Raw genomic sequence first — 72,089 nt, forward strand, 5'->3', positions numbered from 1 at the left:
GCGTGGGAGTTAGGAATCTCGAACCTGGTGTGCTTTTCAGACTCGAAGCCAACAATCAAGTTAATCTAAGAGACAGTTAATTAATGATTGACATCATTATACCCCGATTGTTTGGAATATTCAAGAGCTCATCTCAAGGAATTTGCAAGTTCATCTATGTCTATTGAGCAACCCCCTGATGGAATTGCTCTTGTCCTGCTAGCAGATGCTAGTGGGACTTTCTTTTTTTAGATAGCCTTTTCCTTTGTTTTTGTTTTTACTGTTTTTTCTAGTTGTACCAAAAAAAAATTACAATAACTCCGCATGAAACTGTTGTGAGTCGACCGTAATTTTTACAAAAGCTAGAGTTTCCCAAAAGATGACTAACACCGACATGATACAAGAAAATACAAAGCCCGTGTTTAGAAATATGTTTGAATGAGAAGCTACAACTTAATTAGAAGAGTACTACGCTAGGAAACCTACAACTTAATTTGAAATGTTCATTTGTTTTTACCTATAATAAATTATGATGGAAGGGGCACTTTATTGTTCCCAAAGCATGTCGATGGAGTCATATATTAACATGGACTAATTTGAAATGTTCATTTGTTTTTACCTATAATAAATTATGATGGAAGGGGCACTGTATTGTTCCCAAAGCATGTCGATGGAGTCATATATTAACATGGACACATGACTATTGAAACGACGTTGCATGAAGATATCCTTGCCATCTCATGTGAGGTTGGAGTTGTATTATCATATAAGAAAGAGAAAATAAATTGAAGATTCTATTATTTGAATGTGGTGAATATCATTTTGAGGGGATTTTGATTTATAAATAATGGAGATAGAGATAGATTTTCAAGAAAAAAAGTCGGAAGTTTGATCAATAATAGGAGAACACGTAAGCATATAATTGAATAAGACTATTACTTACCAATTTAATATTCAAGTTTTATTTTTTGAAGGAAATTAATATTCAAGTTTTGTTTGCAGCCTTTCCTTATTTATATTCAGAAGAAAAATATTTGAACCTCTCAAAAACAAAACATTTGTGAAATTTCAATGATACGCGTAGTTGAAGGATTTATCATATTTAAACAAATATTTAAATTATTTTTTTTTGACAGGAAAATAAGAGCTTCATTCAAATATTAAAATAACGAGAGTACAATCAAATTGGCTATGAGTTGGAACATTTTCCATCCACATTTTGAAAGCCAAATAAATGTCACTGATACACATAGAAATTTTAGAAGGCAAAATTACAGTCATAAACCAAACTCCTAATCCTAACAGCCAAACTAAATTCTTGAACAAATGGCCAACGATCAAGATTAATGAAAGATCCACAGTCTTTAGTTATATCCATCCTCGGAGAAAAATTGTTGCAGGTGTTCGCATATTTCGACTATTGGTGGTCTTTGGAATGATCAATTCAACCACATGTTGACAATTCATTTGTAAGGCTGCAAGCATATTGAATTTGGTGATAACCACAATAAGCCTCTTACTCAAAACACGGTACCAATAAAACGAGTTGCTCTCGAGCTTTTCAGCAAACACATGAAGCAGAAACTTGAAGCAACTGAAAACTAACAAAAGAACGCAAACAAATAAACACAACATGAAAATCATAAAAACCCCAATACAATTTTAGATCTCAAAACCGACAGTGATAAAGTAACCAAAACACAAGTTTTCCATGGTGGCTTTCTAGGAGGACGCTTGGAGATCCTTTTTGCAATTGAGGTTGATACCATGGAGGCCAGATTTATAGGTGGTGGATGAGGTGGGGGTCGATTAATCAGAGAGAGAGTTGTAAAGGTGAGGGTTGGTGGTGGTTGAGGTAGAGTTATTGATGTGGTGACATAGTAGGGAGAAAGCAGAAAACGATGAACGGAGGAAAGAGATAGCATGTCGTGTTCGAAAATTGTAGAAAAGGATTGAAACATGATGCAGTAGATAACGGGGGATGTGAAAAAAAGGATGGGAATAATAATCTTCCAACAAAAAGTGGGATGGAAAAAACACCAATGAAAGGGATGGATGTCACTATACGCTTGAAAACCTAACTAGGAGACCAAACCCTAGCAGAGGAAGACGGCGTAAGGATTATTGTTACTCGTCTTGGCTTTTGATATTTAAATATTTTCTTGATCACACAATAATCATATCAAATATATATGTCTAACATGTTGCACCAATAGATTATGTTTACCATTTATATTTATATTTTTTTTGGTAGTGGCCGGGGTTTGAACCTCGGACCTTGCATATTTTATGCATTGTCCTAACCATCTGAGCTAAGCTCACGAGGACACCATTTATATTTATATAATACAAGCGGCGAAGCTCGTACAATTTTTACGAGGGGGCAAATATAAAAAAGAAATAAAATATATTTTAAAAACTAATATATTAAACTTAATCAATAAGTAAAATAAATTTGCAATAATTTTTACTTTTAATGAAACGACAATGAAGAAAATAAAAGTTAAACAATAGTTATTTATAAAGTTGAGCTTTATAGAGTTGTATTAACTTAAATTTATCCATGATTGACACTAAACTAAATATATTATCAATATTTATGCAATATCATCTCTCTTTAAACCAACAAAATTGTTTGGAGTAGCCAGGGGCGGATTCAGACTGTAGGTACATGTGGAGCTAAAATTTCAAATAAATAATAAACAAACAATTTTTTTAATCGACAAATATTATTACCTCATTGTTTGATACAATACATTACAATGAAAATCATCTCATATCCATTTGTTGAAAATGAGATAAAATGACATCATTGCTAATTGTTAATAGAGCATCTCTTAACCACTGATTACTCATTTTATTATATAGGTTATTCTTCACAACTTTCATAGCTGAAAAAAACATGTTCAACACTTGCAGTTGCTACCGTGCGTGTGTGCTATATGTGTTTTATCTACTAAAAATAAAAAAATAGGGAAAAGCATGTGGTGCTATAGTCCCATATAGCTCCAACATGCATCCGCCCCTGGGAGTAGCCAAATAATATATTAATGGGGTAGCTACGTAAAAACCTATATCAATTTTCAAGTTTTTCTTCTTCTTTTGGGGTAGCCAATGCTACCTCATACCTATGAAGGGAATCCCCCCAGTATAATACAATGATAATTAATAGCGATTCATGTTAACAAAAAAATTTAAAATAATTTGAATAAAAATGGTAATTTTTTTCATGCTTTAGATGTTGTTCGTTATAAAATAACTTTGTTTCGAAGATACATGAACATTAAGCTGAAAGATGTACAAGACTTTTAAAAGTGATTCCACGTGGTGTTTCCAGGTTACCTCCAGGCACAAAATGATTGGCTATCGTTCTATTTTACAGACTTTCCAGGTTGTACAAATGAAACTGGTCTCAGGAAAAATTTCGTACGTTATGACTCAGTGGTAAATGTCATGAAGCATGGGTACTCCTAAAAATGTGAATTATCGGATATATATACATAAACATATGTACCGGTGATACTTCATTTTTGCTAATTATTCTATTGAGAGTAAAAATTATTGTTTCTCTTATATATTAGTATGTTAATATAGTATTATATGTGCATTTGTATTTTTTTTTTATTGTTGTAACCGACTCTAGTTTTTAACTTTTTAAACTTTTATCATGATGCGTTGTTTTAAATTGAAGAATCTAGCTCTCTTATGTTATATTGTATAATAAAACTCATGATTTTATTATCATAACCGTACTCGTACCGGTACCCGTATTCTCGTACCGATACTTATTAGAGTATAGTGAAGAAGATAACTTGGAGAGCAAGTTATCTATGTAGAAAGTTAGTTAGGGAGTTAGTTACTCCAAGTCACTATAAATAAGCTACACCTATGTACTATTTCACTATCTTTTATTCATTTGCATCTTTGTGATGACTCCTAGAGAGAACTATACAATCTATCTCTCCATTGCATTTGATCTAGAACCATGGAATCCTCTAATTCATAACATGGTATCAGAGCGCTATGGAAATAGCGATTTTGATCCAGTTTCTGATGAAGAAGATGATTCCGATGGTGATGAAGAAGAAGATCTTGAAGCTTCCGCATCAGAAAATTCTTGTTCTTCCGCTTCGCAAGCTTAGATTGTTTTCGGCATTTTCGGAGATTCAGTTTCTGCTCCTTCTCCTTCATCATGGATCGCACCAGTCCTTGATGGATTCACCATCAAGATCGGTTCAGTTCCATGTTTTCTCGTTGATTCCAGTTGCAGCGATCAGAACTCTGTTTTTGAAGCTTCGAAAGAAAACCAGAACACACCGATTCTTGATTCGAAGTTGCTCGTTTATGCCAAATCAACTAATTCGGACAATCGCGAATCTGAGTTCATAGTTTCTGAAGCAGCGATTAAGAACTCGAAGCATCTCATCATCAATACGGTTTTCTCATGCTCTGGACCTATTTACGACGCTTCTGTCTTCGTCGAAAAACAGGAACAAGATGTAGTAGCAGTCAACAATCAGTTTCAGTTCTTCAATCTACATGACAAATCAATTGTCGATTTTGATCCCGGCGGAAGAATTGGTTCGTTCTTGTTGTTCTCAGTTTTCTCAGTTCTCCAACAAATCCAATTTCGTTTGTTGTAGATACCTTGGGATAGAGGAAAGAAAGGTTTGTTTTTGTGCTAGTCAACACACGCCATTGCAGAAGCTTGAGTTTCTGGTTACTTTCAGCAAATTGATTCAGATTATTGTCAAAGGAAGAGCACAGGAACTCAGAATCGTGTTTGATTACAGCGGATTCCAGAAGCAACGTTTTTGTATTGAGATGAATTCAGGTTCGTTTCGAAAATCACAGAAGTGTGTTTGTTATAAGTGGTTCTGATTCAGTTCAGAATCGTGTTTGGATAATCACAAGAATCACAGAAGTGCGTTTCCGAATTTCGTTTTTGGAAAACCTGTTTTCAGCATCAATTTGTAGAATCATGTTTAAGCAGAAACAAGAAAAGTGCTTTTGAGATAAGCTGCTTATGGTTCAACTGCGTGATTCAATAAGCTATTTTTTGAGCAATTGTGTTCTGCACAATCATTATTATTGGGAAAAGTTGGTTGAGGATTTTTTTTTTCAAAGAAGAAGAAGCTAGCAACGTGTTTCCGGTTGCTACACAGATTCTCCAGATTTTCAATGCTCTCAACTGGGCCATTACTGGGCTTCATTAGTTTTGATGTTTTTTTTTTCCTTTTCCCATTTACTTGTTTTACCCCCCATTTTACTTAGTTACTGCTTCAGTAAGAATAAATTGTAATTTCAATGTATTTCAAACTCAAATTGGTGAATTTCCCCATTTTGAGTTTCAGGGGGACTATTAGAGTATAGTGAAGAAGATAACTTGGAGAGCAAGTTATCTATGTAGAAAGTTAGTTAGGGAGTTAGTTACTCCAAGTCACTATAAATAAGCTACACCTATGTACTATTTCACTATCTTTTATTCATTTGCATCTTTGTACACCTATCGTACCATACTCATACCTATACCTATGCAACATAGGGGAAATGTCTTTATACATTTGAAGACGGATAAGACGGATAAGGTTGGGAGATTCTTTGGTTAATCAAATTCAAAGGTGTTAGACATGTTGCAGGCCTTCTTGAGAGGTGGAAGAGGATTTGGGTGGAATAGTTAAACTACTAGTTAATAATTGGCTAAATTAGATATTTGGTCCTTTAACTCTAACTTGTATTTGATTTTGATTTTGTTGGAATAAAGCTAGAGAGAAAGGTAAAATGAAGGGGGGTTTCTAATATTGCTTCTACGAAAGCTGATATTGAGTTGAAACTTGAAATTAAAAGGTGTATTACTTGAAAATTTAACTGATGATGATCAAGCGAATTCTTAGATCCATTTTTCACCAAATGAAGATTATGAAAAAACAAAGACTCTTTTATTTCTATTAGATATTAATCAATAGCTGCATTTGTAACTAACTTTTAGATAAGTTTGTTTTAAAATTCTATGAGTTAGTTAGATTGCTTGCTCCACAAGCAAGTGGCTTATGTGCCTATATAAAGGCTTTTGTATTGTGAAACTCATGTATGAATTACATTCACATCATTTCCAATTATCATTCATTCATTTTCTCGCTTTAGTTTTATTGTTTCTATTATAAAATCATCTTGCTAAAAACAACTTATTCATATAAGCAATTATTGATGCGCACAGAACCAGTTGATGTTCTAACAATTGGTATAGAGAGCCTGGGTTAAATCTTAGGGAAACGCGAGTGAAGTGTGAGGGGAATCATCATTGGGAAACAATGAGTGAGGTGTGAGCACTGATTTCTTGAGATTTGGCAAGATGAACACTAACGGTTTTGGATCGAACATGCGAGCTTAGCTCAGTTGGTATGGAAAACGCATAAAATATGCAAGGTACGGGGTTCAAACCCCGGCCACCACAAAAAAAAAATTTTGGTTCTTGATAGCAAGATGTTGTGAATTCGGACTCAAAATCACACCAATACAAACTATGATATGTGGAGCAAAGGAAAGTAGTAACCAATATCAAAGTAAACACAAGCTATAACAACAATAACGGCACCTAGATCTAATCTAGGAATCAAAGTGAAAAGCACAAAACCATAAGCAAAAGATAAAGGGAGAAGAGAAACAAAACACACCAAGAAATGTTCACCCAGTTCGGTCCAACTTGACCTATTCTGGGGGAGAGATTGATCTCTCCAATTCACTATCAATGAGTTCTTACAAAGGGATACAAATGGGTTACAAGAAATTAGCTTAAACAAGCTCACAAAGAACAACCCTAATTTCTACCCATTTTCCCAATCTCACAAATGAACAAGACACTCAATGATTTTCACTCACCCAAGGTGTTTACAATGTTTTCCCAAGCCAAGAGAACTCTAATCAAAGACCATCAACCCTAAAGTTACCTCCTTTGATTTCCCAAGTTTTCCTCTCTTGAAGTTCTCTCTCTTCTTCCTTCAAAAATGAGCTGAAACACTTAAATAGTACACAGTGATAGACAAAAATCGCGTCGCGCCTGTGAAAATCGCGCCACGGTTGAAGCGTACGACCCAAGGTATGGCATCATTATCCACAAATCACGTCACGCCTGCACAAATCGCGCCACGATTTGCCTTCAGCAGAAACCACCCATTCTGCCAAGAAAAATCCCGCCACGCCTCCCAAAATCTCCACCTTGACTTTAAATTGATGATGATGCCACTTTAACCATCAATCACCAATCCCCTTTTTCTTTTCCTTGAAGATCACCTTGCATCCAATCACCCTTGGTCTTTTAGGTAATCACACAAGCCTCGCCATACATTCTTCAAACTCCTGAATGCCTTACGTCTTCATGAAGAATTCACATGCTCACAACTAGAGCATAGCACCCAAGGCCTCCATAGTCGTACCATTCCTGGTGTCAACTACTCCACCTCAAGTTGAGCTTTCTCTACCTCAACTTCCAAATGCGTACACACTATGCTTTCGTCTTGCAACTCCACCTCAAAGGTTGATCATGAGTATTCTTCACACCGCCTCCCCAAGCTGACCATGAGTATTCTTCCCACCGCCTCTCCAGGCCGATGTTGAGTGTTTAACGTCTCTCCAGACGATCACCACTTTACAAGGCATCGATACCAAGGTGAGAAACCTCACCTTCTTCATCCTCCCAACAACTCAACACCAAAGCACCCGCATCCTCATACTCCTCGGAAACAACTTGCGCGGACTTCTCATTTTCCTCCGGACAATCCCTCTTGAAGTGACCAAACTTGTGACACTTAAAGCACTTATACTTTGTCTCGTTACCGCTCATTGAGCTTCCCCGGTTACCTCTACCTCCACCATTTCCTCTTGAAACACTAAGGCCTTCACTGTTTTCATCCTCTTTCAAGTCCTTGGACTTGGTCAACTCCTTGGTTCTCAAAGCCGCTTGAACTTCTTCCAAGGTGACAGTGCCTTCTTTGCCATAGAGCATGGTATCCTTGAAGGATTCAAATGATCTCGGTAGAGCACACAACAAGAGTATAGCTTTGTCTTCGTCCTCAAGTTGCACCTCAATGTTCTCCAAATCATCAAGGATTTTGTTGAACTCCGTTAATTGCTCCGTCACGGTCTATGAATCCACCATCTTGAATGAGTAGAGTTGTTGCTTAAGGAATTGCCTATGAGCTAAATATTTGGTCATATACAATGACTCCAACATTGACCACATTGACGCCGCAGTTGGTTCCTTTGTGACATCCCTCAAAACTTTGTCACCGAGGCACAAGACAATGGCACTCCTAGCCTTTTCCACCATCTCGGTCTTCTCCGCTTGTGTCATGGTGACCGGTAACGCACCTTCACCCTTCAAAGCTTTCTCACACTTTTGTTGTATCAACACCGCTTGCATCTTCACCTTCCATTACCCAAAATCGTTACTTCCGATGAACTTCTCTATATCCCACTTTGTACCCATGGTACTCACTAAACCAATTCACTCCTATGCCCTACGGTGGGCGCCAATTGTAGTGAATTCGGACTTAAAATCACACCTATACAAACTATTATATGTGGAGCAAAGGAAAGTAGTAACCAATATCAAAGTAAACACAAGCTATAACAACAATAACAGCACCTAGATCTAATCTAGGAATCAAAGTGAAAAGCACAAAACCACAAGCAAAAGATAAAGGGAGAAGAGAAACAAAACACACCAAGAAATGTTCACCCAGTTCGGTCCAACTTGACCTACTCTGGGGGAGAGATTGATCTCTCCAATCCACTATCAATGAGTTCTTACAAAGGGATACAAATGGGTTACAAGAAATTAGCTTAAACAAGCTCACAAAGAACAACCCTAATTTCTACCCATTTTCCCAATCTCACAAATGAACAAGACACTCAATGATTTTCACTCACCCATGGTGTTTACAATGTTTTCCCAACCCAAGAGAACTCTAATCAAAGACCCTCAACCCTAAAGTTACCTCCTTTGATTTCCCAAGTTTTCCTCTCTTGAAGTTCTCTCTCTCTTCTTCCTTCAAAAATGAGCTGAAACACTTAAATAGTACACAGTGACAGACAAAAATCGCGTCGCGCCTGTGAAAATCGCGCCACGGTTGAAGCGTACGACCCAAGGTACGACATCCTTATCCACAAATCACGTCACGCCTGCACAAATCGCGCCACGATTTATCTTCAGCAGAAACCACCCATTCTGCCAAGAAAAATCGCGCCACGCCTCCCAAAATCGCGGCACGATTTTGGGTTTCACAGCATCACAATTTGAAGTCAAATTCAACACAAGAACTAGGAACGATGGAGTGCTTTGATGAGATCATTGTTTGGCGTGCAAGATGTGAGTGATCTTGTGCAGAATGGGTATGAGGCACATGAAAAGGATGTGAAGACTATGAAGATTGAAAAATTGCAGAGTTTTCTTGAAGCACATGAACTATTGGTGATTGATAGAAGTTCAGAGAGATTAGTTCAACAAGCCCTTCAAGTTCAAACAACCAAGAAAGAGGGAAATTTTAAGAATTTCAAGAAGGGAAAGGCTAAAACAAACTGGTCAAATAATGGAAAATCCAAAGCTGAGAACAAAACTGAATCTTCCAAAAGATGAGGTTTTGTTAAAAATCAGAATAAGAAGAAGGATTTTGATAAAAGAAAAGTTCAGTGTTATAATTGTGATAAATTTGGACATTTTGCTGATGAGTGTTGGTTCAAGAAGGATTAAAAGACTGAGGAAGCAAATATTGCTCATGAAGGTGACCCTGATGCAGTTTTGTTAATGGCTGCTACATGTGAAGATAAGATGAAAGGTGAATAGTGGTATCTTGATTCTAGGTGTTCTAATCATATAACATCTCACAGAGAATGGTTAACAAACTTTGATGCTAGCAAGAAAACTAGTATCAAGTTAGCTGATGATAGGAAACTTGCATCAGAAGGAAGTGGTAATATAGTGATGAAGAGCAATTTCGGTGGTAAAGTCATAATTGAAGATGTGTTCTATGTTCCAGATATGAAGTGTAATCTGATGAGCATAGGACAATTAGTGGAGAAAGGGTTCTCAGTAACAATGGATGGTGAATCATTGAAACTATTTGATGCAAAGAAGAATTTAGTGTTAAAATCTGCTTTGTCCAAAAATAGAACCTATAGATGCAGCATATCAAGTGACAAGATAATGTGTATGTCAGCAACTATCAGTGAAGATTCTGAAGCTTTATGGCATTTGAGGTATGGCAACTTAAATTTTAGAAGTCTTAGTGAATTCAACTCTAAAGATTTAGTGCATGGTACACCAAAGTTGAATATCAGAAAATCTATATGTGAAATCTGTGTGAAGAGCAAGCTAAAGTAGGATGCCATTTGTGTTTGAGGCACCTAAAAGAGCAAGTGAAGCATTATAGGTTGTTCAATCTGATATTTGTGGCCCTTTTGAAGTACCTTCTCTTGGTGGTAGTAAGTACTTGATTACCTTTATTGATGAATTCATAAGAATGATTTGGTTGTATACTATTAAGCTTAAGAGTGAAACTTTAGAAATATTCAAAAGATTCAAAATCTTATTAGAAAAGGAAAGTGATAAATATATTAAGATTTTGAGGACAAATGGTGGAGGTGAGTATACAACAAAGGAATTTGAAGCCTTCTGCACAAGTCAAGGAGTTGCTCATGAAGTAACTGCTCCATATACACCTCAACATAATGGACTTGCAGAAAGAAGGAATAAGACTATGCTAAATATGACAAGAAGCATGATTAAGCAAAAGAATTTGCCACACAAGTTTTGGGGTGAAGCAATCACTACTGCTGCTTACATTCTAAACAAATGTCCTACTAAGAAGTTGAATTTGAAGGTACTAGAAGAAGCTTGGTGTGGTAGGAAGCCAAGTGTTAAGCACTTCAAAGTGTTTGGTTCTTTGTACTATAAGCATGTACCAGATGCTAGAAGAAGCAAGCTAGAAGATAAAAGTGAGATTATGATACTCATAGGGTATCATCCTACTGGTGCATACAAACTATATAACCCTGTGACTCAGAAAGTTCATATCAGTAGAGATGTGATAGTGAAGGAAACTGAGAAGTGGAAATGGGAAAGTGAGCCTGAGTACAGTAGTGAATTCGAGCAAAGCTACATATATCCGGATTCAAGTGATGAATCAGAAGGTGAAGAGGATCATGATATTATTAAAAATTATCTAGAGGAAGTCATAGCACCAGAAAGACCTCAAAGGAACATACAAGCACCAACAAGATTAAATGACTGTGAAGTCATTTATGATAATGCAGTTAATGAAGGTGATCTCACTCACTTTGCACTATTAGCATATTCTGAACCAATAAATTACAAAGAAGCAATGAAGATTGATGTGTGGAAAAGTACTATGCTTGAAGGTTGGCGCATTTATTAAAGTTAACTTATTCGTAAAATCGTGTGTTCAACTTTTTTTACCAGCATGATTACGTGTATCTCTGAAATCCAAAATGATGATAAAATAATTTAAATAATGGAAACAATTGAATCAAAACAAAACATTCACCTCGAAGATACATATATACCCATTATATGTAAGATATACATACATTTTGACATGTATTTTAAATATTATCAACATAAATTAAAATACAAAAACAAAAAATAAGCATCAAATTTTCAAACTAGTTTATAATTATATGGGAATGATACCAAGAGATCTTTGTTGACAATTCCGTCAAAGCGAGAAGGTTCCATCCATCCTTCAGCAACAAGCCAGTTTCCTAAATTCACAGCTTTGTAAGCAAACGAAAGAGAGTGAGGACATGAAAGACATAAAGCCAATAAGAACCTCAAATAATAGTTTGGATATTCCATTTTTCGAATGATCCTGCGTTGGCTATCACCAAGGGCACTATTTATAGCCTCTGATGAAGCTTTAAAATATTGATCAATAATATTTTTAAATCAATGTTGCTCCACATTCTCTTATTCCTAGTTTCAAAATGGATGACTAATAATGCATCATTTTATTATTAGAACCAAAATTAACCCATAAAATGCAGAAGCGTACCTAATTTTATAATGGCCATATTGGTATAAAATAGATACGAGTGAAGAAGCAATTTAGTCCTCAAATTTATACGTACCAGTCAATTTTATTCTCGAATTTTTTACAATAGGCAATACGTCTCTGAATTTTATAAATGTCAATCAATTTAGTCGCTCTGTCATGTCTTGCTGTTAACAGTGTTGACGTGTCACGTTAAGAGCTGATGTGGAGTTCCAAGCCAACTTCCACGTGTACATGGACAAATTTGATCGAAATTTTTTTTGAATTTTTTTTTCGGAATTTTTTCAAACAAAAATCATTACCAATTGTTACACTGTCAAATTCGATGGCGTTTAGCATGCAAAAGTTAATCTTTTTGTGTATGATATAAAAAGATTTTTTTACCCACAATAGCAGGTTATCCGGTAATGTTAAAAATATTAAATATATCCCACAAGTTAATTATTATATCATTTATGTTATTACCCATTTGATTATCCCTTTTATAATGGTCATATTGGTATAAAATAGATACAAGTGAAAAAGCAATTTAGTCATCAAATTTGTACGCGCTAGTCAATTTCATCCTCGAATTTTTTAATATAGTCAATACTTCCCTGAATTTTATAAATGTCAATCACTTTAGTCACTCTGTCATGTCTTGCCGTTAACAGTGCTGACATGTTAAGTTAAGGGCTGATGTGGAGTTCCAAACCAGCTTCCACGTATACAGACAAATTTGATCGAAAAATTTATTGATTTTTTTTTAAAACGAAAATCATTACAAATTGTTACACCGTCAAATTCATCCCTAAAGTATTCATTAAAAATCAAGTTGGTCCTCAAATTATGTCACTCACCATCAAATCGATACCTAAAGTATTTATCTTATATTTTAAACTTATCCCTAATTCGCCAAATAAATACTAAAAACTAAAAGAATGTGTTTAAATTAAACCATAGATACACCCTTATTTGTGAACTTTGTAGATTTAGAGAAACTTGATTTAGTTTGAAACTTTGAAAAGAAATCGGTGGTGTATTTGTGTTTGATTTGTTCATATTGACCAAGGGACATATAGTAATAGTAATGTGTATAAAGTTAAAGACTTGGTTACAAGGAAGATAGTGGCATTGAAGAAAGTGAGATTTGATAATTTGGAGCCAGAGAGTGTGAAGTGAAGTTTATGGCAAGAGAGATACTTGTTTCGAGGCTTGATCATCCAAATCTAGTAAATAGAGCATAGAGTTTGTCACATTTATCGTCTTATTGGTCCTTTTATTGTAGAGTGGATTGTCATTATCGTCTTACACATAAGTAGAGCATAGAGTTTGTTCAAGTCTAGGGACAAATTTGAGTTTAAAAAAGGATCTAATAAAAGTTTGGACTCATGTTAGAGACAACAGCTTTCTATATATTACACATAATTTGCTATGTTTTTCCCACTATCCAATGAAAATGAGCAATTTATTGGTGGGGTTAAGATAGTTCATGGATACCACCTAAAAAGGTGAATGCTCATTGATTGAGGTAAATTACCCACCATTCGTTCATTGGTACTCTAGTTGTCACCAAGACAATTGTAAATGTTATTTTATCTGAATTGAATCCAAGACCTCATCCTTCATCCCCTAATTTGATATGTGAAATGCTTCTAATCTATATTTTATATGTCATGTTTTATTAATCTGCAATAAAATATAATTCTTGCAAAGAAAAAGAAATAAAATTACTCAACAATAAATATCCGAACACGGTAGAATAGCAACAAATTGCTATTAGTTTACTTTATTAAATTACTCTCCCTCCATATACATATACATCATCACACCAAATTAAGGAGACCCTAAGATTAGAATACATCCAAACCAAAATTAACCATCACAATCTTCTTCTCATTTTGGGTTGAGTTTTCCCAAAATAACATAACCATGAAAGGAATGCAATTCAAAGTTTATCAATAGTTCGGAAGTTGATGCATAGCCATGGAAACAAGCTCACAAAGGAATTCCATTTGACGGTTAAGAACAGTAACAGCAGGGTTAACAGTACCAGCCATTGCACTATCGCATAGAGTAGGTTTTTCAATAGCAAGTCCGCAATTATAACTAATAGTATCAGGATCCCCTTCAGCAAAAGCCAAGCAACTTTTGAAAGCAAAAACTAATGAACTATAAGAACTTGCACATGTGTCAAGCGCTTCAGATTTACTTTTCTGTGCCAATCCTTTAAGGAAAGCTTCTCCTTCGACCGCTTTTTTTATAGCAATTTCATCGATAGCCATTGAGAGTTGTTTGTAATTCTTGGCTTGCGCGGTTTGTGGGCTTGATAGAACCTTGCTGCATTCTACCTTGTTGGATGAACTGCCGCAAAGTACGGAAACTAGTGGTACTCCTCCTCCTCCAAGTCTTGCATTTGCTGCAAATGGTGATTGAGAAATTAGGATCAAACCAAGGAACAAGGAACAAATTGTTGAAGAATTCATTTTTTTTTTTTAATCAGGATTCCTTGGTTTGAGGAAGAGTGTGTTTGGTTTCATAGGTGTTGAGGTGTTTTATAGTAACGGAAATTCTAATTTAAGCAAATCACAGCGATTGTGATGCTTGGGAAATGGTGATCCAATAATCTTCCCTTCAATCAATGGGGCTCACTCGTAAATTGATCTCTTGACTACTCTTGTTGTGTCTTTTTCCTGTTTAGCTCTTAAACATCATATGGTCCTGATAAAGGTTTTTTAAAAAAAGGTCCCTCGACGAGAATGACCGCGACAACAAGTTATTGGTAGTTGTCGTTACCGTTTCCCTCGATTTTATAGAGTGAAAAAAGATCACGAGGAAATGCCATCACAGCCGCAACGAAACACCGTTACTACCAAAAGAAAACGTTGTTCATGACAATATACATAGAACTCGTTATTTTTTAATTGAGATGAATACCCCTCTAACTCGTTTTTCTCTTTCCCTTTTATTAAAATAAGTGATTTTCACATTTATTTCTTTTTTTCTTTTGTGATTTCGTCGTCTTAGGGCGACGTTGTGTTGTTCGTCGTCTTTGTGCGGCGTTGTTTGTCTTTCTTGTTTGGTTCAGATTGTCAGATCCAGTGCAGATCCAATCAATGACTTTGACGTCGTCAGTGTTGCAGATCCGGAGACATGAGTATTCTGGAGACTTGGATATAGTCATATGTGTAGGCTTTTGTACTTTGCCATTTTATGCTATTAACATTGATGATGTGAGTTTGTTCGCATATTCATCCTTTTTGTTTTTAGCGAATTTGCATTGTATGGTACTCTATCAATTTGAATGAATGAATATTATTTATTTTTGTCAAAAAATAAAAAAAAACTCTATTTAAAGCACACATACTATTAAGAATAATTATACATATATTTTCCGTGCGTCGAACGGGTGGAGGTCTAGTAGTATATACTAATAAATTTCATAATTTATATCTTTCAATTCTACTATGAGGGAATAACTGACTTGCTAAAGAGCAATTAGCACTTTTTTTTTTTCCGGTTTGTTTCAAGCACTTCTTTCATTTTATTGGCAGAACTTTATCCTACTGCATAAAAAAAAAATCACTCATCGGGTGTTTCACTTTGTTTAAAATTAGGGTCATGATAACTTGTGCCCTAAGAGCATATGTTAAGGATCTCAAAAAGAGTATCTTTGCATTGAAAAACATAATATTGTGACTTTTAATAAGTCAAATGCATAACTTTTGATAAATATATTTCTATAATAAGTTCTTTAACATGTGCCCTTGAGGGCACAAGTTAACATTTACCTTAAAATTAAAAGGTTTAAATATATTTTTTATCATCATTTTTACCTAAATTTTTTTCCCTAATTTTTTAAATCAGGTTTTTAGTGCCTCTGTTTCACAACTTTGTGTTTTCTACCTTCATTCAATTTTGGAGTTTTTTTTTTGTTGTTGATGTAGCTATGAAGTGATCGATTGTGTTGAGATTGGTTGAGTTTCATCAAACAATATAATGATGATGACACATCAGTAAAAAAGCTCTAAAATTGAGTGAATGGAAATTATTGAAAGTTGTAAAATAGGAGACCAAAATTTCAGCTTTGATATATGCCTCATTATTTTCGCCCGCCATCCTTAAGAAATTTTTTTAGCTCCGTCCCGAGAGTAAGTAGAACTATTAAGTTTTGAAATAATATAAATTAAATTAAACAGACAGAGTTTCAGCTTCATATGGGAAATAAGGTGAACTTATTTTTATCTGCTAATGTATTGAAATAGAGTCGTTTTGATGAGCATGGTACTCAAGTCAAACGAGTGGAAGATGTCAAGGGTATACTACTATCAATGACTCATTTCTAAAATAAAGCTCCTTTTATTTATTTTTTGTATAGTTATTATTATAGTTTGCCTTACATAACCAACATGATTGCACTTTTTATTTATTTTTTGACAAACATGAGTGCACTTGAAACTATATATATAAGCACTTCTTTTCCCCGCCTTTGCTGCTCAAAAACTCTCATATCTTTAAAAGTGTGCATCTCTCGACACAAATTATTTAAAAGTGTACTTGAGACTGTAATGGCTGGAGAAATAAGAACCCCTTGCATCTAGAGCTTTATGTAACCATTCTCGATCAACCACTTGAGACTCCAATGGTTATACTGACATTTGTAGGCCCAATAGGCCCATCCAAATGTTGCATGAGAATACACATCCATTTGTGCTTGGACATATCTTTGGTAGTCTTGCATAGGCGCACCTTGTATGCTCCATTCAGCTGTCCATTCCCCTACCAAAAATAGAAAAGTAAAAACATTTAGATATCCTCAATATATAATATGATATCTAAGAAAATTATCAATATAGTTAACTATCATTGGGAAGGATTTGTTTATTACCTACAAAACTAAGAGCATTTGATGAAGAGACACCACTAAGATCCCAGGCTCTGTCATTTCTTATGTAGTCAATATTTTGTTGAACATTCATGCCATTGAATTTATCCGAATACATATTGTAGTAATGCACATCAAGGACTACTTTATCAAAGCCTTTGACAAATGAGAGAAGAAGTTTAGAATCTGTGGCCAATGGATTTGACATGATCACATAAGTATTTGGGATGTATTTCCTCACAACATCATAAGCTTCCCTGTAATAGTTCTTCAGGCTATCTAGATTGACACCTAGTGGCTCATTCATCAGCTCTATTCCTCCTAAACTTTTTCTATGACTGTATCTGTAAACAAGTTCAATTCATGTATAAAGAAATCAGTTTCGAGTAGGTAATTCATTTGGTTAACAAAGTTTTAAATAAGGAGAGTGAATCTTAGAGAAAGTGCTAGTAAGAGTGTTCCTAGCATTCTGTCTAAGGAGGAGTGCTATGTACACTCTCTAACGTCCACTCTCTTATTGAGTGAAATCCATGTGGATATATCAAACATTGGAAATGGATCACACATAAAGTTGTGAGATTCATATGGATTTCATCTAATACGAGAGTGAGTGTTAGAAAAAGTGCTAGTAAGAGAGTGTTCTTAACATTCTGTCTAAGGAATATATGAATAAATTTTAGATATATATATACAAAACCTTTTTGCTAAGAATTCTATGACAGAGACTGTCTGAGGAATGTATGAATAACCCCATTCTGTATATCCATCTCTTGTCCCACTATGCTCAAAACCATTTTGAGAACCTTCAACTGCATGCAAATCCACAATCACTTTCATCCCATGCTTACTGCAAGTTATAAATATTAATGTTACTTTAAAGTACATAATTCAAATCCGCTCGGTGACTATTGTAGTAAATCACCATTAATGTTACTATAATTAATAAAAAAATCCCTCAAACCCAATTTTATTTAAAATAATAATAATGAAAATAAATTGAATGTTGCACAAAAGGGTATGTTACATGTTGTTAGTTTTAGTTCAAGTTTGTATTAGACTATATACCTGTTGGGGTATATATTATACCTGTTAGGGTATAAAAGTTTGTTACAAGTTAGTTACGTAATCTTGCTAAATTTGTTATGATTGTTTTGATAGTTTACTAAGCAAGCAATGTGAATAAGCCTCTTATATAAGGCATATGCTTTAATCACTTTTCACTACTAATGAAACTTATAAGATTACAATAATAATCTTCCCCTTCTTCTCTCAATTTCTATATATTTCAAACCCTAAATTCATAACCAAAATCATTGCTTGCATTAGAAGCAAGCATTGTTGCGCTATCAAATCGGTATCCAGAGCTTCTGGTTCTGATTCAAGGAAGCAAGAATCTTCAATCACGCAAGTAATCAATGTCTAGAAACGTTGGGAGTGAAGCCATGAATGGAAAAAAACAGTTTCAATACTCATCTTCCAACACTTGAAAATGGAAACTAGGGAAGATGGAGTGCAATGATGAAGAACTTGTTTGTGGCACAAGATTTGTTGGAAATTGTGCAAAACGGTTATGATGAGTTGGGTGCAAATGCTACTGTGCTGCAGAGGAATGCATACAAACAACAGAAGAAGAAGAAGAAGAAGGACTACAAGGCACTTTCCTTCATTCAACAAAGTGTAGATTCAGGAAATTTTGAAAGAATCTCAAAATCCACAAAGTCTAAGGAGGCTTGGGATGTTCTTGAAAGGTATCATGAAGGTGATGTTTAGGTGAATTAGATAAAGCTTCAGTCTTTAAGAAGAAAGTTTGAATTGATGCAAATGGAAGATGAGCAAAAGATTGCTGAGTAAATCTCCAAATTGATCAATGTTGTAAATCAGATGAAATCTTGTGGAGAAGCAATTTCAGATCAGCAAATTGTTAAGAAAATTATGAGAACTTTATCTTCAAGGTTTGATTTTATTGTGGTGGCCATACAAGAATCAAAAGATGTGAAAACCTTGAAGATTGAAGAATTGCAAAGTTCTTTGGAAGCTCATGAACTGATGGTGTTTGAGAGAAGCAGTGTAAGATCCATTCAACAAGCACTTCAAGTTCAAACTATCTAGAAAAATGATTCTGATAAGAAGAACTTCAAGAAAGGAAAGAATAACTCTAAGGGAGGATACTGGTCAAAAGGAAATAACAAAGGTACTAAAAAAGGTGAATTTTCAAAAGCATGAAATTCTTATCAAAACAAGAAGAAAGGTTTTGATAAGAAGAAGGTTCAATGCTATAATTGTGAGAAGTTTGGTCACTATGCTTCTGAATGTTGGTATGGTAAAGGGAAGCAAGCAAAGAATGAAGAAGAACAAGCTAAACTTGCTCAGGAAGATTCAGATTCTGACACAGTTCAATTGATGGTGACAACAACTAGTACTGAGAGATGCAATTCAGAAAGATGGTTCTTAAATACTGGTTGCTCTAATCACATGACTGAAATAATAATTGGTTATAGGAAATTGATCCTGGGAAGAATGCAAAAGTTAAGCTTGCTGATCATAGAACACTAGTTGCAGAAGGCATGGGAAAGATAGCTATTGAAGGAAAGAACGGTAAAATAGCTATAATTGAATATGTGCTTTATGTCCCTAGTATGCCGTGCAACTTTCTAACTGTTGGTCAATTAGTGCAGAAGGGTTACTCAGTAACCATGAAGGATAATTTTTTTAAGTTTTTTGATAAAAATCAAAGGTTAGTCCTGAAAACTTCCCTTGCAAAGAATAGAACCTTTCAGACTGATATGAAAGTTGTTGAGATGAAGTGCTTATCTGCTACTATGAATAAAAAAGGTAGATGGCTATGACACTATAGGTTTGGTCACCTAAATTTTAGAAACCTCAATCATTTATTTGACAAAGAAAAGATTTTGGGAGTACCTAAGTTGGATACACCAAATCAGGTTGGTAATACTTGCTTGATAGGGAAGCAACCTAAAGCTGCATTCAAATCTAATACAACTCATAGATCAAAAGAGATTCTGAATGTAGTGTATTCTGATGTATGTGGTCCATTGGAGGTTTCTTCTTTCGGACGAAACGAATATTTCATCAGTTTTGTGGATGAATTTAGTAAGAAGATTTGGTTATGTCTAATCAAAGCAAAGCGTGATGCTTTGGATATCTTTTAGAAATTCAAAGTCTTAGTAGAAAAGAAAAGTGGTATATCTATTAAGATTTTGAGAACTGATGGTGGTGGAGATTTTACTTCAAAGGTTTTTGAGAAGTTTGTGAAGATAATAGCATAATTCATGAAGTAACTGCTACATGTACTCCACAACACAATGGATTAGCTAAAAGAAGAAATAGAACATTGTTTGACAGGACCGGAAGTATGTTAAATTTGAAGAATATGCCAAATACTTTCTGGGGAGATGCTTTGAAGACTGCAACATACATTTTGAATAGGTGTTCAACTAAGAAACTTGATAAAGTTCCTGAATAAATATGGATGGGAAGGAAGCAGTCTGCTAAACATTTGAGAGTCTTTGGTTCCTTGTTCTACAAGCACATTCCTGATGCTAAAAGAAAGCTAGGGAACAAGTAAACAAAGGGGATTTGAAGATTGTTCATTGGTTCACCGATCTGCAGCTTGCTGACATATTCACTAAGGCAATTAAGATTGAAAGGTTCAACAAGCTTAGGAACTTGATTGGAATGATGAAATTGGAAACTTTAATTAAGGGAGGATGTTAGTTTTAATTGAAGTTTGTATTAGACTATATACACGTTGGGGTATATATTATACCCTTTAGGGTATAAAAGTTTGTTGCAAGATAGTTAGGTAGTTTAGCTAAGTTTGTTATGTTTGTTTAGATAGCTTACTAAGCAAGCAATGTGAATAAGCCTCTTATATAAGGCATGTTGTAATCATCACTTTTCACTACTAATGAAACTCATAAGATTAAAACAATAACATTCTCCTTCCTCTCTCAATTTCAAACCCTAAATTCATAACCAAATTCATTGCTTGAATTAGAAGCAAGCATTGATGAGCTATCAGTTACAATTTAAAATTTAAATATCATCTCAAAGACTTACTATGCCCATGTGAAAGCATTGTCAAGTGCTGCCAAAGATCCCCCAACAAAAGGTTTAGGTGGGTTTGGATCTTGGGCTATCCACCATCCAACAGGTATCCTCACAGCATCTAATCCATTTTGTGACATAAATCTGAAATCATCTTCAGTTATGTATGAATTCCAATGGTCCTGCAAAGCAAACAAAGTTCAACAAGATGATAACTTCCAATCTAGCAAGTTTACTATTTCTCATGAAAATGCTCTTAGATTTCTTACTCGCATAACTTGAGGAGCTCTATTGCCATAACCATTAGTAAGTTGGTACTCTCCTTGTAATGTGTTTACAATTGTAATATGAAAAACCGATGGATCATTGTCATCCCAATTTGTGCCTTGATAATCTGCAGTCACTGATGTCTTCGATTGAACCTTCACACATATATGATCAAGGATTAATAACTAAAGTCTTGGAAATGAAGAACAATATGTATATGTAATTATTAATAACTTAAAACAACAATATTTCACTTCTCTTCTAATATTCGCTCTTTTGTTGGGTGAAACTCACGTGATCTCACCACTTTATGTAGAATCCATTTCTTAAGTGTGAGACTCACACGAGTCACATCGAATAAAAGAGTAAATATAAGAGAGATTGTTAGAGAGAAAGTGTGCATAACACTCCTCTTTACTGTAAAGAATGTTGGAAATAAAAAATTTCTACATAAGTGTTTATAAGTGGTGCAGAGTTTGAGCCCGTTGGTTTGACCTTTTTGACCATGAGTTTCCATGGTAAAATCACAAACTAAACCACTACTGTCACACTCCAATTGGCTATGTGCAATAATCCAACCAAAAAGATTGATAGAAAATTAGATCACAAAATACTTTAATTCTTTCTCTAATAGAGTGCCAAAATATGAGACCAATGTAATTTTTTCAGAGTATCTGATATCTATATTAGTAATAAGTAACTTGATTTAAAATAATTGGTCTCTTAAGATTTGTTTAGAAGTATAGTACTTATTTAGAGTACATAATTTGATTAAAATGATTTAAATTGAATAGCTTAAGGATGGACCAAGTACCCGCCAAAATAGACCATTTGATGCTTTGATTCGAATTTTGAGGGGTTCATTTTTATTCCTTATAATCTGAAATGTTTCATGGTTGCTAGGTGAATTTGAATTTGCTACAATTTGGTGTCCTTCTCCTTGCCCCACAAATTTCTTGTTAAACACTCTAAAATTGAAGGATGAGTCACTGACCCTCCAAAGCTGCAAATGAGCCAATAATTAGAACTTAGGGTTAAATATGTTTTTGGTCCCTATAAATATACCAACTTTTCGTTTTGGTCCCTCTAAAATTTTCCTTCAACTTTTAGTCCTTATAAAATTTTCAATCACTACTTTTGGTCCCTATTTTTAAATTAATTTTTGTATTTTTTAATAAAATTATTCAGAAATGTGTATAATATTGTAAAAAAAATTCCCAAAAAAAATTAGAATTTTTTAACAAAACATGAATTAAATATGAATTTTTAACTGTAAAAAATGTAAAAATTCATATTAAATTCATGTTATGTTAAAAAATTCTAAATTTTTTTGGGAGATATTCTTATAATATTATGAATTTTTATGCAAATTTTTATTCAAAAATATGAATTCTACATATGATTTTACTTTAAAAGAGGGACCAAAAGTAAAAAAGGAAAATTTTTAAGGGACCAAAAGTTGAAGGAAAATTTTAAAGGGACTAAAATGAAAAGTTGGTATATTTATAGGGACCAAAAACATATTTAACCCTAGAACTTATCAAGTGTAATCAAGACAAGATTAATAAATTTCCTTGATATATTCCTTAAAAAAAAAATTCCTTGATATATAAATAACTTACCCTGAATGTTTCCCAACCAGAAGCAGAACCACGGTTGGCTACAATAGTAGTTCCTCCCCCATCTTCAGCGGAAAGATATGTCTGGAACTTTCTTGACATGAATTGTACTTGAGTTCCATCCTAAAATCATCACATATCAAAACTTAATAAGGTGCGTTTGATTTACTAAAAAGCAAGTGATTGTACAATATTTTTTTTCACATTGTTTGATTTATAAATTGGTCATGGGACTGGACAAAACATATATCAAATGATAAAACAAAAATATGAATTTTTGTCTCTCACTAAACCCATGGCAAACTTTTTGTCCTACAGACTCTTAAAAAATATGAGGGAGCAGTAAATACAATAATTCATGTAAAGGATGAAATTAGAAAGTAAAAAGACATTCCAAAAATTTGTATCTCATTTGTATATAGTATAGATACTCAGAATTTATTACACCCTCCGACTTAAATTATATGTCGTTTTGAGAAAAAAAATAGTCTCAAATTATAAGTAGTTTTACCATACCAGTAAATCATTAATATTATTTTTCCTATTATACCTTTACCTATTTATTACTCTCTATCTTTTTTTTTTTCAAATCCTTTATTAAGGATAATTTTGCAAACCAACTCATAATATCTTTTTCCCATACAAAATTAATTATATTTCTTAATACGAGTGAAATGTCTAAAATGTCTTATAATTTGGGACTGGGAGTATTATATTAACTACTTTGTCCCCTCTAAAGGATGAAATAATTATTAGAGTAGTTAGATTAGATGAGTTAGGATGATTGTATTAGTGGAAAAATGTAATGAATGTTTTATTGACAATATTCTAAAAGAACTAATAATATTCCTCAATAAAAACTAATAGTATGATGAGAAAATCAAACATTTCAAAGGAGACGCATAATATGATATAATTTGAGAAGAATATTGAAACATATAAAATGATTTTTTTTTTAAATATAACTAGAGAAATTTATAATTTATTTATATGGGAATGATACCAAGAGATCTTTGTTGACAATTCCGTCAAAGCGAGAAGGCTCCATCCATCCTTCAGCAACAAGCCAGTTTCCTAAATTCACAGCTTTGTAAGCAAACGAAAGAGAGTGAGGACATGAAAGACATAAAGCCAATAAGAAGCTCAAATAATAGTTTGGATATTCCATTTTTTGAATGATCCTGAGTTGGCTATCAAACGACTACCAAGGGCACTATTTATAGCCTCTGATGATGCTTTAAAATATTGATCAGTAATAATTTTTAAATTAATGTTGCTCCACGTTTTCTTCTTCCTATTTCCTAGTCTCAAGATGGATGACTAATAATGCATTATCCCACTTTCTCTTTTTCCTAGTCTCAAGATCGATGCCTAACAATGCATGATTTGATTTTATTATTAGAACCAAAACTAACCCATAAAATGCAGAAGCGTACCTAATTTTATAATGACCATATTTGTATAAAATAGATACAAGTGAATAAGCTATTTAGTCCTTAAATTTGTACGCACCAGTCAATTTCATCCTCGAGTTTTTTAAAATAGTCAATACGTCCCTGAATTTTATAAATGTCAATCTATTTAGTCTCTCTATCATGTCGTTAACAGTGTTGATGTGTTACATTAAGTGCTGATGTGGAGTTTCAAACCAGCTTCCACGTGTACAGGGACAAATTTGATCGAATTTTTTTTATTTTCTTTTTTAAAAATGAAAATCATTACAAATTGTTACACTGTCAAATTCATTCCTAAATTATACATTAAACATCAAATTGGTCCTCAAATTATATCACTCACCAACAAATTGATCCCTGATGTATTATCTTATATATCAAAATGATTTTTGATACTGTCAAATAAATGCTAAAAACTAAAAGAACGTGTTTTAATTAAACCAAGCGTAGATACACCCTTATTTGTGAACTTCGTACATTTATAGAAACTTGGTTTAGTTTGAAACTTTGTAAAGAAATTAGTGGTGTGTTTGTGTTTGATTTGTTCATATCGGGCAAGGGACATATAGTAATGTGTATAACGCTAAAGACTTGGTTACAAGGAAGATAGTGGCGTTAAAGAAAGTGAGATTTGATAATTTGGAGTTAGAGAGTGTGAAGTGAAGTTTATGGCAAGAGAGATACTTGTTTTGAGGAAGCCTGATCATCCAAATGTTGTAAATCTTGAAGGGTTTGGTTTACTTCTTGAATGTCAATGTCATGTAGTCTTTATTTGGTGTTTGAATATATGGAACATGACCTTGCCGGCTTTTCTGCCGGTCAAGGTGTTAAATTCACTGAACCTCAGGTACTATAATTTGCTAACATCTTGTATTCTTTATATGCTAACCACATGACAGTCGTTAAGAAAACTATAAATAGAAAATTTATCTTAAAAATATAAGTTTTGAGTTTTAATTAAGTAATAATTATACAACTTTTTATAAAAAGGTTACTTGTATATTTCCCCTCTCTCTCCTATCTCTCTTGTGAGCCGTCACAGAAACCCTAGTTTCTTCTCCTTCATCCACTAAATAGGGGTGATTTAGGGTCAATATTTGACCCAAAATCGCCACTCTAACTCGTTTTTCCATTTCCCTTTTATTGAAATAAGTGATTTTCACATCTTTTCCATTTTATTTTGTGATTTTGTCGTCTTTGTGCGACGTTGGTTGTTCGTTGTCTTTGTGCGACGTTGTTTGTTTTTCTTGTTTCTCTCAGGTATTTGATTGTTTCAGATTGTAAGATCAGCTTCGATCCAGTGCAGATCCAATCAATGACTTTGACGTCATCCAAGTTGCAGATCCGGAAACATGGTTATTCCGGAGATTTAAATATAGTCATATGTGTAGGCATTTGAACTTTGCAGTTTTATGCTATTAACATGGATGTTGTGAGCTTGTTCACAGATTCATCCTTTTTGTTTTTAGCGATTTTGCATTATATCGATGTATTCTTTCAATTTGAATGAATGAATATCTTTTATTTTGTCAAAATAAATAAATAAAAAGGTTACTTGTTTTGGTTACTTAACCAATACCCTAAGGACGCTGTTTATCATTGTCCTAATTAATTTTAAGCTCATTTGGTTATCCTTGTTTCCTTTTATTTGGATTTAATTACATAAAGTTATTTCATTTGGTTAGCATTAATATTCTGTGTTGTTAGCCTTTAGATCTTGCTCTTAGGTCTTTCTAGGGGAAGTTGAGTCCCATTTTACTATTCTAATCATATTTAGTTTTCCATTTATTTTATGAATCTATATAGTACAACTTCAAGCTTCTCATATCATATCTTGAACTGAAAGACTCGTCCATATTATGATACAATGTTAAAAGAAAACATGTATTGACGGGCTAAATTGTCTCTCGGTATTTTTGTTTGAAACTTATAGATCTACAAAGTTCACAAATAAGGGTGTGTCTACCCTTGGTTTAATTTAAACATATTATTTTTTTTAACATTTATTTGACGGTATCAAAAATAAGTTTGATAGATAAGATAAATAATCAAGCGATCAATTTAACAGTGAGTGACACAGTTTAGAGACTAACTTGATTTTTAATAAATAATTCAGGGATCGATTTGATGGTGTAACAATTCGCAATGACTTTCGTTTTTTTTTTAATAAAAAAAGTAAAATAAAAAACTTGAAAAAAAAAAATCGATCAAATTCGTCCCTGGTGGAAGCTGGTTTAGAACTCCATGTTAATGTGTCATGTCAGCAATATTAACTACGAGACTTGATAGAGGGACTAAATTGATCGATATCCGTAAAATTCAGGAACCTATTAACTATTTTGAAATATTCGAGGATGATATCGACCAATAGATATAAATTTGAGGACTAAATAGCATATTCCCTCAAATAGATACATTAAAGCATTTGTTGAACCTTTTGTGTGGATATTGGATTAGAGTACCGTATGATCTAATTTAATAAACTGAACAATCTGAAGTAAGCACCAACTTCATCAGGAGAAAGGACGAGCCCATTCATTAATTAATCAATCAATTCCATTAATAAGTACCAGGACTCAAGATGGCCAATAGAACAAATATATAATGTTGAAAAGTATACTCATTGCATTCCACTAATAGATGATCTCAAATACCACTCTAAAAATAAGTCTCCCACTGATGGGGGCTTTTACCACTGGCAAATGACCTAAGTTTCTGACGGTGGGCAAATAGTCAATATGTCAATTGAAATAATAGTTAAATATTGAACGGTATGATTTTAAAGAAAGAGTAGGTTTTCTTTTTTTGTAGAAAGAGTTTTGTCTTGATAGATTTAATTTACCTAATTACATGTTTACATGACTTTGGTTTGTATTTTGAAGTGATTGAGTTATTTCTATGAGCTATTTTTCCTTCACCTTAATTAATACCTTCCTGAGTTTTTCTGGTAAGATTTTTAGTTGGGCAGTTGCTAACATAGTTTAAAACCGGTTTGGACTGATCGGTCTAACTGGTCAGACCAGAAATCGACGAGTATGCCGGTTTGAGCCATATATCGGATCAACCATCTAATTAAACCAGTGCAAACTGGTAAGACTTGCTGAAAACCGGTTAAAACTAGTTACTCAGCCGGTTTCAGAACCAATGCACTTTGATCAATTTTTTTTATGTTTTTCACGCATTAATTAGATCCATTATACACGGATTAATACTGATTAATATTAAAAGAATTTAAAAAAACTGAAGAACTGGAGATTGAACCTTGAACATTGGAATGAATCAAAGAAGCTCTACCATTCAACAATATTCCTGTTTGTAAGATGTCAACCTAGATGAAATGTCTTTTCTACTATTTGATGCATCTTCACACTTTATTTTTGCTTTAAAAAATATTAGGTTTGTCACAACTATAATATTAGGAAGGTTCCTTCTTGTTCTTTCATCAAACATTCTCATGAGTGCATCATTTCACACTTTACACATATTAAGAAAATTCTATATATGAAAGAAAAAATAATATTTTTATTAAAGTCCTCTTGTCAAATATTTAGTGTATTCATTATCATAAATGTAAACTAGAAGATAATGATTTGAGAATAATGCAAATATTATTAGTTAGATAGTTCAATTGAAAAAGAAAAAAAAACTGTATATTAAATTGAGTTAGCAATAGCGAGCAAAGCTTGTGAAGCAAGAGTTACAATCCATTGTATAAGTTAGAGATTGGAAAAGACTAAATTACCCTTATACTTCCCTTCGGTCTCATTTATAAGAAACATTTGACCTTTTTGATTCATTGTATAAATAATGTATTTGGTCTGGATTCTTGACAAGATACTCCCTCCGTCCCATATTACTTGACCTAGTTGACTCTGTCACGTATGCCAATGCACAATTTTAAACTTAAATTTCTTTAATAATCTAGTAGAAAAAATTACGAAAATTTGATATTTTGAAAATATTAATCGAGACGAATCTAACAACATCTTATATGCTATATTTTGTTTTTATATATTAGTAGAAAAATAGAGTCAAAGCATGTTACATGAATAGTGCAAATATTCTAAATAGGTCAAGTAATATGGGACGGAGGGAGTACATCAATTACTCAATCACTACATCATTTATTACTTCTGGCAACACTTTTTTATGCAACACTTGTAAATCGTTGCCTAAAACTAGTTTCTGACAACGTTTTATGAGCGTAGCCTATTATGTTTCAGCAACACCAAAGAATCGTCCCCTAAAATCTTATTGGGGACAATTTTTCGCTCGCAACAATAACATTCGGTTAGCAACATTGAAATCGTCCCCTTAGATGTTTTAGGGGTCAGTTTAAGTGCGATGCACTTTGTTGCTACCAAAGGCAACACTTATCAATTGTTGCTTTCAATATTAAACAACTATAAGGTATTTTGAAATTGCTTAATATTCCTGTCTTTAAAGAGTAAATTTTGTTTATTGACAAATAATGATTGTTTGAATAATAATAAACTTTTTTACCACAAATAATATTAATAATAGTAAAAAAAATTAATCCAATTTTCTTTTTTACAATTTTTAATCTAAAGATGGAATTAAGCTCTTTTGAACAATTTGTTATTTGTGTAGCTTACTAATCACTTGAGCTCAATTGTTTGATTTAATAAGAATAAATGTTTGTTCATCTACACTATACATAAATGGAATAAGGGATTTTGAGTTGTCTTTTTCGTTATTTTAATTATAACCTTTTTACAAAAAAAATTCTATAATAATGTTATATTGTTGTGTCATTAAAAAAATAATAAATTATATTATTTTTGCTATATTATTGATATCATTAAATATAATAGTTATGATTTGTTATAATATGAGTGCAAAATATATATTCATATTGTTCTGGACCGGCCAGAAGGTCAATCCAACGATGTCACGTGGACTAAACTTCCACCAGACTAAGACACATCGCCTGAAGGAACACACCAATATCAGTGCACGTCACCTTACCAGAGCACGCATCCGTGCATCAGACACCATACACGTGCCATTTAATTGTCTCCCAATCAGCGCCACATATAACGAAAGCAGATATTCTCACACAAGCCTATATATGGGTGGTGAGTTAGCTTCACCCCAAATTATGATGCACTTTTCCCACACTTTTTACACACTCTTTCTAAGTTTTAATACTGACTTGAGCGTTGGAGTGCTAACGAGCCTACATGCATCTTTCGCCGCCATACTGGAGCACTTTCTGCCACCGTTGCCTATATATTGATTCCTCACCGGATAAATCATTTGACGCTAGAAGAGGGGATCATTCTCCAACCATCACGGTCTAACCGCCACTGAGGGAATGACTCTCCACCACACTGAAGCCAAAACAGAACTAAGGAATGACTATTCGTCAAAACAAAACTAGAATCACAACACAAAACCAAAAGGGAAACTCTTCTTCGTCAAAATTCATATACCATTTTTTCAATGAAACCCTTCAAGCTTCTTCTCTTCAATCAATTGAACTCAAAACCTTTCTTCTATTCAAACAGAGCAAAACAAACACAATACTCAAAACTGTTTGGCCCGACTTTTTTTCCAGCTTCTCTACATTTTTAAGGAGAAGCTAGGCCAAACACAATATCAATAAAGTACCTTATAAAAAAAGTACTTTTTAAGAATGCATAAAATTGAATGGAATGACCTTTGACCAAAAGTTGTTGAATGCTTTTTCAAAAAACTACTTCTCGGCAATTTATTTCACAAGCACCTCTTTTCAACTCACGCTGACAGTTTTTTCTTTTATTTTTTAATATTATATTTCAATTTTATTTTTTCTTCCATTTAATTTTTTTTATTTTTTTAGGAGATTTATTATTTTTTTATCATTTATATATTTAATTTCAATATCGTTTATTCATCACAACCTCACAAATATTTTTATTTCTTGTCTTCAACCTCGCAAATATATGCACACACACATTAGCGTTCAGAGTAATACTTTATGTCTGTCTGTCTGTTTTTTTGTAACGCTAACGCGTATAATTTATTTTTAGTGTTGCATAATGCATATAATTATTTTTATAAAATTTTGATTTCACTTAAAAGTACAAGTATAAATGCCTAAAAAAATTATACTTATATATATTTTGCACATTTATATTATATTGTAACAAACTATGCATATTTTTTTTTATTTAATTTTTTTTTTTGACTTTTTAAGTTCATTCAATAAATGATGTATGTGGTCTAAAATTAAACAAACTATATCAAATATATGTCACAATAAATATAATCCATAAAAATTATCGTTATTTTATTATTATTTTTTATTATATACAGTCAAAACATAATACCCGAAGTTGATAAATAATTTTGTTATATGATTTGACAATAATTTGTAAGTTAAATCGATGTTGAGCGGTATTAGAAATAAAATAAAATAGTCGAGGAAAAAATATTTAGTATAATTTTTAAATGGAGTGTATATATAGAACTTTTATTTTTGAAAGATGTATAGTATATTTATTTGAAGGGAGTATATATATTTAGTGTATATATCTTATATCATTCTTTCGAAAATATCTTATATGTTATAATACGTATACAAAAAAAGAGTTTTATAACGTCAAAAAAAAAAGAGTTTTATAATATTTTATCTTATATAAAAAAATAAGGAAGAATTTTATCTCATTTTTTTATTTAATAAAGAGTTTTATATATTATTAAAAATAAAGAAAAAAAAGTCTTAGAACGCATATCGTGTGTACAGAACCAAAACGACGTCTTGTTCTTCAGTTTCATCCAACCCTTTTCTTTCCAGCTCGCCGTTCTTTCTCCAAACAACCAAATCCAATTGATTTTGTTTCTTTTGTTGATCTCTTAAGTTTTATATCAATTGATTATTTAAACCCAGTTTTAAATTTCTAATATTTCTGTGAAAGGGGAATGCCTGTTAATACGATTTTGGATGTGTCTACATGATCGGTAATACTTTTCTGCTAGTCCCTTGTTTTTTCTGTTGTTGTTCCTGCTTTTTGGGTGCTATTAGTGGTCGAAGCTGCATCTGTATTGTTTTTGGTATCATGTCTGTGTAGTAGGGATGCTTTTCTATGCTTTTTACTGTGATGGGGGCTGCAGTTTTTTATGGCACCGTTAGAGGAGACGGGTCTAGTTGTGTAAGGATAGTTGGTTAGTGGTGTTTAGTTTCTTGTTTGAGAGCTTTTTTTTCCTCTTGTATTGTATTGTTTGATTTAGTTTTGGGAGGGGAGTTTTGGACCAAGTATTCTGGTACGGTAATTGGTGTGATTTTTAATGAGTTATGATGTTTTTATTTGCGAGTTTTAAGTTTTGTTATTGTTAGTGTGGTTCCGGTTGAGTTCAATTTTGTTCTTTAGTCTTAGGAGCATTTTCGAGTATTTCTCGTTACAACGATTTGCTTATGAATAAGATTAGCCATTAAAAAAAAATTTAATGTACCTGCGAAGGCACTAACCTGATTTTTCCTCTAATTCCAATGGTTGAAGCAGTGACAATTTCTCAATTCTCATTTTTGGTTGAAATTGTTGTTGCATGGAGTTTTCTTGCCCAAGAGCGTGTATTGAATTGTTAAGTGCTGGAATTTTAATGGAATTGGAGAAGAAGAATAAGAAGAAAGAGTTGGACAAGACTAGAGAATTGGAGCCTTTACCAACAATTTGGCACTTGCTCTCAAAATAAACAAGGTGGGTTCCTAGTAGGTTTGCTTATCATAAATAGTGTTGATTTTGGGCCGTTGTGCCGAATTTTAATGTACATAGGATATATATATATATATATATATACACACACACATAATTCGGTTAATACATATATCATGTAGATTTCAATTAGCTCACTTAAATTAAGAGTCAACGTGAGCCTAGTTTATAAGATTTTAGGAGTATTAGTACTCCCCTTGACTATATATTGAGTTAAAGTTAGTATATGTTACTAATGTTCATGAATTAATGCTTATCTTAAATAGGTGCCTTAGTCTAAAATAGGGGCCTTAATCTATGGTTAGACTTTAGGCTGAAATTTTTGGTAGTAGATATTGAGTTGATTTATACATGAGAAAAAGGAGTTTCCCCATAGTGATTTCTCAAGCTAGATTAGATTAACCATATGATTAAAACATATATTGGAATATTAAGTAAATGTTTATTTGCAGGTTATGATGACAACATTGACATGTTAACTAAGGGCATCATGGCCTTCAAATAATCATTATATTTATATGACAAGGTTTATTAACGGTTATGGTGACAGGTTAACTGAGGTGCACCATGACCGTTAGTTAACATCGTTTTCTTTATGCCTTCGACGAGAGCTTTTCATTAATCCAATTAATTTTGCGAAAGGAGCTTCTTTTTCGCTGACCCTTTTTTTCCACTGCCGCGGTAATGATTTTTCCAGCCACCATACTTTTATGTTCTTTTTCTTTTATGTTTTATTCATCTTTCTAACTATTTCTTTCGTTTTTATGGCAACATAATCATTTTTGTGCAGAACCACTTTGTTAAGTTATTGAGGCCGCCATTAACTTCACTTTTCCAAGACGAGTGTTCTCATTTCATATCTTTTGAATTTAAGCTATGAAAACTTAAAAGATCAATTTTTTTGAAACCATAATATTCTTTTTTCTCAAATCCAAATGTGGCAAATGTTTGAGTAAAATTTTGGTTACTAGGATTTTGACTTGATTCTCAAATCTAAATGATTTAAACTGTGTTTGAGTTCCTGATCTTGGATACTTTGGAGTTGTTGACGGTTGATAAAAAGTTTGAGAGTATTAACAAAGTTGTTTGAGTTGATATCGAGTTATTTGACAATTTGTAAATTTTTTGTAGCAATTATTGATGGCTACTCTATGGTTTGATGTTGCAAAAGATACTATTGTTGATGAATTAATTTGGCTTAAGTATCAGTAAGATTTGAATCCAAAACTAGTGTTAGAGATTTTATTATGTGTGGATAAGATTAATTTGATTATTTGATGGATTAGTTGTTGAGCAATGCTGCATCTATCTTCTTTTGAGTTTAATTTGTAAGTTATTGTGGATGAAGCTAGGTTGATGAAGTTATACTTGGTATCAAATAAGTTCAATTAGGATTGGGATAAATGCTCTGTTTAGGCATGTTGTCTTGGCATTGTTTGTAGTTACTAAAAGATTGTTAAAATGTTAGCAAGCTTGTTAAAGAATAATTTATGACTTGATGTTGTATGAAATTCCTCATGTTAAAGAGGTTTCCTTGATTACGGTAATACTTTGGGTGTGTTTTACTCATTTTCTTGGTTTTTATTTGTGTTATGTGTAGCTGCCGATGACTTTTTAATTGTCCATTGAATTGATACTATCTATGATTGATGTATCTTTGTTTTACTCTCTTTTGCATGAAGGTATCAATGAAGATGCTGAAAAAGATGACGTAGGTGATGAACTTCACGAAGATGATGTAGATGATGTATTTCAAGATGACAACATAGATAATGATGAATATTAAGACAAAGTTGAATGAGTTAGATGATTTTTTATTTAGACTTGCACTTGAAATCATTAAAATTAACCAAACTATGTATTTTGCTAGGCTTGTACTTGATATCAAGTAATGTTAGGCATTTTTTTTTATTATTATGTGTTAACTCATGTATCAAGAATGAATATTTTAACTCCACTTTATTGTAACTCAACTTTTGTGGATGTGATAAAATTCTATTTTGTACAGGTTATAAACGATTATATTTACACAATTATTATGAAAACAATTTTGAGTACTTTCGAAAAATGTCGCCTATAAGCCATGGCTACAAATTTCAATATTCTTACTATTTCACTCTAAGGCAACGCTTAGTAATCGTAGCCACCTGTAGCAACAGTTAAAAACGTTGCGTGTAATGACAATAAAAAGCGTCCCCTTTTCCAATAGTTTAGGCGACGTTTTCCAAAAGTGTGCCTAAAGAGCGTAAAAAACGTCCCCTTAGACAATAGGCGATGCTCGAACAGGAGACGCCTGAAAAACGTCCCCTATTCCTTTAGGCAACGATTTTCTCTGTTTTGGCTACAATTTTTGACTGTTGCTAAAGAAGATAAATGGTGTATTAATGTATCTAAAAAGTCAATTTTTTCTTATAAATAGGACCGGAAAAGTATAATAATATAAATAGAATATGTATTATCTAACATATTCTCTTAAACTCACGATACATTAACCATAAGCATCCAGAGTTTGTCAATCAAGAAACGAAAACATTTAACAGAATGCATATTCATGAATAAATCAAAAATCTGCAAGGAGGACGGAACAAACAGTAGTGTAATGGTGTCATGCTGAAGATGATGGCATGTGAAGTGACCGTCAATTTCAATGTGTTTGCTACGCTAATGAAATACCGATTTATGGGTTATTTCAATGTCATTTTTGTTACCACAATACATAAGAGTTTACTTAGGAAGATGGGCACCTATATCAAAAAGTAACCAACAAAACCAAACTATTTCACAAGTATTCAATGTCATATCACAATACTCAGCTTCCGTAGAAGTGAAAGAAACAATGTATTCTTTTTACGTTTTCAAGATATAAGATAACCTTTAAGATATGTACAAAACTATGTGATAGACTTGCGGTCAATATGATCACAAGCCCAATCAACATCAGAGTATGTACATAACTCCAAGGAAGAAGATGGCGGGAAAAAGGCTTTGAAACTGAGTTCATCGAATGTAACAGTGAAAACAAAGCAAGTCTTCCTAATGTAGTGTAGTAGGAGAAACAACAAATTAACTAACAACATGCACTACATATGCAATATTGGTTCTAGTAATAGTAAGACACACAAAACTTCCAACCAAAGTACGATACAAAGTGGGATCTGAAAGAGGAATTCCATCAGAACGAACATATTTAACATTCAACTCTAGAAGATTATCTACTGCTCGAGTATCAACCAGATGAGCTTGCTCAAGAATAGAGACAATATATTTGGATTGGGATAAAAGATAACCCTTAGAAGAGTTGGAAACTTCAATTCCCAAGAAGTAGAAAGAAAAAAAAATTGGATGACTAATAATGCATCATTTCATTATTAGGACCAAAATTAACCCATAAAATGCAGAAGCGTACCTAATTTTATAATGACCATATTTGTATAAAATAGATACAAGTGAATAAGTTATTTAGTCCTTAAATTTGTATGCACCAATCAATTTCATCATCGAGTTTTTTAAAATAGTCAATACGTCCCTGAATTTTACAAATGTCAATCAATTTAGTCTCTCTATCATGTCGTTAACAGTTGATAGGCCAAACCGCAAGTGCACGGTCTATCGAAGTAGTAGTAAAAGAGAGTATCGTTCCGCTAGGGAGTTGTTCAATTTAACTAACTTTAAAAGAATGATTAGAGGGGAAGAAAGTTTTTAAAAGAGGAGGTTCAGTTGGTTGAATTTAAACAACGATAATAAAAAGGAGCCTTGGGATCATTGGTTCATCGTAACGACGAATCCTTCACAAACAACCCTTAAACTTATAATTCTACGTTAGTCTTAATTTCTAAAGACAAGTTTCTCTTTAGCGTATCAAAGCTTCTCTCGAAGTCAGTGAGTGTATTCCTCCAACAACCACACCTATTCTCATGGGTGATTGCCTTTGGAACCCTTGAAGATCGAAACTTTATATGTCTCAAGGTTTGCTAGACTATTCTCATGTTTCGCAAACCTTATCTAAATTCACTTGTTCGAATATCAAAGCTTCGCGTTCGCTTTATGAATTGATATTTGAGATAATGAATTACCAATTATCAAACCCTCCGTGTTCGCTTCCACAGTTTGGTAATGGTTAATTCATGTTAAAACGGTGAATTTAGATTAGAAATTAAGGTAACATATAATTAAGGTTTAAGGCTTGGCTTGATCCGGATTACGTCATTAGACTTATCCAACAATCCCAAGACAAAGAAGTCTACTCACTCATGTTCATCGTAGACATGGGAGGAGAAGAGATAAATCAATAAAATAACAAGAAAGTAAATAAAATAAAAGATGAACTTTATTATGAAAACAATTGTCACTATTTGATTCCAAGAATAAAGATGAATATTTGTGATGGAGAGCTACTCTATTTATAGCTTTACAATTGACTTAAAATCTAAGCAACTATAAGGGTATTCTGGTAAAACTAAAACAGAGTAACTTGGGCTTGAAGAAAAGCAGCAAAAGGGCATCTGGAGGGTGGCACGGCCGTGCCACATGTTTTTGTTCCAAGACATATTTTTGTCTCCATATCTTCGTATTTTTGTTCCGAATTTGCTCCAGACTCCTTTCTTTTGCTCCAAGACACCTTCCATCCAATATTTGTTCCTGAAAAATAAAATATGCAATTGAAGTAAAAAGATTCAAAAAGGAAATAAAATTGCAATAAAATAAAATCAAATCTAAATAAAACTAAACTAAATAATGCATAAAAATAGACTAAATATAGACTCATCAAACTCCCCCACACTTGAATCTTTGCTTGTCCTCAAGCAAAAGGCAATAGACATATTAGCAACAAGAAAGATTAAACATGGCAACACAATTGAAAAACTCATGCCTCTCCTAAGTTTTTGTTTCAAGTACACTAATCACGACTTCAAGTATTCCTTGTGAACCTATTCAACCCAACAACAAGTCTTAAGTGAGTGTGTGTGTGCAGTCCAACCCTTTTCTTGCTCCTGTATAAGACAGATATTATGAGGAACAGGTTCTATCCCTAATACTAAAGTAACCGAGAAAAGTCATTTCTTCATTTCATATAAGAGTGATGGGAATTTATTTAAAATTAAATTAAATTAGATTAACAATTTAAGCACAAGGGGCTGCAGATTTCTTAGGGGTTATCTATCTTCGTAGGAAGTCTTTATGGATGAGTTTTCCTTTCCCCCTAGATTCAAAATCACCCTAAGTAGTGCTACAAAATTTTTATTCATCTCCGCATAGGAAGTCTTTTTGGATGAGTTGTCCTTTCCCCCTAGCTTTGATGAATTTATTTTCCTCATTTGAGGGATTTGGAACTTAAGTTCAATTAGGGAGTCACCACCACAATTAGGAAGTTAGGGATTGTCCTTTCCCCCACATGTTGGTGTCATTCTCCCGCCCCATTTTAACTTTACCAATTAAGAGAATAAAACAATAAAGCAAATTAATTATTTCCCACACAAACTTATATTACTTTTACTCTAAAGACTTTTAAGGGTCTAAGTTAACACTAAAGATAGAACGAGTTCCTTAAAACACCTACTCATACACTTGCTCAAAGATTGCAACTGGGTGCTTTTCTCATTGGAGAATTTTTCACAATAAAACATAATGTGGGTATAGCAAGAACACTAAAAACACAAGAAATTACTTTCATGTACAAGAAACAACCTTTTTTCTAAGAGAAGACAACAAAAATTTTATGCGATGATTTTCATTAAAAACAAGCTACTTAATCATGCCCTTCGCTATAAAAACAAAACAAAAGAATAAAGTTCAAGGGAGTTTGGAAACACTACGACTCTAGACACTTTATTAGCCCCCCCCCCCCCCCCCCACACACACACACACACACACACACACTTAGGGGAAACATTGTCCTCAATGATTCAAAAGAAAAGAAAATTAAAAGAGAAGAAGAAGAAGGAGTAGAAGAAAGATAGATGGAGAGGGTAGAAGAAAGAGAGAAGAGAGAAGGGAAGAGAGGCAGAGGAAAGCTCATAATTTATTGGGGTCCATAAGGAGGACCTTGAAGATGAAGGTGTTACATCATTCGACGGAGCATTTCATTATTTTCATCATTGATGCGGTTGCCCCTTTGAACTTCATTTCGAAGCCCGGAGATTTCAACACCTTGCCTTTGTTGCTCGGTGCTCATCCTCTCAATCTCATTGTGGATCCATGCCCATCTTTGATCGTCATTTATCCCACCGGCTTCATGGCCATGGTGCTCTTCCTCTTGGTGCAAGTTAGCACCTTCTCCTACATCATGGTGCAAGTTAACACCTTCTCCCTCATCATCATCTTGCTCACCAAGAACCTGCACATCATCAACATACAACAAATTTTCTTCCACCTCGGTGGTAGTCCGAGATGGGTTAGGAAGTAAAAACATTATTGGCACATTTAGCTTGAGTTGGTAATGGAGGGGTGGACGATGTTTAATGAAATTCATAGCAATGAAGGTTTCCCTGTTAAGCCTATTGTTTACCTCAATTGGTTTGATCCCCTCATCTTCACCTACTCCAAAACACCTAGCTATGTATGTAATGATGCCACCCACCACTATGTCTCCTTTATCGGCTGGTCTAGTATCTACAAAGTCTAGGTAATCAATCAAATAGAAACAAGTGTTGACGGAGTGGTAGTACAACATTGCCCACAACATGAAGAGCTCATCGGTTCTAGTGTTTCCTAGCTCGGTTCTACCCCAAATAGTGCAAGTCATTACCCTCTGAAGGTACCTAAGTACGGGGTTGTGAATGTTGCTAGCCTTGTTGGCTCTAGTGACGAATGTGTCAAGGCCGGTTATACGTTCCCAAAAGGTAGCGGGTTGATAGTCAACCGGTTTTAGGCTAGGATCCCAATGATCATGGATATACCCCTCATTTACAAAACCTAAGGCATCACAAAAGTGCTGGAGAGACATATCATAATCAATATTCATTAGCCGGAAGGTGACTCTATGGTTAGGGTTATCATAATTCAACCTATCTTTAGTAAAAACAATGGAACTCAAAAACTCATAGGTGAAATTCTCATAACCCCTCATAGGTTCTAGCAAATCAGTCCAACCTAGCCTTCCTACCAGCCTATAAACATCATCTCTAAGCCCTAGCACATTCAAAGTATGAGAATCATGATATCTAGAAGGATGTAAGGGTTTAGAGATTAGAATTTTATACCTATCCCTTTGTGAGTTGTCTTTGAACTGGATTCCATGATTCTTGACTTGTGCTTGCTTCTTTGGGGGAGGTCCTCCTTGAGATCTTACTGGTTCCTTGCCATTTCTTCTTGAAGCCATTAGACCTTAGGTTTGACTTTGTGAGGTTTGGGTGAAGGTTAGGGTTTGGAAGATTTTTGGTGGAAAGGATTGGTTTAGGGTTGGGGTTGATGTTTGAGTAAGGTTTATGAGTTTATTTGTGGAGTTTGGTTAAGAATTTGTGGTTTTTGGGTTAGGTTTTGAGTGAATAGGGTTTTGGTGAATTATGGGTTTGGGTGGATGAAAGTTGTTTTTGATTGGTGGTTTGTGTTTTGAATGGAGTTTGGGATTGATTTGTGGAAGAATTGGATTAATTTGTTGGAGTTTTGATGGAGATATGAAGGTTGGAGGTTTGAAGGTTATGGAGGTTTTAGAAGAAATTTGAAGGTATAGAGAGGTTTGTGTGTGAGAATGAATGAAGAAGAAGAGAAAATTTATGGTTATAGAAGGCTAGAAATCAGGCACGGCCGTGCCAACCTTGGCACGGCTGTGCCAACATTTTGGAACTTTGGCCTTCTTTTGTGTTGCAAAATACGGCCGTGCCAACCTTATCACGGGCCGTGCCAACCTTCTGGACATAGGGGGCTTCAAAATTTTTGCTTTTCTTGAATCAAACTTGGACAATTACCTACAAAACACTTAAAACAAAGGAAAACAAACAAAATAAAGCAAATAAATGCGTGGGTTGCCTCCCACGAAGCGCTCTTTTAGAGTCATTAGCTTGACGGTTAGAAAGAGTCCTTAGAATGGATCAAAGAGATCATGTTGTGTAGATGACACTATAAAACGTTCTTCCACATCATGATCTTTAAGCATGCAACAGGAGTAAAGAGCGGGACCTTTCATAACACCTTCCAACTCAAATCCTATCATTTTATCACTCACTTGAAAGACGATCCTACCATTCTTAACACCAACTAGAGCTCCCGCAGTTGCGAGGAAAGGTCTACCTAGGATTATAGGGACGTCATCGTCCTTTTCAATGTCAATGACTACAAAATCAGTTGGGATGTATATCCCTTATATTTTAACAGGTATGTCCTCAACATATCCTACTAGTTTCATGGTAGAACGATCAGATAACTTCAACTCTAACTAGGTAGGTTTCAACTCTCCTGTCCCCATCCTTTTAAAGAGGGACAAAGGCAGCAAACTAACACTAGCTCCTAAGCCACACAAGGCTTTGTTTATGGTTTCATTCCCAATTTCACAAGGTATGGCAAAGCTACCTGGATCTCTAAGTTTAGGGGGTGTCTTCTGAATGATTGCACTAGCGTCCTTAGCCAAGGCTATTGTCTCATTATGCTCTATAGTCTCTTTCTTTGAAAAAAATTTCTTTAAAAACTTAGCATATAGAGGCATCCGAGACAAAGCTTCTGCAAAGGGAAGTTTAATGCAAATCTTCCTAAGTATGATAACAAATTTTTCAAATTTACCCTCCAAGTTAAGCTTAGCAAGATTTAAAGGGGATGGAATTTTGTTCTTATCAAGTGGTTTCATATCTTCTATCACGGTTATATCACTTAAAATCTTGACACTTTCTTTCCCAATACTTTTAACCTTAGCAATAGTTTCGCCTAACTTACTACCCCCAAGAGATATAACATTAACTTGGGCTTTGGGATTGGCTTCGGTTTGACCAGGAAAGACTCCCGGTGTTTGGGTAGAGGTAGCCACTTGTTGGGCTACTTGGGCGATTTGGGTTTCAAGCATTTTAGAGTGAGTAGCAATAGAATCGACTTTGGTATTGAGTTTGGAAAGAGAATCGTTCAGAAATCCGGTTTGGTTTTTAAGTTCTTGAAGCTGTTTGTTTTGGTTGGCAATAGAATTTTCCAACAAAATTTCCAAATTAGATTTCTGAGCGACTCTTTGGTTGATTGCATAGCCAGGTGGTGCTACTTGTCCATAGGGATTTTGATTTTTATAAAAGATTTGATTTTGTCTCATCCCTTGGTTGTATTGAGCATAGTTCATTTGCTCAATACCGTTAATAGCACTACCTAGTTGGCAATCAACACCAGCATGACCAGTTATACCACAAATTTCACAAGAAGGAGTAGAAGCAGAATTGATGGCACTAACATTGAATTTTTCAAATTTTTGAGTTGGTGCATCAATCTTAGAAGCAAGGTGATCATAGTTAGAGACTTCGTACATACCTGCCTCCTTTTTGGAGGGTGAAGAACTAGTGATGGCTCTCTGATAAGTGCTCAAAAGTAATATATTTCATGTGTTAAAAGAGGCATTTTTAGTGACTTGTTATGCAAGTTATCTACGGAAAAGCAATCAATTGTTGTAATTATACCATTTATGCTTTATATGCCTAATTCTACCCAATTTATGCAGGAAATGACAAGCAAGGACCAAAACTCAAGTTGTGTGAACCAAGCAAATCTCGCTTACGCGAGGTCATCTCGCTTAAGCGAGATTCCTCCAGGGAGAAGCTCAACCTTCGCTTGCATCTCGCTTCCAGGGTCGCTTGTGGATTTTGGCATCTCGCTTACGCGAGATCATCTCGCTTACGCGAGATTTCTCCAGGGAACTGATGAGCATCTCGCTTTCCATCTCGCTTCCATGTCGCTCAAGCAGGATTCTAAGGCGGTTTATGTTTGAAGCAACTTCGCTTGCGCGAGGTCTAACTCGCTTACGCGAGATACAACTTCATCAAGGAGCAGGGCTACGTGGCAAGACTTCATTGGTTATTGTTAGATATTTAGGCATCTCGCTTGCGCGAGATGCAGCTCGCTTAAGCGAGATTGCACGTTTTCAGCCCATTTAAATACAAGTTTTCCCTCTCTCTAGGACTATTCACTATTCCATTGAAACATTTTATACATTTCTAGAGAGAGGTTAGAGCTATTTCATAGAGAGAAACACAAAGCAAGTGATTAAAGAGTAGATTCAACCCTAGATTCATTGAGACATCAAGGATCTTGGCATGGAATCTTCATATTTCCTTCATTCCTTGCATTAGTTTACATGTCTATATGTAACTAACCTTCTTTGTAGTATTGAGGTAACAATCAAGCTATTATGTAATCTTTTGATCTTTTAATATATATGGTTCTAGCTATATGATTCAATATTGTTGTTATTCTTGCTTTTAATGCTTTCAAAGAGATTCAAGATGATTTGGACACAAACTCTTGAATCTAGAACTAGAATAACAATCTATCTTATGTTATATCACTCTTGACAAGTTTGTAAACCTTTGATAATTACTTTTAATCAAGATTTTAATGCTTTCGGATACTTAATCAGGCTGGACACGGTCGATTAAGTTATCCGATCGACTTTGTTATCGTTTAAGGAATTTGGACACGAATGTTTAAACGCTAACTTGGAAATAACGATGTCGCTTTGGACACGAAGGATATTGTAGAAATGATTGTGATAATATTGGTTATAAAGCTAGAGTCTGTTAATCGATCGAGAGATTGCTGCTGTTATGCTTGCTCGTTATCTTATACCGCAAGCGAAATAGTTCGATCCCCTCTCGTTTTTACTTTAGTGTCAAATATGGATATAGTGTTACAAACAAACAAATTATATCCAAACCCTTAATGTGAACGATTGTGTAAATGCTTATGATTAAACGTAACTCCCTGTGGAAACGATCCTATATATACTCACGTGTACATAGTTATATGACGTGTAGGAATAATCTTACACCAAAATGGTGCCGTTGCCGGGGAGTAACGGAAATTTTTATCATAAGTATTGAAACAATTTTGTCATGTTAAGTCAATTTTGCACAAAATTCTTTCATGCATATACTTATACACTTATGTCATTCATTATTTTTTTATGCTAACCACCTGGTATAGTCTTGGTGAACTTTGTTTATGCGAGGTACCGTTGATAAGGAAGACCTACAATTTGATCCTGAAATTGAGAAAACTGCTAGGTTACTTAGAAAGCAAGCAAAGGAAGCTAGGAGATTAGCCAGGCTGGCTCAGCCGGAATCTTTACTTTTTATTCCTTCTCCGTCAGGTTCGGTGCATACTATATCACTAGGTGATTCTTCATCACATTCTTCTGCACATTCATCTCCGAGGAGTGATCCAGAAGTAGTCATGGCTAATGAAGATGAGAATGCTCTACCTATGTGGGTTAGTCCGAGGAGGCTAGCTAATCTTGGCAACCGTAATGCCAAATCTTTTGAGCTGAAGTCTGGGTTGATAAACTTGATAACTCATAACCAGTTTACCGGTATGGATCATGAGGATCCATATAGACATCTTACCAACTTCTATGTTACCGCCGGTACACTTGGTATGAAAGAAGATGAGGAAGAGGGTGTGTTTGTGCAATTGTTTCCTCATTCTTTGATCGGGAAGGCTAAGGAATGGTATCTTGATCAACCAACTTCTTTGATGGAAAATTGGGGTGAGCTAGAGAAAGCATTTCAAGAAAGGTTCTTTCCTGAGGATAGGCATCTTGAGGCTAAAACTTCAATTACAACTTTTGCTCAAGGCCAAAGTGAGACTCTTTGTGAAGCTTGGGAGCGCTATAAATCATTGCTAAGGAATTGTCCAAAGCATGGTTTTGATAGCCAAATGCAACTATATCTTTTTCGTCAAGGGCTTCAAGACATGTCCAAGACGATGCTAGATGCAAGTGCTGGAGGTTCTATTGCTTTGAAAAACCCAGCTGAAGCTGTCAGAATCATTAACCAAATGGCGCTCAACACAAGAAAATCTTCTCACAATCGGAATCCTAATCAAAGGAAAGCCGGTATTCTTGAGCTTGAAGCAAATGATGCGGTCTTAGCTCAAAATAAGCTTCTCACTCAACAATTAGAAGCTATGCAAAAGGAGATGAAAGCTATGCCTAAACAAATTCTTGAATCTCTCAAGCAAGAAGGAGGAACCGCTCAAGTCTTTACTTGTGGACTTTGTACGGGGGATCATCCCACCGGCTATTGTCCCGAGCCCGGTTCTTTTGAAGGGGAAGAGGTCAACTATGTGGGAAACCAACAAAGGCCTAACCAATCACAACAAGCCGGAACCTCACAACAAAATCCGGGTACTTCCAACTTCCAAGGAAGGTATCCGGCCAACCAAAACCAACAAAGACCTTGGAGAACACCGTACAATAATAACTATCAATATCCACCATCAAACTACTACCAACAACCTTACCAACAACCATTCAATAATCAATACCAAAATCCACCACCAAATAACCCCCAACAACCGAATAATTCCCAAAGCACCGAGGAGGTCTTGAAACAATTCATGCAAGTGTCCATGGCTAACCAGAAAAACACCGACGCGTCCATCAAAGGCCTTGAAACGCAAGTTGGTCAGTTAGCTCAACAAATGGCTCAAGGTCCTCCGCAAGGTGGAGCTTTCACCGCTAACACTCAACCAAATCCTAAGGAGCACAACAAGGCATAGCAGTCAAAAGCTATAGCTACAAGGAGTGGGAGAGTAGTAGGTATAGGGGTAGGTGATGATATTGTTGTTGAGGAAAAGGATGATGAAGTTGTCAATAAAGAGGAGTTCGAGGAGGATAGTGTAGAGATAGAGGAGGAAGTGTATATAAAGAATAAAGAAGCATTAGTTGAAAAAGAAAAAAATCAAAAAAGAGATCTAGAGTTACAAGAGGAGATGGAGAGGAAGAATAAAGATGTGGGGAGAGATAAAGGGAAGAAACAAGTAGTTGAGAAGCAAGTGGTGGCTCAACGCTTACCATACCCACATGCTCCATCGAAGAAAGACAAAGAGCGGCAATACGCAAGGTTTCTTGAACTCTTCAAGAAGTTGCAAATTGATATACCATTCTCGGAAGCCTTGGAGCAAATGCCGGTCTATGCAAAGTTCATGAAAGATATCCTTTCCAAGAAAAGAAGAATCAACGATGAAGAGACGATCCAAATCGATGCCAATTGTAGTGCTATTATTCAAAGAACAATGCCAAAGAAAGAGCAAGATCCGGGAAGAGTCACTCTACCGGTAGCTATTGGCACAACACATGTAGGTAAAGCACTACTTGATCTTGGATCAAGCATCAATCTCATGCCTTTGTCCGTTGCCAAAAGAGTTGGTGACCTTTGTATAAAGCGGACTAGGATGATGTTGCAATTGGCCGACAAATCCTTTGCAAAACCACTAGGTATGGCCGAAGATGTTCTTGTAAAAGTGGACAAATTTATTTTTCCGGCTGATTTTGTGGTTATGGATGTCGAAGAAGATGAGGATGTGCCTATCTTAATGGGAAGGAATTTCATGCAAACGGCTCGGATGATGATTGATCTTGATGATAATATCATGAAGGTCAAGGTAAATGATGAAGAGGTTACCTTCAACATCCGAGAAGCTTTGAAGTACTCGAAAGACAAGGGTGCATGTTTCAAAATGGATGCAACCGAAGAAGTCATCTTGACTACTCGGAAGCAAATGCACAATAGAACACCCCTTGAGAGTGCTTTGGTGGACGCACTCAATGCTATTGATGAAGACGAAGCAAGTGCCATTGAAGAGTGTTTAAAGGAGCTAGATTCCTTGAAGGAGGTTCTTCCTAATCAAGCCATACTTGAAGATTTGAAAGAAGAATCCAAGGAAGAAGCCAAAGTTGATGACACCAAGGTAGAATTAAAAGTTTTACCATCTAATTTGAAATATGTTTTTCTTGAGAAAGATGGTACAAAACCGGTGATCATTAGTAGCTCCTTGTCCATCGAAGAAGAAACAAAGTTGGTAGAGGTTCTCAAGGCCAACAAGGAAGCAATAGGGTGGAAGCTATCCGACTTGAAAGGGATAAGTCCATCTTATTGTATGCACAAGATCATGATGGAAGAAAACTTTAAACCGGTAGCACAACCTCAACGCCGCTTGAATCCAAACATGAAAGAGGTGGTGCGAAAGGAAGTAGTGAAGTTGCTTGAAGCCGGCATGATCTATCCTATCTCGGATAGTGCTTGGGTAAGCCCGGTTCAAGTAGTTCCCAAGAAAGGAGGAATGACGGTGATCACTAATGATAAAGATGAGTTGATCCCAACTAGAACCGTCACCGGATGGAGGATGTGTATAGATTATAGAAGACTCAATCAAGCAACAAGGAAGGATCACTTTCCCTTGCCCTTCATGGATCAAATGCTTGAAAGACTCTCCGGTCAATCCTTTTATTGCTTCCTAGATGGTTACTCCGGTTACAATCAAATCGCCATGAACCCAGATGATCACGAGAAGACGGCTTTCACTTGCCCCTTTGGTATTTTTGCTTATCGAAGAATGCCATTTGGCTTGTGTAATGCACCCGCAACTTTTCAACGGTGTGTTCAAGCAATCTTCTCCAAACTTATTGGAAAATGCATGGAGGTGTTCATGGATGATTTCTCAGTTTTCGGTTCGTCATTTGATACGTGTTTGAATAGCTTGGATACCGTGCTGAAGCGGTGTGTTGAAACTAGCTTGGTGCTCAATTGGGAGAAATGTCACTTCATGGTTACCGAGGGTATTGTCCTTGGTCATAAGATTTTTGCTAAGGGTATTGAGGTAGACCAAGCAAAGGTCGATGTCATAGGAAAGCTTCCACCACCGGTGAATGTCAAAGGTGTTCGGAGTTTTCTTGGTCATGCCGGTTTCTACCGGAGATTCATCAAAGACTTCTCAAATATTGCAAAGCCTATGAGCAACTTGCTCAACAAAGATAAGTCTTTTGCTTTTGATAATGAATGTCTTGATGCATTTGAATCTTTAAAAGAAAAGTTGACCACCGCACCAATAATCATTGCTCCTAATTGGGATTTAAATTTTGAATTAATGTGTGATGCAAGTGATTATGCTGTTGGTGCGGTCTTGGGTCAACGTAAGGATAAAATTTTTCATGCTATTCACTATGCAAGTAAGGTTTTAAATGAGGCACAAATCAATTATGCCACAACTGAAAAAGAGTTACTTGCAATAGTTTATGCAATGGAGAAATTTCGTTCTTACTTTGTAGGTTCCAAAATTGTTGTTTATACTGACCATGCAGCTATCAAGTATCTCCTTACTAAGTCCGACTCAAAGCCTAGACTCATCCGGTGGATGTTGTTGCTTCAAGAGTTTGACTTAGAGATCAAGGATAAGAAAGGCACGGAGAATCTTGTAGCTGATCACCTTTCAAGGTTGACAAACAATGAGGTAACCAAGAATGAACCGGAGGTTCGTGAAGAATTCCCAGATGAACGGTTGCTAGCAATCAATGTGAGACCGTGGTTTGCCGACATGGTGAACTACAAAGCAACCGGGTTCATTCCGGAAGATTTTGAATGGCAACAACGCAAGAAGTTCCTTCATGATGCTAACCACTTTGTGTGGGATGAGCCTTATTTGTTCAAAATTGGAGCGGACAATCTCTTGCGTAGGTGTGTCGATGATGAAGAGGCAAAGAAGATCCTGTGGCAATGTCATAATTCGCCCTATGGAGGTCACTTCAACGGGGAGAGAACAGCCACCAAGGTACTTCAATCCGGGTTCTATTGGCCAACTTTATTCAAAGATGCCAATTTACATTGCAAGTATTGTGATGAATGCCAAAGAACCGGATCAATGTCAAAAAGAAATGAGATGCCTCTACAACTCATCCTTGAAGTGGAAGTGTTTGATTGTTGGGGTATAGATTTTGTTGGCCCTTTTCCTTCATCATTTTCAAATGAGTACATCTTGGTCGCTGTTGATTATGTGTCAAAGTGGGTGGAAGCCGTAGCATCGCCTAAAGCCGATAGCAAGACGGTGGTGAAGTTCCTAAAGAAGAATATTTTCACCCGGTTTGGTACACCAAGAGTTCTCATTAGTGATGGAGGGTCACACTTTTGCAACACACAACTTGCCAAGGCCCTAGATCATTATGGAGTCAAGCACAAAGTAGCATCACCGTATCATCCGCAAACGAATGGACAAGCCGAAGTTTCTAACCGGGAGGTCAAACGCATACTTGAGAAGACGGTCTCTACATCTCGGAAGGATTGGTCGACTAAACTTGATGAAGCTTTGTGGGCATATAGGACTGCATACAAGTCTCCTATAGGCCTCACTCCTTTCCAAATGGTTTATGGCAAATCTTGTCACTTACCGGTCGAGCTCGAACATAAAGCCTTTTGGGCATTGAAGTTCCTAAACTTCGATCAAGAGAAAGCCGGTGAAAGAAGAAAAGTTCAAATGCATGAGCTTGAAGAATTGAGAAATCAAGCTTATGAATCTTCAAAGCTCTACAAAGAAAGGACCAAGAAGTATCATGACAAGAAGATCATTCTGAGACAATTCATGCCGGGACAAATGGTATTACTTTTCAATTCAAGACTGAGGTTGTTTCCGGGCAAATTGAAGTCTAAGTGGTCCGGACCTTTCATGGTTAAAGAGGTCAAACCGTACGGAGCTGTTGAACTTGAGGACCCAGTCACCAAAGCCAACTGGACTGTTAATGGGCAAAGGCTTAAGCCCTACTTCGGTGGTGAAATTGATCGGTGTTTGACGACGATTTCACTAATCGAGCCATGATTTCTTCAAAATGCGTCAAGCTAAGGACGTAAAACAAGCTCTTGCTGGGAGTCACACCCAGTTTTGTAAGTATTTTCATGTTTTTATGCATTTAGGAATAATTTCATGAGCAAAGCAAAGTAAGAAACATATCTGGGAAAATCTCGCTCAAGCGAAGTTAATCTCGCTTAAGCGAGATTGTTGCATTTTCGAATTTTTGGTTCTGGAGAAATCTCGCTTAAGCGAGATGACCTCGCGCAAGCGAGATGAGTTTTGAATTTCAAAAAGTGTAACGGTTTCCAAGGGGATTAACTCCCCTTAACCACTCCCACATCCACTCATTTTCCCCTTTTACGGTTTCCACATCTCTTCCCCTCAAATTTCTTTTTCTCTCTTCTCTCACACTCACAACCATCAAACACAAACCTCAATTCATTCTTAGTTTAAGCAAGTCAAGCATTTCATTGCATCCATTCCATTAATCTTGCTTTTGCATCATAACAGGTTTGTTTTCCTTTCCAATTTCTTGTTTTCATTTTGCAAATTCACTTTCTCAATTTGTGTAGAAATGGCTAGGTTAGGGAAAGATGTAGTTGTTTGTGACTAGAGACTGTTTCCATAGGATGTTAATGAACAAGAATCACAACTCAATACCATGAACACTCACTTTTGGAACATAGACCCATTTTTGAAATTTTTGATAAATTAGGGTTTTGAGTGGTTCTTGGAAAAATGTTGTGATTTTGGTTCCTTTTTGGACTTTGGTACGTTATAGAAACCTAGGGATATGAATGTTGTGATTAGAAATGCTGAATGTGTTGAATATGCTGGAAAAGTTCTGAAATTTCGCAGGTACAGACAAATCTCGCGCAAGCGAGGTTCTTGAGCAGAAATCTCGCGCAAGCGAATCTTCAAAGAAAATTCTGGAAATATCTCGCTTGCAACTCGCTTAAGCGAGCCACAAGCGAGATTGTTCTGTACCTCTGTTTTTAAAGTCTATCTGCCTTAACCTTTTTGATTCCATACATGTGCTGATTATTGTTCTATACTGTATATGGTTTTGCTGGTTGTTTTGCAGATGGCACCTAAAAATCAACCAAGCAAGAAACGAAAAACCACTGCTTCCTCATCCGGTGTTGTAAACCGTCCTGCACCCTTACCTAGAAACCCGGACCGTACCATCTACACATCCAACAAAACCTATGCCAGGTTTCTCGAGCTGAAAAAAGAGAAAACCTGGCATGATAAAATTTTCCGGATTAACCCTGAGGGAGAGTATGCTGACATAGCAGCCGTTTTCACTGAGAGAAAATGGGAGAAACTCCTTAACCCATACCCCAAAATCAACCTGGACCTTCTGTGTGAGTTTTATGCAAATGCCTTACCAGATTGTGATGCTAAGGAAATGCAAGCTGCATTTTCCTATACCACCATGGTGAGAGGAAAAACCATCCGCTTCGATAGGGATGCTATTAATGATTACCTAGGCAAACCTTACACCCTACCTGAGCCCGAGGACCCTGACACACCTGCCTTGTGTCCTTATGCGGAAAGAGAAGAGGCTGCTGATTGGAACCTTGGTAAGATTGAGAGAGAGATTCTCCTACCAGGAAGGACATACACCGAGTCCAAAGCGGGTAACCGCAATTTGGCAGCTTTCTCTGATATGAGGCCTAAAGCTGGTATTATTTTTAAGTTCTTGGTTCATAATGTCTGGCCAAAAAGCCATGTCACCACAACTCCAAAGAAAGTGATGCCTCCTCTGATCTGGCATATTTGCAAAGGAAGGGCAGTGGATGTGGCTGCAATTATTTCAAGAGAGCTGAAGCATGTAGCTCTCGGTGGTGTAGCAGGACCAGAGACCAGACTCGCTTTTCCGGGCTTTATTATGGGTTTACTTAGGCATCATCAGGTACCCGTCACCGAGCCTTTTTCAGAAGAGCTTGTATCTCCCATTGATGACAAGTACATTCGGGGTTACATTTCTAGAGCACTTTCTAAGGGTGCTGCTTCTTCTTCTCAAGTACCCCAACCTGAGGATGTACCCCAACCTGAGGACTTTCCAGAGCATGAAGATCCTCACCAGACTATGCCACCACCTCAGCAGTCAGCCACTTTTGATTTTTCATCTTTTCAGGCATACATGGCTCAGTATGAGCAGCGGGCAGTTGAGAGAGCTCAGGCACAGCAGCAGCAAGCCTTTCAGTTAGCTCAAGCACAGGAGCTGAGAGAGAATCACATTATGGATCAACAGGCTGCTATCTTCCGTAGCAACCAGGGCATCTATTCGCATCTTTACGATGCTCACATGGATCCCCGGTGTTTTATGTTCACTCCTGCACAGTACTATGATTCCTGCATGTGGCCTGGGGACAGGCCAATCTACCCAGGAGGGGGCAGTGGTGCAGCATTTGGTGGAGCAGCTGATGACTTTACTAGGACAGCCAGTGTCCATATTGGGGGTGATGCGGTGAGGACAGCTAGTGTACATGGGACAGCTAGTGTGCATGGGACAGCTAGTGTGCATGGTGTCGATGATGATCCAGAGAGGACAGCCAGTGTCCATTTATCTCAGCAGGATGATATGGATGATGATGCGGCACACTGACCGCATTCTTTGATGCTTAGTTTACTTTGACTTCTGCTTTGATTTTTTTTAGTTTATGTTTTTATTTTTATGCTGGAACAATTTTATCGCTTTTGAACTTATACTTTTTGAGCACGGTTTTGGGTGTTCAATACTTTGGTTTAATTTTAATTTCGTTTTGGGTTAAATAGCTTAGCTTGTTGTTTGGTTTTTAACTTATTGCTTTGGATGAAATTTTTGATTAATCTTGCTTGTGTTTAGTCAAAAGAAAAATAATGCTCATGAACATCAAAGTTTAAAGTGCTCTATGGAGCCAATTATTGAGCAAAAGCAGGTGAGTGATAATGATATGAATTGTGAGAAAGCGCATTGCCAAGGTATTGGTTTCCTGTTATTCTAGGTGTTGCTATGAATTTGAAATTTGTACTGTGCACAAAATATAGATCATTTAAGTCTTTTCATAAACATGAATATCTTTGAACCACTTAGTACTTAACCTAAATGTGAGGTAGCTTCAATCTGTTGTATATATGCTGGAGACCGATAATCATCGTCTAACTTGTTTTAGTTATGTTAAATCTGATAACTATTTTGAATTGTTTGAAAGCATGGAAAGGATCAAGGCACTTTTTGAATTGAGAGTAACCTACTTGACCACATAAAGCCTACCTGTGAGAAGAGCGAGTATCTGATACCCCAATCTGAGCCAAATGAATCAAGTCCTCAAACATGAACTGTCAATATTCATAAGCACAATGCTTGTTGAATTTGCCTGAAATTTTTCAAAAATCCAGTTCATGGTTGAATCTTATAGGACTTTGATAATTTTACTTTGTTGAACCCTTAACCTTTTTGTACTTTGTCCCTTGCCTTAGGATAGGGGAACATTCAATTAGAGTTTTGTTGTATTCAAGTTGGGGAGAAAAAAGGAGGCATTATATGTTAAGTTATGGTGAAGTTGTAAAATAACCTGACAACATTGAATCAAAGAAAAAAATTGTACATTTGAAAAAGAAAAGAAAAGAAAAGAAAAAGAAAGAGAAAAATCAAAAATAGAATAAGTTGTCAAGGTTATAAGTTTGATTGTTAATCACCAAAGGTTTTAATTCTTGGTAGGGAAGTATTGGATTTCAATTTGTGATACAAAAAAATGTTCCTCTTTGATAGGCTTTCTGATCAATTGCCCCACATATGACATTTCTTTTGTAGCCCGGCCAAGTTATAACCCTTGCAAGACCTTTTGATCCATGCTTTTATGCTTTTTGAGACGATATTTGGATGGACACCTAACTTAAATAGGATGTTAGCATGATTGTTGGATGTGTGTTCATTACCTCATTCATTGTTATCATTATATTGCATATACTTTCAAAGAAGTGTGTTAGGTGTGGTTCATAGATAGATATGTTTATACTTTGAAGTTTATGATGTGTATTTTGTGCTTAGGACTTGTTTCACATTTATAGCTGTGCTAGGAATAATGGAGAACTTCATGCTTGCCGGCGCTTTCACATTTGAATCACCACTTGAAAATTTTTATTTGATTTGAATTGTTTGGTATTGTGCTAGAAAGCTTGTCCAAAGCCTTGTGAGTTTCCTTTTGATTCTTTTGTTTGAGGACAAACAAAAAGCTAAGTTGGGGAGAGTTTGATAAGTGCTCAAAAGTAATATATTTCATGTGTTAAAAGAGGCATTTTTAGTGACTTGTTATGCAAGTTATCTACGGAAAAGCAATCAATTGTTGTAATTATACCATTTATGCTTTATATGCCTAATTCTACCCAATTTATGCAGGAAATGACAAGCAAGGACCAAAACTCAAGTTGTGTGAACCAAGCAAATCTCGCTTACGCGAGGTCATCTCGCTTAAGCGAGATTCCTCCAGGGAGAAGCTCAACCTTCGCTTGCATCTCGCTTCCAGGGTCGCTTGTGGATTTTGGCATCTCGCTTACGCGAGATCATCTCGCTTACGCGAGATTTCTCCAGGGAACTGATGAGCATCTCGCTTTCCATCTCGCTTCCATGTCGCTCAAGCAGGATTCTAAGGCGGTTTATGTTTGAAGCAACTTCGCTTGCGCGAGGTCTAACTCGCTTACGCGAGATACAACTTCATCAAGGAGCAGGGCTACGTGGCAAGACTTCATTGGTTATTGTTAGATATTTAGGCATCTCGCTTGCGCGAGATGCAGCTCGCTTAAGCGAGATTGCACGTTTTCAGCCCATTTAAATACAAGTTTTCCCTCTCTCTAGGACTATTCACTATTCCATTGAAACATTTTATACATTTCTAGAGAGAGGTTAGAGCTATTTCATAGAGAGAAACACAAAGCAAGTGATTAAAGAGTAGATTCAACCCTAGATTCATTGAGACATCAAGGATCTTGGCATGGAATCTTCATCTTTCCTTCATTCCTTGCATTAGTTTACATGTCTATATGTAACTAACCTTCTTTGTAGTATTGAGGTAACAATCAAGCTATTATGTAATCTTTTGATCTTTTAATATATATGGTTCTAGCTATATGATTCAATATTGTTGTTATTCTTGCTTTTAATGCTTTCAAAGAGATTCAAGATGATTTGGACACAAACTCTTGAATCTAGAACTAGAATAACAATCTATCTTATGTTATATCACTCTTGACAAGTTTGTAAACCTTTGATAATTACTTTTAATCAAGATTTTAATGCTTTCGGATACTTAATCAGGCTGGACACGGTCGATTAAGTTATCCGATCGACTTTGTTATCGTTTAAGGAATTTGGACACGAATGTTTAAACGCTAACTTGGAAATAACGATGTCGCTTTGGACACGAAGGATATTGTAGAAATGATTGTGATAATATTGGTTATAAAGCTAGAGTCTGTTAATCGATCGAGAGATTGCTGCTGTTATGCTTGCTCGTTATCTTATACCGCAAGCGAAATAGTTCGATCCCCTCTCGTTTTTACTTTAGTGTCAAATATGGATATAGTGTTACAAACAAACAAATTATATCCAAACCCTTAATGTGAACGATTGTGTAAATGCTTATGATTAAACGTAACTCCCTGTGGAAACGATCCTATATATACTCACGTGTACATAGTTATATGACGTGTAGGAATAATCTTACACCACTCTCTCGTCGGTCCATTTGTAATGATTTTGAACCATGTCTTCAATCAGGGCGTATGCCTCCGTGTAGTTCTTGTTCATTAGAGCTCCACCTACAGCTGCATCAACAGACATCTTAGTGGTATAAGACAAGCCATTATAAAAAGTGAGGACTATAAGCCACTTCTCTAGGCCATGGTGGGGACAAAGTCTTAGCATTTCCTTGAAACGCTCCCACGCCTCATAGAGAGATTCCCCATCTTTTTGATTGAACCGTGTGATTTGGTACCTTAGTTTAGCAGTTTTAGATGGTGGAAAGAAAAGTTAATTAAATTAGTTAACTCCCCGGCAACGGCTCCAAAAACTTGATAGGCCAAACCGCAAGTGCATGGTCTATCGAAGTAGTAGTAAAAGAGAGTATCGTTCCGCTAGGGAGTTGTTCAATTTAACTAACTTTAAAAGAATGATTAGAGGGGAAGAAAGTTTTTAAAAGAGGAGGTTCAGTTGGTTGAATTTAAACAACGATAATAAAAAGGAGCCTTGGGATCATTGGTTCATCGTAACGACGAATCCTTCACAAACAACCCTTAAACTTATAATTCTACGTTAGTCTTAATTTCTAAAGACAAGTTTCTCTTTAGCGTATCAAAGCTTCTCTCGAAGTCAGTGAGTGTATTCCTCCAACAACCACACCTATTCTCATGGGTGATTGCCTTTGGAACCCTTGAAGATCGAAACTTTATATGTCTCAAGGTTTGCTAGACTATTCTCATGTTTCGCAAACCTTGTCTAAATTCACTTGTTCGAATATCAAAGCTCCGCGTTCGCTTTATGAATTGATATTTGAGATAATGAATTAACAATTATCAAACCCTCCGTGTTCGCTTCCACAGTTTGGTAATGGTTAATTCATGTTAAAACGGTGAATTTAGATTAGAAATTAAGGTAACATATAATTAAGGTTTAAGACTTGGCTTGATCCTGATTACGTCATTAGACTTATCCAACAATCCCAAGACAAAGAAGTCTACTCACTCATGTTCATCGTAGACATGGGGGGAGAAGAGAGAAAGCAATAAAATAACAAGAAAGTAAATAAAATAAAAGATGAACTTTATTATGAAAACAATTGTCACTATTTGATTCCAAGAATAAAGATGAATATTTGTGATGGAGAGCTACTCTATTTATAGCTTTACAATTGACTTAAAATCTAAGCAACTATAAGGGTATTCCGGTAAAACTAAAACAGGGTAACTTGGGCTTGAAGAAATGCAGCAAAAGGGCATCTGGAGGGTAGCACGGGCCGTGCCAAGCTTCTGACTTGTGGGAGACATATTTTTGTCTCCGTATCTTCGTATTTTTGTTCCGAATTTGCTCCAGACTCCTTTCTTTTGCTCCAAGACACCTTCCATCCAATATTTGTTCCTGAAATATAAAATATGCAATTGAAGTAAAAAGATTCAAAAAGGAAATAAAATTGCAATAAAATAAAATCAAATCTAAATAAAACTAAACTAAATAATGCATAAAAATAGACTAAATATATACTCATCAACAGTGTTGATGTGTTACATTAAGTGCTGATGTGGAGTTTCAAACCAGCTTCCACGTGTACAGGGACAAATTTGATCAAATTTTTATTTATTTTCTTTTTTAAAAATGAAAATCATTACAAATTGTTACACTGTCAAATTCATTCCTAAATTATTTATTAAACATCAAATTGGTCCTCAAATTATATCACTCACCAACAAATCGATCCCTGATGTATTATCTTATATATCAAATTGATTCTTGATATGTCAAATAAATGCTAAAAACTAAAAGAACGTGTTTTAATTAAACCAAGCGTAGATACACCCTTATTTTTGAACTTTGTACATTTATAGAAACTTGGTTTAGTTTGAAACTTTGTAAAGAAATTAGTGGTGTGTTTGTGTTTGATTTGTTCATATCGGGAGGGACATATAGTAATGCAAGGAAGATAGTGGCGTTAAAGAAAGTGAGATTTGATAATTTGGAGTTAGAGAGTGTGAAGTGAAGTTTATGGCAAGAGAGATACTTGTAATTTTGAGGAAGCTTGATCATCCAAATGTTGTAAATCTTGAAGGGTTTGGTTACTTCTTGAATGTACGTAGTCTTTATTTGGTGTTTGAATATATGGAACATGATCTTGCCGGCCTTTCTGCCGGTCAAGGTGTTAAATTCACTGAACCTTAGGTACTATAATTTGCTAACCTCGTGTACTCTTTATATGCTAACCAGTGTTTTCATAGCAATCGTTAAGAAAACTATAAATAGAAAATTTATCTTAAAAATATAAGTTTTGACTTTTAATTAAGTTTATTACTGTCCTAATTTTAAGCTCATTGTGTTATCCTTGTTTCCTTTTATTTGGATTTAATTACATAAAGTTATTTCATTTGGTTAGCATTAATATTCTGTGTTGTTAGCCTTTAGATCTTGCTCTTAGGTCTTTCTAGGGGAAGTTGAGTCCCATTTTACTATTCTAATCATATTTAGTTTTCCATTTATTTTATGAATCTATATAGTTCAACTTCAAGCTTCTCATATCATATCTTGAACTGAAAGACTCGTCCATATTATGATACAATGTTAAAAGAAAACATGTATTGACGGACTAAATTGTCTCTCGGTATTTTTGTTTGAAACTTATAGATCTACAAAGTTCACAATCACAAATAAGGGCGTGTCTACCCTTGGTTTAATTTAAACATTTATTTTTTTTAACATTTATTTGACGGTATCAAAAATAAGTTTGATAGATAAGATAAATAATCCAATGATCAATTTAACAGTGAGTGACACAGTTTAGAGACTAACTTGATTTTTAATAAATAATTCAGGGATCGATTTGATAGTGTAACAATTCGTAATGACTTTCGTTTTTTTTTATAAAAAAAAAGTAAAATAAAAAACTTAAAAAAAAATTCGATCAAATTCGTCCCTGATGGAAGCTGGTTTAGAACTCCATGTCAGTGCTTAATGTGTCATGTTAGCAATATTGACTACGACACTTGATAGAGGAACTAAATTGATCGATATCCGTAAAATTCAGGAACCTATTAACTATTTTGAAATATTCGAGGATGATATCGACCAATAGATATAAATTTGAGGACTAAATAGCATATTCCCTCAAATAGATACATTAAAGCATTTGTTGAACCTTTTGTGTGGATATTGGATTAGAGTACCGTATGATCTAATTTAATAAACTGAACAATCTGAAGTAAGCACCAACTTCATCAGGAGAAAGGACGAGCCCATTCATTAATTAATCAATCAATTCCATTAATAAGTACCAGGACTCAAGATGGCCAATAGAACAAATATATAATGTTGAAAAGTATACTCATTGCATTCCACTAATAGATGATCTCAAATACCACTCTAAAAATAAGTCTCTCACTGATGGGGGCTTTTACCACTGGCAAATGACCTAAGTTTCTGACGGTGGGCAAATAGTCAATATGTCAATTGAAATAATAGTTAAATATTGAACGGTATGATTTTAAAGAAAGAGTAGGTTTTCTTTTTTTGTAGAAAGAGTTTTGTCTTGATAGATTTAATTTACCTAATTACATGTTTACATGACTTTGGTTTGTATTTTGAAGTGATTGAGTTATTTCTATGAGCTATTTTTCCTTCACCTTAATTAATACCTTCCTGAGTTTTTCTGGTAAGATTTTTAGTTGGGCAGTTGCTAACATAGTTTAAAATCGGTTTGGACTGATCGGTCTAACTGGTCAGACTAGAAATCGACGAGTATGCCGGTTTGAGCCATATATCGGATCAACCATCTAATTAAATCGGTGCAAACTGGTAAGACTTGCTGAAAACCGGTTAAAACTAGTTACTCAGCCGGTTTCAGAACCAATCCACTTTGATCAATTTTTTTTTTATGTTTTTCACGCATTAATTAGATCCATTATACACGGATTAATACTGATTAATATTAAAAGAATTTAAAAAAACTGAAGAACTGGAGATTGAACCTTGAACATTGGAATGAATCAAAGAAGCTCTACCATTCAACAATATTCCTGTTTGTAAGGTGTCAACCTAGATGAAATGTCTTTTCTACCATTTGATGCATCTTCACACTTTATTTTTACTTTAAAAAATATTAGGTTTGTCACGACTATAATATTAGGAAGGTTCCTTCTTCTTCTTTCATCAAACATTCTCATGAGTGCATCATTTCACACTTTACACATATTAAGAAAATTCTATATATGAAAAAAAAAATAATATTTTTATTAAAGTCCCCTTGTCAAATATTTAGTGTATTCATTATCATAAATGTAAACTAGAAGATAATGATTTGAGAATAATGCAAATATTATTAGTTAGATAGTTCAATTGAAAAAGAAAAAAAAAAACTGTATATTAAATTGAGTTAGCAATAGCGAGCAAAGCTTGTGAAGCAAGAGTTACAATCCATTGTATAAGTTAGAGATTTGAAAAGACTAAATTACCCTTATACTTCCCTTCGGTCTCATTTATAAGAAACATTTGACTTTTTTGATTCATTGTATAAATAATGTATTTGGTCTGGATTCTTGACATGATACATCAATTACTCAATGTATCTAAAAAGTCAATTTTTTCTTATAAATAGGACTGGAAAAGTATAATAATATAAATAGAATATGTATTATCTAACATATTCTCTTAAACTCACGATACATTAGCCATAAGCATCGAGAGTTTGTCAATCAAGAAACGAAAACATTTAACAGAATGCATATTCATGAATAAATCAATAATCTGAAAGGAGGACGAAACAAACAGTAGTGTAATGGTGTCATGCTGAAGATGATGGCATGTGAAGTGACCGTCAATCTCAATGTGCTTGCTACGCTAATGAAATACCGATTTATGGGTTATTTCAATGTCATTTTTGTTACCACAATACATAAGAGTTTACTTAGGAAGATAGGCACCTATATCAAAAAGTAACCAACAAAACCAAACTATTTCACTAGTATTCAATGTCATATCACAATACTCAGCTTCCGTAGAAGTGAAAGAAACAATGTATTCCTTTTACTTTTTCAAGATATAAGATAACCTTTAAGATATGTACAAAACTATGTGATAGACTTGTGGTCAAGAGGAAGACAATGTTGAACCAAAATGGATTTATACAATGCCTATTAATTTTGATGATAACAAGGTATTAAAAGAACAATTGGATATGCCAATTTATGTTCAAGTGTGCAGGACCATAGACAAAAATTCAATGTATTAAATCAAGTTTTGGCACTGAAAGAACATATACAAGAGCATCTGAAACTTGAAGAGAAACTAAAGTTCTGGATCAGAATCTGAAGAAAAAAGACTCTGAAGAAGTGTAGCCTCTGGAGGATCTGACTCTGAAAGACTTGGAATATGAACAAGTAGCTTCTGAAGGACATCAGACTCTGAAGATTGGAGACTCTAAAAGACATGTCAGACCTTGTTGTCTTCTGAAGATGTCACCATCAGACTCAGATAGTACACTTTATCTTCTTCTGATCACATGTAGAAACAAACAAAACACTTCAAGGACAATTGGAATGAAATGGATAATTCCCTTTGAAGCAGAGGAATTTCAAATGTCTTTTCAACGACATCAACCAAATCAAGAAACATTCAACCCTCTATGATCAAGATTCTGAAAGACTATAAATTATGCGTTGACACATCTCCAACGTCTCTCATATCATTCACTATATAAGGAACTGAAGACTTGAATAAATCAACAAGACTCTGTGTATTTTGATAGTGCCCTTAATTTGTCAATATCAAAGCCCATTTAAACTTAGAATTTCTTACAAACTTTAAATCCTAGAAATTTTTAAGTCTTAGAGTCTACTCTATTTTGTATTTGTTTACAATTATGATTGTATTTCAAGTATAAAACCAAAAAATCTTTTATTTGATTAATTTAGATTGTCATAAGTCTCTTTTAGTTCTGATAAAGCATTAGAAGTCTCTTGCTTATGTGTTTGAGCATTTATAATCTTAGTGATTATAGTGAAAATCCTTTGAAAATCTAAGGGGACTAGACTACTCTCGGTTTGTGAGAGGAACTAGTATAAATTGCTTTCTCTCTCTCTGTCTCTATCTCTCTCGATCTCTCTCTCTCTCTCTCTCTCTCTATATATATATATATATATACATATATATATATATATGTATGTATGTATCTTTGTGTTTTTATCTTAACCGCTGCATTCAAAACTCTGCATCATAATCTAAACATTACCTTTAGACTCTGATCAATGAAAATACTTAGAAAAAGGTTGCAAAAGCCAACACAATTCAAACCCCATTCTTCTGTTTTTCTCACATTCAGTTGGTAACAGAGCATGGTCTGTGCTCAACCACTTAACCTTGTCATAGAAAATATCTCATGAGAAAAAACATGTATATTGTTTATGGTTCTGGTAGTGGTGGTAGTGGAGTTCAAATACAATATGACAACAACAACACCTCTACCTCTGAGAAGAACAACTATTCAGTATGACCTCCATATTTCAATGGAGATGCAACTCAGTTCTCATGGTGGAAGAGCCTGGCTCTGATGGCTTCAACAACTTCTGATGTAGAATCTGAAGCATATTATGATGATGAAATGAAGTATTTTCTAAACTGACTCGCAAAGAGTTAGTTAATTTTATGTCGTTGTCTTAGCAAATCAAAAGGCTTAATTTTTTTACAAAGGAAATATGATTTGGCAGCAGAGGAATCTAACACTCTGAGTATATGGAATGAAAATCTCTTGATGAGATATGAAATTCTAGAGAGATGTCAACTTTCATATACTCAAGAGAAAGCTGATAAACCTTTGGACAAGCATGAACTTGCTCTTCAAGATTTTATCATAGATGGCATTAACATAATCAAGTTAGCTTCAATGATTTTATGGTGCCAGCAGAAACAAAGGAGAATGAATTAGTTTCTTAGAAGAAGCACCTCTTAAAGGATGCAAGTTCTAAAGAAATCAAAGAAACCTTCTTGTGCTGAGTTTATACAAAAGGGTCTGTATTCCTACTTTGTTCCAGAAGCTGGAAAAGCTAAGGTTCTGAACAAGTCAAAGTCAAAGGCTTCAGAGTCTAAGGTTCTGATCAAATCAAAACCAAAGGTTCTAGAGTCAGAGGTTCTATATAGTTCAAAACCTAAAGCTAAGAAGAATTCAAGACCAAAAACATTTAAACCAAAAGTCTTGAATGATTCTAAGCCACATAGCTTGAAGCCTAAGGTTCTGAAGAAGGAAAAGTCCTTTAAACTAACCCCAAAGGTCCCATGAAAATATGTGTACCTAAGTCTGAAATTTTCTATGCTACAGATACGCTTTATGGGAGAACCAATGCTCCAATCATGGTACCTGGCCAGTGGTTTCTCATGACACATGACAAGGGAAAAGCATATGTTCCAAACCCTAACACTGAAAGAGGGAAAACTATGGGATTTGAAGGAAATCATAAAGACAAGACAATTGGTACATGGACTATTGGTAATTCTTCTATCTTTATCAATAATGTCTGGTTTGCTGACAGACTGAAACATAACCTACTTAGCTTAAGTCAATTTTGTCATAGGGGTAATGAAGTGATGTTTGATAAGAACAACTGCATAGTCATGAATGACATTGATAAATCGATTCTTTTAGCTGGAAAGAGGAAAGACAATGTTTATAAAAATTAATTTCTGAGAATTGGTTAAAGGGTTAATATGTCTTTACCCCCTCTAATTTGAGCGAATTCCGGTTTACCCCCCTGTAAAAAAGATTCTTTGATTTTAGCCCCTAACCTATGTGACTGGGCAGAATTGATGACGTGGCGAGCTGACGTGGCATGCTGACTGTGCATATCTGATTATGTGGCATGCTGATTGTATATTTTTTTTTATTTTTTCTTTTTTTTAAAGGGTACATGCGGCATTTGTATTTTTTTTTAAAAATCATAAAAAATTAAATAAATTCTGGAAAAATTAATAAAAATTAAAAATAATTAAAAAAATTAATTAAAATGAAAAAAATGATTAAAATAATTTAAAAAATGAAAACAATTATGAACAATTAATAAAATGAAAAAAATTTCTGGTAAACTTAAAAGTAATGAAAAAATATAGAAAATTTAATAAAAAAAATCTGGAAAAATTAAAAAATCTGGTAAACTGAAAAATTCTATCTCGAAAAAAAAATGAAAAAGTCTAGAAAATTTAACAAATAAAATCCCGAAAATAAAAAAAATAATCTGGAAAAAGTTAAAAATCTAGAAAAAGTTGGTATTTATTTTTCAAATTATTTTCAAAAATTTAGAATTATATATTTTTCGAAATTTAAAACAGATTTTTTTTTGAAAAAGAAGTTTTTTAAATTTTCTCAACAAAAAAAAAATCTGGAAAATATTTTTATTTTTAAAAATCTGTGCAAAAATTTATTTAAAAATTTAGGAAAATTCAGATTTTTTTTCAATTTTTTTTTTAGGATGTGTTACAAATTTGAGAATATTTTCTAATATTTAAAAATTGAGGATAAAAAAAATTTGGAATTTTTTTTAATATTTATGATGTGTTACATGTTTTATTTGCATTGAAAATTGAGGACATTTTTGAAAAGAAACAAACGGTCCAAAAGAGCTGAAAGGGGTTGTTTTCTTTATAGATATATATAAGCTAATTTTTAAAAAATCAAAATTAAATTTAAATTTTAAAAATATTCAAAAAAAAAATAATATAAGCTAATTTTTTAATGTTTTGGTAAAAAATATTAATTTTTTTCTGAATTTTTTTATGTTTTGAAAATAATTAAATTTTTTTTTCGTTTTTTTAAAAAAAAATTGATTTTTTCCGTTTTTTAAAAAAATTTAAAATTTATTTTTTTCGTTTTTTAAAAAAATAATATAAACGAAATTTAAATTTTTTCGTTTTATAAAAAAATTGATTTTTTTCTTCTTATTTTTAAATTTTTGAAAATTAATTTTCATTTTTTTTATCTTTTTAAAATTAATTTTTTAAACAATTACACACATGTCAGGTTTTAAAAAAATAAAAATTAAAATAATTACACAGTGGCGTGGCACGTCAGCGTTTGGATGGGGTCATGGGTGTTTTGTGGAGAATCTTCATATTACAGGGGTGTTTTGTGTAGAATCTTCATATTATAGAGTTGGAAACTAAAGAATCTTTTTTACAGGGGGTAAACCGGAACTCGCTCAAATTACAGGGGATAAATTCATATTAACCCTTTGGTTAAACAGAATTTAGTTTTCCTTCTACAATGAGTGATGAAAAATGGGGTTGGCATAGACATTTAAGACATGCTAATTAGAAATTAATGTCTAAACTTAGCAAGTTAATTTTTTTAAAAATTTGTGCTTCCATTCGCCATAGTTGATATCTTGAATCGAACCATTGCTCTATGATACCAATTTGTTGGGATAAATGCTCCTTTTGTGATAAATTGTTGGAACTTGTGTTGGGGGTCTGCTGCAATAACTTGACCGAGAAGATGATGAAGATGAATACGATGAAGTGTGCACCTAAATTCCAAAGATTGTTGTATATCTTGATTGTTGGGAAGAGGCTGCTGCACTTGAAACCTGAAAAGTTTAATAGTTATGCATGTAAACTCAAAGCGTATGGGGTTGTCATACTAACCTTTAGGTTCGATTCGCCCCCACCAATAACTGTATATTGGATGCAATAAGGAATGGCCGGCGAATCCCCTTCAGGATACTATGAGTTCCTTGACGTGTATTGCACAACCACACCAAGCGTATCTCCTAACAGTATTTTACAGATTTATGGTTCCAGCAATTCACTCATGCATTAGAGAATTGATGGATGATTTAGAGTAAGAGAATGATGAAGAATTATGTTGTTAATGTAACAAAATTCTGTCCAAAATTGTGTGTTGTTGTGTTCTCTTGTGTGTGTCCAACTAATGCCCAAATGCCAAACATTTATAGTGCATTATATGACTCTTCACATGAGAGAAAACACCCCTTTGACTTGAATTAATGCTATGATTCATTAAGCACCCATTTGCCAAAGATTATGATCATATACACTTGAATCAATGTTATGGTTCATTAAGCACCCTTTTACCAAAGGTTATAACCATATACACTTGAATCAATGTTATGGTTCATTAAGCACCCTTTTGCCAAATGTTATAACCATATACATTTGAATCAATGCAAATGTTCATTAAGAATCCCTTTGCCAAAGGTTCCAATGTATATGAATGATTCCCATGAAGAGTTACAACTTTTGGTTCTAAAGTGATTCCATTATTTTGGAAATCACCAACAATCCCCCACCATTTTCAAAATACTAAATCACATAAATCCGGAAATTCCATGCCTTCAGATAATGGTATCTCGCGATTTGAACCATTACTTAGTAAGTTAAGTTTTCGCTCATTCCCAAATAGTATGGTAGGCAAGCTTTGAACCAACTATTCATTAGAACAAGTGTGCATAACTTACACATAGAATCTCGGTACCATTGATAAAGAGACTTGTAAGATGACACATTAAGAAGGCCTTGTGTCATATATCCCTTTTCATGAGAATTTAAGACTCAAACCCTTGAACTCCGTGAAGCGGCCAAACTTCATTCTCACATAGGTAGACTATATCGGAAATGCCCCATAAGTATGCATTCCAGCAAATATATGCTATATGTCCATTAAGAGGAAAACCTCATCCTACCCTTTTTCTTCTTATGGTCCAAGTACTTTTGCCCCTTGGGATGTTATCTATTGTCAAGTACTTCAATTACTCTAATAGTGTACTTTCACCATTGAACCCAAGACTTGATGCTACTCAAGTGTGTGTTGAGTTTCCACCATTGGTAATCAATTAGATTTGGGTTTGTACCACATCCCTAATAATGTCTTCAATGTATTCAACATCATTTCCAAAGACATCATTCCTTGTCAATCATTTCGTCAAATAATTGCAAGATTTTCTTTTAATTTTTATAAACATTGAATATTCAATTCTTCACATAGATTTTGTATTCTCATAGCTATGTCTATGGATCAACTTATATACTCTTGATAGTATTCACCAACTATCATCAAACCATGACAAACTTTTGTCAATTGAGTATATTGTAATAATGCACAAACTTTTATGTCATTACACCTTTGCTATAACAATATTTAACATGCATTTCAATTTCAACTTCAACTTTTCTTTTATATCTAGCCAAGATATATCATACATTGAATGCATTAAACATACATAGCAAAATAAAACTTGATCATAAAAGAATGTCATAACCAAACTTCATAAGATGGGATTAAACATGCAAGTTATATACTCCACATAAAATTAAATATAACACAAACATTTTGATTTTAGTTATCATATAACTAATACATATATCATAAATTCATTGTGTTAAATTCAAGTTTATGTTTAAATATGTTCAATACTAAATTTCAATAAATAATGACATAGAAGAATAAACAATGAACCAAAATCATTAATATTTTCTATGACTTTCTTCCATGAACATATATCAACTTACAATAATTCAAAACATACCCAAATTATCTTAATATCATGATAAACAAGAAATTAACCATCACTTTTCATATTATCATGTACATATAATATCAACACAATATTAATGATAATAATTTCTTACACAAAGTAAATAATATCATTAAAGCAACCACTTGATATTTTGACAATTTATCTACACTACTTTTATAAATAAAATAGTGTTTAAACATTCTTAACATATTACTAACTCATCAAAATTCATATACTTCAACAATTTCTAAATCATGTATATATATGTCACCACATGTTAAATCTAACATATTCATATTTACTTAGATACTACACACATGCATTTAGAACACCAAATATTTCATAATAGGTAATCACTTATATGCACATTATCTCATGTTCAAATTAACATCAAACAGATTTCAAACGATAAATTTCATACATATCAAAATTTATCATGCATATATTATCTACAACCACATGTAAATTTAACACAAACACATCATATATGAAATATTTATCCATAAATTTCCATAACATATATTCATAAAAGGAATTTGTTTACCGTTCACCGTAGTTATGGGTGAAAATATAAGCTTTCATCTCTTCCAAAAATTGCAACCATTAATCACAAGTAAATCATAAATCGAACCTAAAGATTGTTGGAACTTGTGTTGGGGGTCTGCTGCAATAACTTGACCGAGAAGATGATGAAGATGAATACGATGAAGTGTGCACCTAAATTCCAAAGATTCACTACTACAAAAATGGGCTTATATAGCGCTTTTTTTTGGCTTTAGCTAGCGCTTTTCAAGCGCTACTGTAAATGGCACTGGTAAAGGTAATATAGCGCTTTTTTCCTGTATAAAGCGCTATCTAAAGGATGGTTTATATAGCGCTTTTTGTCAAAAAGCGCTAGCAACGGTTCTCCTTAGATAGCGCTTTCAATAATAAACGCCATCTAAAAGGGGTTTAAAATAATGCATGCGCTAGTAAAAAACAGCGTTTTTGTTTTAAAACGCTATGTAACACTAGGTTTAGATAGCGCTTTATACAGGGAAAAAAGCGCTAAGAAAAGCATTAATTTTATTTTTGTCAGATTTTTATTTTTTATTTTTATAGATAGCGTTTTTTATTAATTTAATATATATATATATATATATATATATATATATATATATATATATATATATATAAATTTTCTAAGAGAAATATATATATTTTTGGCACATTAAAATTGAGACTATTATATAATAAAAAATGTATGTATATATAGCATAAAAGTCAGAAATGTTTAGCCACTAATATGGTAACATGGATATCTCTAAGTTACAACTAATTAGTTAACATAAAGATCAAAATCTTCTATGTAGCATGCAGTCTTCATCTATCTTCTTGGTCGTCTCAACATTTTTATCCAAAACAAGCAGGCAAATCATTATTCATTTCCAAATTTCGTTCACTCTCCGCCACCTGCATATATGCAGAAAACACCATTAAGCAATAAGCAACTATATTATATTAGAGACAAATTCAAAGTACTACTGATCATGAGTACAAATTAAAGCAAGATTATAAATTAAAAACACTACCACTTCTAGCAAATATATTTCGAAACATGAAACTCACCATATCATAAAAATATCATATAACTAATAGGTTGATCATGAACTGACACCATTCTTCTTGGATTTCTCTTAGTTTATCTTTTGAGTATGTCACACACTTGAAACCATCAATGCACTGCATATATTATAACAAAAAATAACCATGTTACTTAATAAACTTAATTATATACAAATATTATACTTTAATATAAAAATAACATACCAGCTTTGGAATCTCATTTAGTTTTGAAATGAGAATCTCTTTCATAAACCTCATCACAAAGTACCCGCAATCTATACCATTTTCTTGGCGAGGACACTACAAAAAATAAAATAAGTTTGTCTCAAAAAAAAAATTATATTATATTCATACTCGGACCCATTTAATAATATGTTATATTATTAAACCTGTACTTGGACCCATGATATGTTGTTAAATTTATTCTTTCGTACTTGAGCGTCCCTTGCAGAGCGAAATACCTTTAGAACTCTACAAAATATAAATGTAAACTTAGATTACATACAACTGACCATATATATATATATAGTTTTCATATACATCAATATATATATATATATATATATATATATATATATATATATATATATATATATATACTTACTTACGTGTCAAACATACTCTTCATTTTTGGGTAATTCATATAGTCATTGAGTAATGGATCCAAATAATATATGATTTCCGATATGGGATCAAAGACAAATAACACCCAATGTCCACTACACAATTGATTTTTCTATCTACAAAAGGGTTACAAAACTATTACGCCTACAATATCAACATCTTCTGCCATATATAACAACACATGAATATATTCTACATGTAATTAATTAACTAAAATAATCAAAGCACAACACCAAAACCGTGTACAATTCAAACTTGTTAATTATAGATTTTTAGAAAATAGATCAGAATATAGTGCATAAGAGGAATGCTAGGGACAATTACTTTTATATATAGCTTCTGAAAAATATACCAATTCTATTATCCTTCTCAAAACCTAAACAGGAGCATATATTTACAGAAAAAATAAAAATAAAAACAGGACCATGCATGACGTTAGATATCTTCATTTTATTTGCTATCAGTTTCCAAACACTTCAACACAGGTTCTCAACAAGTATTACTACAAGAAAATAGGGTTATTAAATTATTGGTCATTCAGCCCAATAAAATACACATCAATACAGCCAAAAGGAGAGGAAAAAGATGTGGTCAAAGTGGGTCCAAAGTGAGTGAGATTTTAAATCATATTTTGAGATATAGTATATCTTTTTACTTTAATTGAAAGATCGTTTCCTTTATTTGCTAACAATTTTTCTAGCATAAACTCTTTTTTTAAGACTTTATTATAAAGATGTCAATGTCATTCTCTTCAATCTGAAGGGGAACTGAGAGAAATATATAGGATAGTATAGGAAATAATTTCTATCCTCCGACTTAGGCCATGTAATGCAATTGTACAGTGTACACAATAAAGAAGTGTCACTCTCATGACTTACTTGTGACTGCGTGGTCATAGAAATAAAGGCAAGTTAGAACCACTTCTTTGGACTGTCCAATTGTGCAACGGTGCAAAGTTTTAGTAATAAGAGGGTTTTGATTATGAAGGTGGTAGCGTGGTGCGGTGAGAATGAGTGGGACAGACAGTTGTTGGTAATTTTGGTTCAAAAAGAGAGTAATGTAATGTAACTATTGCTTTGCAGATCACTTCTTATTCTGACTCTCTCAGTGACATATACATGGAAGAAGGATACTTCATAATACAAGAAAGCGTACACTTATTTAACCTTTGCCGTAAACCCCTTTTCATCATCTGACCTCCCTCACTTACTAGTTCACTACCCTGACATTCAAATAATATTGGAAAATGATTGCACAGATAGATTTTGGTAGAAAGTTTTATCCTTGAACCTGTCACCGCCTTGTATCATATTTAAGGGAATCCTTTGCTAGTATGATTCATATTGTCAACATCACATGTTCTAAACACAAAAACTATTCACACACACAGAAAAACAAAAACAAAAACTGTTACAAAAAGAGAGAGATACCTGGAGAAATTACAGGAGAAAGAGAGAAAGAGCCGTCAAGGATGTGAGGGAGAGAGCTGTGAGGGAGAGAGAACCTACAGAGAGAGAGAGAGAGAGGTTGTTGTTAGACATTGATTCAATTTTATAATACTCTCAAAACAAAGGAATCTTCTGTGAGCAATATATTAAGGTTGCAGGCTAATGGCTATCACAATCATCTCTCTTCTATTTGCAGTGTGCTTGTAGCATGAATTGTACCCAATTTTTTTTGGCAACTAGCTTCAAAAATAAAATAAAAAGATTTATACAATGACCTGCAATCTATGACTACGTCAAATGCGGGAAATCGTGATCATTTGTCTTCTACACAGTAAAGGTTTTTTCTCAAAGCAATATGACAGTTTTATAGGAAAATGTCTAAACTGAAAATGGTTTTAGAACATGTCTATCCTGAAGTTGTACATCTAATGGAGCTGTAAAATACATGATCCTCCGTTTTCTACACAACACAATTTTAACTTGGATCATTCAAGATAGTTTATCCATCTTCTAAAAGTCCAGCACAGAAGACATGAAAAGCAAAAGAGAATGTCTTCTGAACCAAGAATGACTAAGAACTATCACATATAATTAACAGCGAGTGGGGGTAAACTGATGAGGTTAAAAAATTGCAACATCAATTTCAGTTGAAATTCTGGTAATTGGAAAATAACAAATACATTATTGAAGAGACGGATCAAAATTCATGTCCTATGATAAAAATTGTGCCATCTGCTGACAAAAGTAAACTGGTTTGGAACCAATAACTGAAGTAAGGTCGAATATAAACTATCTTAAGCAGTGTTAGAAAACCACAAAGTGAAAATCAAATGTCAAGTTCCACAATCCACATTGAACAGAGAGGAGTATAGTTATCAGTCTTTGTGTAGTTAACTGTGTCTTTCAAAAGCATAACAAATTGAGTATCAGGTAGCAATCATAATGGGTAAGCATCTAAGAATTAAGCAAAATCAATCTTTTTTCTCTAGCTAAGATTTGAATGAAAGTGAACCCTAACCAAATCAGTAAACTCTAATCACTAATTAAAATAAAAATTAAAAGTGATTCAGGTAAGCTTGTTGAGAATTTTGGAAGCCCAACGCTTAATTTTTTTTATCATATAACAATAATAGATTAGAGACAGAAATGAATATCATATAACATGGTGGAATAAATATAAACTTCATTTGCGTGAAAGACAGAACTATGAGTCCACTAGTGGTCCTGTCTTTTTTTCCAACATCTTACAAGTTACAACCACAAGAATTAACAACATGTGTTTAATTCATTCAACTCATTCATTAATCAAATTAAAAGAAAGCAAAAAAACTTGCAATTTGACCTTATTTGATCAATTTGACCTTATTTGATCTTTTGCTTATTGAGACATTTCGTCAAACACTTTGTGAGTGCTGACTTTGACAATCAAAAAACAAATTCAACCCCAATTCATGTATTCGTGAAAAAATCAAAAAACAAATTCAACCCCAATTCCAGTATTCACGAAAAACGATAACTACTCTAGTAAAATTGAAACCTCGCTTTTCTTGAGACAAATATGAAACCTTGGTTTGTTTAGAGAGAAAAAAACGTGAGAGAGAGAGAGAGCTGTTACCGATGGAACCTTCAACGATGGTGGCGGCGAGTGAGGGAGAGAGGGAAACCTGGACGAAATTAGTTTCCGGCGGACGACGAAGAACTCCGGCTGGTTTTACGAAGAACTCACAAGAACCTGGAGAGAGAGCCGTGAGAGAGAGGACTTCAGAGAGTGATGGGGATCGAACCAATTGATTTGGAAAACCCAATTTTTTTAAGGTATAAGGGATTTAGAGAGAGGGAAACCAATTTTTTAGAGGGAGAGAGATATGTTTTTTGAAAAAGTTTGGAGAAAGTAATATTTTATATATATACTAGTTACAAACCCGTGCTTCGCACGGGGGTTAGCTACTTTTTTGACAAAATATTATATCGGACGGATAGATTGCAAAATGACAAATAATTATAAATCATAACACAATATTTAGAGTACTCCTGCATCACGAGTTAGAAAATGAAATGTTCAAAACGGCTTATCACGAGTAACAAATGAAAACGTCAAGTATTTATAACTAATGCTTCGCACGGGTTGAATTACGTATCTTGTAAAAAAATTGTTCCAAAGGAAAAATGAGTAAATTAAGGAATATTACACAAAAGGAAAACATCATAATAATTAAGATGAATTGCGGAATAAATTGGCATCACTAACTTGCACTTTAAATAGCATCCTTTTATCGACAAAAGCATTAAATTCCATTGGATAAGAAGATGAGGGATTACCCTTAATGTCACAGCCCATATACAAAATTATTAGCAAGTTGGCAAGTGAGTAAGCAA

The 72,089-nt window shown here is 34.3% G+C and overlaps 3 protein-coding genes and 1 non-coding gene across 6 annotated transcripts; 1 reads left to right on the top strand and 3 right to left on the bottom strand.

Annotated features, from left to right (window-relative positions):
* Positions 1–13,771: 13,771 nt before the first annotated feature.
* On the bottom strand, positions 13,772–14,562 carry LOC146935230 (uncharacterized). The gene has a single exon (XM_085750367.1). The coding sequence runs from the start codon at positions 14,510–14,512 to the stop codon at positions 13,985–13,987; it is 528 nt and encodes a 175-aa protein (XP_085606493.1). The 5' UTR covers positions 14,513–14,562; the 3' UTR covers positions 13,772–13,984.
* A 1,803-nt stretch (positions 14,563–16,365) lies between these two features.
* LOC146935231 (putative glucan 1,3-beta-glucosidase A) lies at positions 16,366–24,053 on the bottom strand. The gene is made up of 8 exons (XM_085750366.1): positions 23,869–24,053; positions 22,869–22,988; positions 22,061–22,249; positions 21,249–21,401; positions 20,992–21,161; positions 17,609–17,758; positions 16,915–17,255; positions 16,366–16,805 (listed from the first exon to the last, which is right to left on the bottom strand). The coding sequence occupies exons 1-8, from the start codon at positions 24,031–24,033 to the stop codon at positions 16,624–16,626; spliced, it is 1,470 nt and encodes a 489-aa protein (XP_085606492.1). The 5' UTR covers positions 24,034–24,053; the 3' UTR covers positions 16,366–16,623.
* Positions 24,054–54,656: 30,603 nt separating this feature from the next.
* On the top strand, positions 54,657–54,763 carry LOC146935232 (small nucleolar RNA R71). Its single transcript, XR_015033652.1, has one exon. It is a non-coding gene; the product is annotated as a small nucleolar RNA R71 (small nucleolar RNA).
* Positions 54,764–67,231: 12,468 nt separating this feature from the next.
* LOC146935233 (uncharacterized) lies at positions 67,232–71,597 on the bottom strand. 3 transcript variants are annotated; one of them, XM_085750414.1, is made up of 7 exons: positions 71,329–71,597; positions 69,696–69,769; positions 68,250–68,381; positions 68,031–68,112; positions 67,846–67,941; positions 67,645–67,758; positions 67,232–67,488 (listed from the first exon to the last, which is right to left on the bottom strand). In XM_085750414.1, exons 3-6 carry the CDS (start codon positions 68,282–68,284, stop codon positions 67,660–67,662), a joined length of 312 nt encoding a protein of 103 aa, XP_085606540.1. In that variant the 5' UTR covers positions 68,285–68,381; positions 69,696–69,769; positions 71,329–71,597; the 3' UTR covers positions 67,232–67,488; positions 67,645–67,659. The 3 variants fall into 3 exon arrangements, 2 of the variants coding, with proteins under 2 accessions (XP_085606540.1, XP_085606541.1); XM_085750415.1 differs by lacking the exon at positions 67,645–67,758; XR_015030168.1 differs by lacking the exon at positions 68,250–68,381 and having other exon boundaries at positions 67,446–67,488; positions 67,645–67,740.
* Between the last annotated feature and the right edge of the window lie 492 nt (positions 71,598–72,089).

The sequence above is a fragment of the Medicago sativa genome, chromosome 3, assembly GCF_051527215.1.
Source record: "Medicago sativa cultivar Bolivia chromosome 3, Bolivia_mono, whole genome shotgun sequence".
Lineage (NCBI taxonomy): Eukaryota > Viridiplantae > Streptophyta > Magnoliopsida > Fabales > Fabaceae > Medicago > Medicago sativa.

Coding starts and splice junctions, on each gene's coding strand:
- LOC146935230 (XM_085750367.1), bottom strand. CDS start 14,512: ATGAATTCTTCAACAATTTGTTCCTTGTTCCTTGGTTTGATCCTAATT.
- LOC146935231 (XM_085750366.1), bottom strand. CDS start 24,033: ATGGAATATCCAAACTATTATTTGAGCTTCTTATTGGCTTTATGTCTT. Junction 22,250..22,868: donor CTGGTTGGGAAACATTCAGG/GTAAGTTATTTA, acceptor GCTCATTTGCAG/CTTTGGAGGGTCAGTGACTC. Junction 21,402..22,060: donor CAAATGGTCTATTTTGGCGG/GTACTTGGTCCA, acceptor ATATGTGTGAAG/GTTCAATCGAAGACATCAGT.
- LOC146935233 (XM_085750414.1), bottom strand. CDS start 68,284: ATGAATTACCCAAAAATGAAGAGTATGTTTGACAC. Junction 67,942..68,030: donor TATCATGGGTCCAAGTACAG/GTTTAATAATAT, acceptor TATTTTTTGTAG/TGTCCTCGCCAAGAAAATGG. Junction 67,759..67,845: donor TAAATGAGATTCCAAAGCTG/GTATGTTATTTT, acceptor TAATATATGCAG/TGCATTGATGGTTTCAAGTG.